Source organism: Hakea prostrata, chromosome 9 (assembly GCF_041222555.1).
Source record: "Hakea prostrata isolate BN-2017 chromosome 9, UWA_Hpros_2, whole genome shotgun sequence".
Classification (NCBI taxonomy): Eukaryota; Viridiplantae; Streptophyta; class Magnoliopsida; order Proteales; family Proteaceae; genus Hakea; species Hakea prostrata.
The window spans coordinates 61,925,023-61,985,398 of NC_142608.1; the positions used below are offsets into that span (position 1 = coordinate 61,925,023).

A 60,376-nucleotide genomic window follows, 5' to 3' on the forward strand; every position below is an offset into this window, starting at 1 on the left:
AGATCTGGTTGTTAGGGTTGGTTGAGATTCGAATCATTTGTTCAATTCGCAAGTAAGTAATTTTTCTTTATTAATCTTCTCTCCTCCCTCCATTCCCGCTTCTATCTACCCCTCCATATTCTTAATTTAGGATTTACTTTCAGCATTATTTATTGTTCTGCCTATTCATTCATAATCTCGGACCACATAACCGGAGCAAGCCTACGATTGCTGCCCCCCTCCGGTGACGGGTGGTGTTGCATCCGCATTTTAGTTATTTCCTTTTCCTTTTATTGCTTTGTTTATTGCTTTGTTATTTACTTTCTGTTATTTACTTTCTGCCTATTCATTCATAATCTCGGACCACATAACCGGAGCAAGCCTACAGTCGTGCCTCTCGCTTCTGGTGACGGGTGGTGTTGCATCTGCATTTTCCTGTCTTTTATTTATGCATTGATTGTGTTTAATTTACTGTTCGTTTCAATTCGATTGCATTAGATATATAGATTAGGATCGTTTAGTTTAGTTAATTAGTTAACAAAAAAATTGAATCATTCCACTCTCGCATTACTATTAAGAAGTTCAAATTCTAAGTGGCATATCTCCCTGAGATCGACCCGTTAGCTACACGACACCGTGCGCTTGCGGTTACTTTTAAAATTCACAAACACTGCCAACCGTCTCTCTCGCTTTTAACCATCTACACATCTATGATGTAATTAAATTAATAAATGAGTTTGTTTTTCTCATTTGAAGAGTGAAAAAAATATACACATGCAACTATAAATTTGACGTTAGAATAGAGAACAACTCCTAACGACGAAAGTCTAGATAGAGAACCCCTACCCTGATAACCTTGATTTCCATTTGTTTTTCTTGGTGAAAACCTTGATTAAAGTTTCAATCATATATTTGAGGGCGAAAGTTTTATTTAAACCACATAGGTATCTCTCTTGCAGTGACTTCCAGATGGTGGTGTGTGGACCCAGATGGATCCAATGGCTGTGATTACAAGGATGACAAAGATTAGAGCCGTTGGATCTACAAGGACACATGTGTCACTCTTTGGAGAGTTGTGGGTTCAATCCTTATCGATAACATATGTAATACTTCCATCCCCAATTTCCTTATGTATAAAAAACCCTTTATTAAAAAAGAAAAAGAAAAAGAAAGTCATAAGGCTATGTTTGACAAAGTATGGTAAACATTTGGAATATATCATATTCTAGAGATAGGTTTTCATACAACTTATGTCACTTTTGCAAGGCAACATATTGAAAAGTCATAAGGATACGTGGCAATGATGGTGTTGTCAATGTAGGGTTGGTAGAGTGGTAAAATTCATACTTCTCAGTGAAGTGGTCATGGGTTCGACCTTGTGGACGACAAAGCTCCCTCTGAGAATGTAATCGAGGTGAGCACAAGTTGACTCGGATGAACCTCATACACAAAAGAAAATGGTGATGGTATTAATGGGTAGAGGATTGTGCTGCCTTCAAACCCGAAACAAACCCATCAACCACATGCTTAAGAAGGAGCCCACATCACCCCACCTTGACATACTTAGAGATGGGTCTCATCAAAAACATGTACAGAGAGGTGTGTAGAGAGTATAGTCCTCTAGGCAGAGGACCAAACCTGGCTGCAACAAGATCAAGAGGATAAAGGTCGTCAATTCCTCGTAAATTAGTTGTCTACCAAGGGCAAAAGTGAAAGGAAAAAAAAATCAATTTCGATTCAAACATCTCATAATCTATTTCAGAGAATTTCCACCCAATTTAATTTTTATTTGCAATAACCTTATAATCAGAACAAAGAAATCCTGCTTAGACCGCAGGAGAATATAGAATTAGAAAGATAAATAGAAACTATTCCAAACCAGGTCGAATAATTGCACCCGCGAAAAATAGGGCGTTCCAGATTTTTCAAACACCGAAGAAGAGGAGAGGACGGGGTGAAGATTCAGTCATACAGTTGCTGAGGACTCCCACAGCCGACGAGAGAGGGAAGAGTTAAGACCCAAGAGAGGAAATCTACAAGAATTTCCATCCAATGCCTTCAATCAGTCTATCTCTTCAAAACTTTGTAGTGTGTTGAGGTATCTGTTGGGCTTCATTTTTTTATCCTTCAGAAGCCGAAATATGAAAGCTTTGAGAGCTTCGAAGGGGCTTTCGACCCTTTCTAGATTAACCCACAAAAATCATCTCAGTTCTATCCATCTCTTTCGATTTTACGGTTCCGAGCCTCAACATGATGACCCTATCAACACCAGTGAAGACAGTGATGAAATTCCTGCCTTTAACAGTAGTGACTATGAAATGCCCACAACTGGTTTAGATTCTGATGATAAACTTCCAACAGAGCCTACGTGGAATGAGGCATATAGGATGAGAGTTGATCAGAAAATCTTTGGGATTGAATCCAAAAAACAAATTTCGCAAGTAGTGGTCCAAGACGAAGAGGAACGTCGTGCTACCTTGCTTGCAAAAGCTTTACTTCACGCAGCATTGGAGAAGCCCGATGATGTAGAAGAAGAGGACATGGTTGTGAAGGAAGAAGATCAGAAGTCATTGTCTGTTGGAATTATTGGAGCTCCTAATGCTGGGAAATCAACTCTCACAAATTTGATGGTTTGTTGCTTGCCCAGTTCTTCTTCTTTTTTTCTTCTTTTTTTCCTTTGTTTGTTTGTTATTATTTTTCATTTGTTTGGGTAATTTCACTTTTTTTGTATTTGAAAGAATGGAATAGTCTATTAGAAAGTAGTATTTTTCTTTTGTTTGCAAACTTCTTTCTTATTATAACTTAATTTACAAACTTTGGTTGCAGAAGATCTTAGAAGACTGAGATTTATTACGCTAATCCCATTACTACTATGGAAACAGGGCTGCTAATTCTGTAGTAGTAGTTCAACAGCTCAAACTCAGTTTAAGAAATCAGATTTTAAGAACACAATTACTCAGGAAATTGAATGCCAAATCTGAGATACACTAAGCTGTGTTCAGGAAATTATCAAAGCAAACTAGTAAGAAAACCTGATAGAACAAGGGCTGCCACAGTTGCTTAGATACTGTAATAAACTGGTCAGTTGCTGAGATTAAAAAATTTGAAGAGACAGGACGATAGGAAATTCACCTGGAATCCCCATTTGTATATACCAAATTGGGTCGAGTAATGATTTAACAATGTGTAGAGGAAAACCCTCATAAACTCTCTATCTCTCTCTCTCTCCCCCTCTTTGTGTTGGGGCTGGGGGTTGTATGCATGTAAACCTATTTAAATTGAGCAGAGTGGTTGACAATATCACTCTTAAGGACAAAAATCCAACCCTGAACTTAAATTCTATTACTGAAAACAAGATCTAAGTTAGTACTGCCTAACAGAGACTCCTATTTCATCTAGTACACTGACGTAACATTCAAAAATTTAAACTGGACGGTACTGACCTACATCCAGCCTACAGTACTAAATAAACAAATAAAAAAATGACTCATTATGACTACCTAAGACCGAGACTATAGATCCCTTAAGACAAAGAACTCCACAGTGGGATCAGATCAGCTCATCCTTGTCTTCCTTGATGAACACCTGACCTGTTTTTATGAACACAAACAATGTGCAAAAAGATTTGACACCAAAAACAATCTGGGAACCAAAACAAGTGCATCCGCCACCAGCAGACGATATGTTTCTTGTTTACCATAGGCTGAAGAATCCCACCAGCTCACAGTTCCTTGGTTCTGGTTTTCTCTTCAGTCTCCTGACAGCTAGCTAATTTTCAGTTTGCTCAATTATTGTGTGTGGTTTATTTATTTATTTTTTTGGGGTGGGGGGGGGGGAATCAGGTCTTGCATGGGTTCCAGTTGGAAATTGGATATTATTTTAAAGATTTATAGTATTTCCAAGTTGACACAGTGAGGAAGCTTCCTATCTCCAAAAGTATTCCCAACGCATGTTGCAACACAATCTTGGTGTTCCCAACACTAATGGCACTGTATCAATCGACACTGGCATAGCAGACACAGTGTAGGCTTGTTATCTTGTTGGTGGTTTCATGGATTATGCTGTATTACTTAAAGCTTACATGTAAACATGCAGCACCACAAATGTTAATAAGTACAGGCGGACACTAACTCACTTGGGCACCCCAATCTTGTGGGTCTAAAATTTTGTATGTCTTACCATGTGAGGACAATTGATCAGACCATCCTGGAGCTACATACCTTTTTTGTTGTCACAAGTGCGTTCCAATAGCCAAACGATAAAAAAAAAATACATAACAGAGTTTTTGTGGTTTGGAAGTGCGCTTACATCTAGTAATAGTCCAATTGACCTTAGCATTTCCTCATACCAGTGCTACTTAATTGCGAGCTACAGATTAGGAACACCTTGTATGCTTCAATTCTTACCTGCACAAGCGCAAGGACAACAATCCTGATTTATATATTTCATCTGAAGTGACAACTCAGGAATGTTGTTTTGCTTCAAACCCTTGACAATGCAAAGACAAGGAGTCCGATCCCAAAACGCAAAAAAAGTCCAAATTTGATGGTGCTCCCTTTTCTAGCTATCATGGGTTAACTATAGTGAAATTCCAAATTTGATGGTGCTCCCTTTTCTAGCTCTTTTCTTGGTGTATCTGCATGGATCTGTTTCCACTTTCCATTCACTGATGGGCCATATTATGGCCCTCTGTTTCCTGTCATTATTTTTTTTAATAGTTTTGAGCGTGGGGAAGGGGAACAAGGAATGATGAGAGAAGGTAATCTACCAAGCATAACACTTGGATCTCTGGACTTCTGTTCATTCTGACTGGGTTCAGAAAGCGTTACGCCCTTCTGGGGTTGGTGAAGATTCGAACAAATTGCAGAAAACACTTTTTTCATTTGCATTTTAATTTTTCAAAAAGACTAGCATGTGGCTTCATATGGAGGCATTGGCCTTCAATAGAACTACTACTGCCACTTAAAATTAGAAAGTAGCTGGCTTTTATTGAAAATCAATGTAGAGTGATTAAATTTGAAACCAATAGTTGACTTAGTGGGGTTTAATGTACAGCTGGGAGGCTTAGATTACAACTGAAAGCAGAGAGTAAGATGAGGTGGGCTTTAGCCAAAATTAGTTTTACATAGCCCAAAATAAGAATACAATGATCAATTACTAGATTTGATCCCTAGCTCCAATGCCAAGTATGTGGCAGATTCAAAATAATGAAATTACTGTTGTTCTGAGAACAAGAGAAATTACACTATACTAAAAATGAACAAGAGGATTACCCAAATGGGCTTCCTCGCAAGCACTAATGAAGACTGCAGAAAATAAGCTGTAAGCACCAACAATGTGGAAAATGAAAACTGTAGAGGTGACAGGTGAGGTAAGAACTGAACAGCAGCTACAGAAGCCAAAGCTGGAGCTGGGCAATCTGAAAACAGCTAAGACTGGACAATCTGCAAAAGTCTAATTGCAATATACTAAAAATGAACAAAGGATTACCCAAGTAGGCTTCCTTGCAAGCACTAATGAAGACTGCTGAAAATAAGCTGTAAGAACCAACAAGGTGGAAAAGGAAAACTGTAGATGTGACAGGTGTGGTAAGAACTGAACAGCAGCTACAGAAGCGAAAGCTGGAGCCGGGCAATCTGAAAAAGCTCAGACTGGACAATTCTGCAAAAGTCTAAAGAACTGGGTTGTGGGAAACATGGGTTGAAGTTGAAAAAATAACAGATATTTTTTGGAGTATCTTTCCTCAGTTGTTATTTTATAAGATTTTGGTCATTTTCTGCTGGAGGTCCCTAAAGCAAGTAATATAAGCTGCCTCGGACATGTTTCAATGGATCATGATTTCTGTTGTTTGTTCGTGGGCTCCACATCAACTCCAAAATAAAAAAATTGCCAGATGCAACTTTATCTACAATCTTATGCTTGTTGCCTTTCTTTCCCCCTTCTTATTTTTCTTTTAAAATTATGGTGCCAATATTTGCAACCATGGTTCTAAAACAAGGTTTCTGAATGGTTATTGGCAATAGGAGAATCCAATTCTGTGTCAGATCATTAGTGTCTGGTTAGCAGTATTGGATGGATTTGCCCTTAATTTCTTTTAGAATGTTCATTTTTGGACCTCTTTAAGTAACCACACAACTGATACTGTATTTGCAAGGTGCAAGACCGAGTATTGGGCAATAAAATGCCGATACTTGGAATTAACCCAGCGACAGAGTTCCAGATATAACAGGAAACTACCTTAAATTATATGGATAGGACTCGAGTTTTTGCTGATGTACCTAGGCTTGTTTTTCCCCGTGATTTTACTGGCACTTGTATCTCTTGCTTTTGAGTGCTTACATATTTTATGGGTGGGGGTGGAAATAGATGTAGGTGGTTCTCATTATTTTTGTTTAGATTGACTAGATTTCTTTCACGTAAGAGTATAGATTTCTGTCATCTTTTGGTTGCTGGCAAGCTCATCCATGAAACCACATCGGAGATCATAATTACATGTTATTTTCTGTCACTTGTATCTCTTGCTTTTGAGTGCTTACATATTTTTAAGGGTGGGGGTGGAAATAGATGTCGATGGTTCTCATTATTTTTTGTTTAGATTGACTAGATTTCGTTCACGTAAGAGTTTTGATTTCTGTCATCTTTTGGTTGCTGGGTTGAGTTGGAAGCTTATCTATGAAACCACATGGGAGATCATAATTACATGTTATTTTCGTGGGTTTTAAGTTGCTATGGAATTTCCAGTTTATCACTGTCATGTGAAAATATGTTTGCTTCAGCATTTTTTCCCTTACAGTGAATCAACACTTTTGGTTCATTCTTCTTCTATTGTCCACGGTCAATCATCGGTGTTGTAAATCAAGGTGTTGAACAATGGAGTTTAAACCCATGTAGACTAAAACTGTGGCTCACTGGGCTCCTATTAATTGTATTTCTGTTAATGAACTTCTCATCTCTGTTCTTAGGTGTTTCTGTCATTGTGAAACCTCTACCTTCACGAAAGAGAAGAAATATGGAAATGATTTTCTAACTTTAAATCTAAATACTACTGTTTTTTTTTTGGATGAATAAATAATTATATTAAAGCAAAGAGGAATACAAGGTCTTTAAGGAGAAGATCGGAGGGAAGAACTAAGACCTCAGGAGACAACAATAAGCCTGTTCCTTGGGGTATCATCGACCGGGGGGTGGGGGATAGCTACCAATCTAGAAGAAACATCAAAGAAGATGGCATTCCAAATCTGGTCAAACGAGCGAGATTTGGAGCGAGATTTGGAGGTCCATCTCCGGAGATTGCACTCCCACCAAAGGTGGTGGATAGGGCACAAAACACTAGCTTACCAATCCGATCGCAAATGGAGGAGCCTGAAAAATTTCTCAAAATCCAAGACCAATCTCGACCAAATCCGAAGGAACGTCTCGAACGGGGCCATATGAAGGAAAGGGCTTTTCCCCAGATAGATCTGGAGAAAGGGCAGCAAAAGAAGAGGTGCTCAAGGTTTTCCACAGCGGACCAGCAGAGGATGCAGTTTGGGTTAACAGGGATGTGGCGGTCAGAGAGGAATGCTTGGGTGGGAAGAGCAAGGTTGAGGGCTCTCCAAAGGGTAAGGGAGTGGCGGGGGATGTAGCCTTTGAACCAGACCAAGGGGGGCCAGGGAGGTTTGGGGTTATGGGGCCGAAGGAGGTTCCATGCCGAAGACGTGGAGAAGGATTTGGTTGGGGACGGAAGCCAAATGGTGAGGTCATGGGGGGAGTTGGAGAGAGGGGGAAGGGAACTCCAAACCTGTGTGAGCAAGTGAAGGGGGGAGGGAATCCATAAACCATTAGAGATGAAAGCCGACAAAGGGGTGGATTTGGGGATGCGGGAGTCATAGACGGTGCGGGGACCAAAGTGATTGTAGAGAATGCCCATCGGGTGCCACGGGTCAAGCCAAAAGGAAGTGGAAGAACCATTAAAGATGGAGATAGAGATGGCAGAGATAGCTCGGGGGCGGAGGAGAAGAATTTTCCTCCAAACCCAAGAAGGATTTGAGGGCAAAGGAACAGTCCAAAAGGAATCCGCCCGAAGAAGGTAAGAATAGACCCACCTAACCCAAATAGAATCATGCTTTGAGGCAATTTTCCAAATAAGTTTGAAGAGACAAGCCAAATTTACGTCAGAAATCCGACGGATGCCCAGGCCCCCTTCAGAGGTAGGACGACAGATGGAAGCCCAATTCACAGGACGAATGAATCTAGAGACTTCCTGCCCTTTCCAAAGGAAGGCACAGAATAAGGATTCCATTGCATGGATGGTGGCTTTGGGGAAGGAGAATATACCGCACCAGTAGAGATAGGAGGACTGGAGCACAGAACGAATGAGGGTCACTCGGCCAACAAAGGATAAGAGTTTTCCTTTCCAAAGTTGCAATTTCTTGCGAATGTTGTCAAGTATAGGAAGACAGTGGTGGCGAGTGAGCCTTCCCGGGATGAGAGGGAGACCAAGATAGACCACAGGGAAGGAGCCAGGCGAGAAGCCTGAGAGCTGGAGGAGAGAGGCTCGAAGCTGATCAGAGATACCGGAAAGGAAAATGGTGGATTTACCGAGATTGACCCTGAGGCCAGAAAGGGATTCGAAGATCGAAAGGGCCGAGAGGATGGAGGATATAGAAAGATGGTCCGCTTTAGAGAAAATCATGAGATCATCTGCAAAGGCAAGATGAGTGAGGTTTAGGGACTTACACTTAGGGATGGGGGAAATGAGGAGATGGTCGGTATTGGTTTGGAGGATGCGGGAGAGGACCTCTAAAGCGAGAGAGAAGAGGAAGGGAGAGAGGGGACAACCTTGACGGATGCCAACACGGGAGGGAAAGAATCCGGCCGGGGAGCCATTGGCCAAGACAGAGAATCGGGGGGTGGAAATGCAAGCTTCAATCCAACGGACGAAAGTGGGAGGGAAGCCCATGGAATAAAGAACATAAAAAATGAAGTCCCATCGAATGGAGTCGAAAGCTTTGTGGAGATCAACTTTAAGAAGGGCCGCCGGGGAGTGGGAAGATCTCTCAAAGCCCCTAACAATCTCCGCACAAAGGAGAATGTTGTCCGCAATACTGCGGCCGGAGATGAAGGCAATTGATTAGGACTCACAAGGGAAGGAAGGACCCTTTTGAGCCTATTCGCAAGGATTTTAGAGATAAATTTATAGATGAGGTTACAGAGGGAGATGGGACGAAAATCGGAGAGGGAAAAAGCTCCTGGCTTTTTGGGAATTAGACAAAGGAAAGTTTGGTTGATGGAAAAGATTTGGGAGGGGTTAAAGAAGAAGCTACGGATGGCATGGACCAGATCATTCTCAATGAAATCCCAAGCAGCAAGGAAGAAACCCATACTAAAGCCATCAGGGCCGGGGGCTTTATTCGTCTTGTGGGAACGAATAGCAATAAGGATTTCTTCCTTGGAGGGGATAGCACAGAGAGAGGAGACAAAAGAGGGGTCAATGATTTTGTTGATGAGGTTGGGGGGAAGGGGGGAGCCGGGGGGGGGGAGAGGGGAGGAGAGAGAAGGGAGGAGAAAAAGGAGACAATCTCAGCTTTGATGCTGGCGGGGTCAGAAATGCGGGTGCCATTCGAAGTGATGAGGGAGGGGATGGAATTGAAGTTGTTACGGGCTTTGAGGGAGCGGTGGAAGAAAGCCGAGTTGGAGTCTCCCAGATCAAGCCATTTGATTCTAGCTTTCTGACGGAGAAAACTCTCTTGAGATGAGAGAAGGGAAGAAAGCTCCAAGGAGAGAGAATGCTCATTCTCAGCAAGGGAGGGGTTGAAAGGGTCATCTTGGAGAAGGGATTGAGTGATCTTGAGATTGGACCGTCAAGTGGAAATTCTAGAATTTATATTGCCAAAAGAGGAGGAGTTCCACGACCGGAGGGCTTCCTTAGTATTGCGGAGCTTACGAGCAAAAGCAACAAGAGGGAGGGAGTGACATTGGACCGGCTTGGCCCAAGCATTAAGGACTAAAGGCCGGAAAGAAGGGTCAGAAGACCATATATCAAAAAATTTGAACGGCTTAGGATCAAAGGAGGAAGGGGGTGAGAGTTGGACCAAGCAGGGAGAGTGATCAGAAAGACTAGAATTAGAGAAGGAGGCATGGGAGAAGGGGAAGGAAGAGAGCCAAGACGAATTCGCTAAGAAGCGGTCTATCTTGGAGGCAATCCTGGCACAACCGGATCGCCGATTATGCCAAGTGAAAGGGTGACCTGACCAGCGGAGGTCCTCTAAGCTCGAGTCATCAAGGCAGGAATTGAAGGCATCCATTGCTACAGGATCTAGGGTCGAGCCGCCGACCCGCTCGAGGGAAGATCTAACGATGTTGAAGTCACCTCCAATACCCAGGGGAGGTCCAAGGCGGAGGAAGAGATGGCACGAATATCCTCCCAGAGGGGGAGACGATCAACACAGAGATTATGGCCATAGACGATAGTAAGAAGAAAGGGAGAGGAAAGATTATCTAGGATGCTAAGATGCATGAATTGAGGAGAGGACAAGAGGGTGGAGATTTGGAATCTTGAGGGGTCCCAAAGAATCCAAATACGACCATTGGAAGAAGGGGAGGAGTTAGAAATGAAAGACCAAGAGGGAGCTATAGACCTAGCAATCCGATGGGCATTATCCAATTGAACATGAGTTTCAAGAAGGGCACAAAGAGAAACCTTAGCATTTTGTATAGTGTTCCTGACATCTGCTTGTTTTTCAAGGGAATTTAAGCCCCTGACATTCCAAATAAAGAAATCAGACATGATAAACAATGGGGGAGGGGGCATCATATTCGCTACTGGGGAGGGGGGAGAGGTTGCTCACACAGGGGAGAGTTGAGCGGTGAAGGGGTTTCAAAGATATCAGGGTCAATGGAGGAGTTGGAAGAAGGGGACAAAGGCTTATGAAAGGTGGTGTGGCTTAAAGGTGTGGAGATGCCGCAAAGGTTAGAGGGAGAACCAGTGTTAAGGGTGATGAGGTTAGTGGAAGAGGTGGGAGGGAGATTGGTTGAGGGGTTAGCTGGGGGGAGGCTAGGTACAGAGAAAGTGGCGGGAGTGGAAGTTAAAAACAAACTGTGATCAGGCTGGGGGTTGGAGATGGGAGACTGCAAATAAAGGGGTCCGCTGCTGGACTATGGATGGCTTAAAGGGCCACTGGGGATGGTTTGGGCCTTGGGTGTAGGTGGGAGATGTTTTTTAGGCTTAGAAGGCCCGCGAGAACGAGGCCCAACAATGCGAGAGACTTTAGACCCAGTAGAAATGGGCTTGGGAGAAGTATAGGGAAATGGGTTAATGACGGTGGGCTTGGGCTTTGGCTTGGACTTGCGATGGGTATTGGATGAAGAGGCTTTAGTGGTTAAGAGTTGGGGTAAGGGTAAAATGAATATATTTTGGGATGGCTTTTGGGAAAAGGGGTGGGCGGTGACGATGGGGACAACAAGGGGAGTATCGTGGCATTGCAGGGTTCTAGACCCTAGCGCAGGGGAAAGAGACGGGGAAAAGGAATCGAGAGAGGTACAAGTTTTGGTCAATGGATCAGGACATACTATTTTCGTCGGAAGGGTAGCAGCGAAGGCTTCATCCAGTTCGATGGAAGCAGCGATCTTGCAGGAAGTGGATTCCAATTCGTCGTCGACAACAGGGCCAGCTTTTTGAGAAACATAAACGATGGCAGGGTTGCAGTTGATGTCAGCTTTCGAAGTAGCTTCTACAGACTGGGAGAAAGGGACGATCGCCGGTGTCGGAAGCAGCGGCTTCCTTCTAATTCTCCGGTAGGTGATTGCAAGAGCTTTATTTGAAGTTTCAGAGATTTTCACGGCAAAGGCGGAGGTGGCAGCTTCAGGGAGATCCACCGGAACTGAGATCTTCTCTAGAGTGTCAATAATTTTTTTCGGGGGGCAAAAAACCATAGTCATTTTCTCGGCTTTGGATGGAGCTAAATTTGGAGTAGCTTCACTGTGAGATTCAGAGACGTCGTTTTGTGTTTGAAGATCAGCATGTGTATGAGCTTGAACAAATGAAGAACAGGATGAATCTTCATGGCCGAATGAAGAACAAAGGCTGCAACGAGATGGAATCCAGTCGTATGCGATGAGTTGATCGTAAATCAGGCCGTTATCATCCGTGATGGAGACAGTTGCAGGGAGGGGTTTCGATGCAGGGAAATCAATGCACAGGCGGGCATAAGAAATTCTTTTCATCTTGAGGGTTTGAGAGTCAGTACGCAGGGGTTTGCCAAGGGCAGAACCAATACGGCTAAGGCAATCGCAATTCCAAAACTCAAGAGGGAGTCCAGGAAGGTTGATCCACATGGGAAGAGTGTTGAAGTCGACCCTGCATGGGGAGAGGACGGAGACCAAGGCTTAATGAAAATACGAGACTTACCCACAGACCAGGGGGAGCCTTCAAGAGCACGAGATTGACAAGCGGGAGACGAGAAGTTAAACAAGTAGATTCTAGAGTCCAGAAGGTAAGTATCCATGATACCAGAAGCATTCCATTGTTTCGCGAGGGAGGATTTGGTAATGTTAAGGGGAGGGATAGACCCAAGGAATTGGCCGATGATGGCAAATTTCCATCGGTCAATCCCAGGGGCGGTGGAAGCTGAAGGGCAGTGGGCGATGGCAGAATGGTTGGTAGAAGAGGAAGGAATGAAGGAGAGGTTAAGATTAACAGTATCGTTCTGGGTGGAGAAAAGGGAATTCCAGGTTTTTTTGGGGGTACAAGGGTGATCAGAAGAGGAGGGGAGGGAAGCAGGGGGTACCGGCGACTTGGAAGACATGATTCACAGTCGCCGGCGACAAGGGGCACAGGGAGATGGGAGGTAAAGGTGGAGGAGGGTGTCAGAGCTTCTCTCTCCACTCCATGAGAACTTGATTCTACTAAAACTATTAAATACTGCTGTTATCATTGATAATTAATTACTTTCTGTTATTGGAAAGAGTTCATAATGTTCATTTGATGGTTTCTTTTTATGCTAACATTTTCGTTTTCATGAATTTAGGTTGGAACAAAAGTCGCTGGTGTTTCACGGAAGACAAACACAACTATCCATGAAGTCTTAGGAGTGATGACTAAAGGAAACGCACAGATTGTATGTCCTTATCTTGATCACGCATCCCTTTGCTTTTCTTTTTACAGAAGCAATAAAATATATATTGTTGATATGCCCTTTGTTGGTGACTAAGGCATGTGCATGGTTGAAAACTTTGTTGCTGATGCAGTTACATAAAGCTCTCTGGACAGACAATACCTACTTTTGGAAGCCTAGGACTAAGTTTGGCCTTCGAGTTTTAATAAAATTTTCTGCCTAAGCTTGCCGAATTGACACAAAATGGAGTGGTTGGAAAAAAACTGTGTTTTAGCGTGCATGTTCGCTGGTCAACAGTTGTTTTCTTTCACTCTTCACTGACTAATTCTTGTTTCATCCTCCCTCTTAGTTTCTTGCTCTATTTTCTGAATTCCTGCAACTGACTCATCATATCATCCAGAATTATAGTAGTTCATTTTCTTTGTTAGGCTCAGCTGCCTATGCCTACACAACTCTAGGTTAATCTACATTCTGGTTTAATTGGAATTTGGAGAGTTAAAGCTCTTTTTCAGTCCTCCCTTCTGGCTCACTATCAATTATTCTTGTTTCTGAACATTGTGAAGTGACTTACTATTGACTATACAGAGTCTGTGTTCTGTTTTATTACATTTTCAGAAATCTGGTTTTCATCAAATTTCATTAATGTATGAATTTCTTTTTCACTTTTTACTTCTTAAAAAGTTCTAGTTCAGATCCTAGTTTAAGTGTGCTCCCTACTTGTGTGGTTTTTGGACTCAGTACCCCATCCGTTGGATTCACAAAGTTGGAGAATCATTTGCACATATCATTCTGATTCTTTATGTGTTTCATCTATTACTCTAATTGTTAGTATAATTTGTTTTGATGTATCAAAGTATCACTAAAAATAACCTTCTTATATTAAACCATAGATGAAAAAGGCCCATGTTGGACTGACATTTCCTGGTGGAGGACTTAATTAGTATGCAAAGCAGCAAAAGGGAAATTCAAAAATTTCGATTTTGTCCCATTTTTCCCATCTGTTGGGATCTTGACGGAATTTTGGTAAAATCCTATATAAATCTTGATAGTGATGAAGATGGAACTATGAAGAGGACAAGGACCAACATTTTTAGGCAACCAGCAGTGAAGACCAGCATTAAAGGCCTGTGAGGGTCATGCTTGGCGTGTTGGTCAAGTGCTTACTTATTTGAACGCTTGGTTATGGGTTCAAGTCTTGGAAATAGCCTGTTTTGAAACAGGGATTAGGTTTTGTACATTTGACCCTCCCCAGACACTGCTAAATGCAGGAACCTTGTGCACTGTGTACAGCCTTTTTATTGAGTCCAGTTTTTCAAAGGTCTATCAGGTCTAGATTTATACGCCAGTTAATTTTATGTTCTATTTTAGGCCCATTGAATGGATCAGTGCTGGCTCATTAAGGGTCTCTTAAGTTGAGTCTTGCTTGGAAGTTTGCTGAAGGATTCTATGTAATTGGTTTCTATTTCAGTTACTAGACATTTGGATGGTCATGGGGAGAGAGATTGTAAAAGCTATGAAAGTGAACTGTGGGGGATTATGGATTTATGGCTATGGAGAGATGAAGGAGATATCTTAAGATCCTAATCAGGTGAGCAAGGTGCCCAGGTCAAACAAAGCATCTTGACACTAACGAATTTTGTAGGCATCGACTAGGCAATGCCTGACAAATTTGCTTCTCATTTTTACATCACTATGCATCTTGACCTATCTTTACCATCCCCAGCAAAATTTCAGTTTCATTTGAACAATATTATGGTATTTCCATTCAAAACTCGGTGCTAACAAACTTCCACCTCGTTTTCAATCCAGGTTTGGGCTAACCCAATTGGGAGTGTGCATCTTATCTTCTATTTTACATCTATCTTATCCAATGTATTTGTGGCTCCATAATCACTGAGCTCGTTATTGTCTTGGTTAGATCAACTAGTTTGAAATAATAAAAACCTCATGTGTAGTCTTTCTTCTTAGCACATCTTTAGCCACACCATTACTTGGCTAATGTATGGTTGATCCAATCCAATCTGTTGGTACTTTACCTACAGTTTGCACTTGTCCTGTAGCATATCTGTAGCCACACCATCACTTGTTGCATAGTTTTTCAAATGGCCATTGTAAGCCATACTATACATGATTTGTGACACCCCACCTGCACCACATAGGTTCATGGCATGACTAGTATACTACATCCGAGCACTACTTGATTCAGGTTCACACAGTTTTGAGGGCCATGTCTCTCATCCACACTTTAGATCTTAATATCAGAGGCATAAAAAGAATCTATTAATATTAATAGCGGAAGAGAATTAAGCTCTAGGAATTTAAATGATTAAGGTTCTCACAAAACCATTAGGAGTACTATCTGCATGTCTTATTACGTCTGAAGCAATTAAATAAATTCAAATAAATCCAAACAATGATATCTTGAAGAAAACTCTAATGTCAAAAAGCACAATCTGCATAGGCACACAAGCGTCATCTGTTCCTGTCTCCTGTGCCAACCAAGCATATTTTTCCAATGTTGGAATATTACCTACCAGGCTACCACAGTATCTAAAATAAATATTTCTAGAGGGGTAAGCTTTCCAACAAAGGCTAAGTGAGGGGGAATGCAAGTGCAATATAACTCTAGCTCCTCTAAGATGATATGATGCCGTTAAAGCGAATACATATGCAACGCAATCACACAAATAAATCAAAACTTACATAGTCCATGATAATGCATGCTCATTTTATTAGAAAATAAAACCTAGCAAACCATCTCTAAGTCTCAACTGTTATAGTACTACTCATAATAGATTAGGTCAATCTTAGCTCCTACGATAAGAGCATCCAGAGATGCTAGCCATCTTAGCCTCCTCCCATGTAAGAGACCCGGAGATGGCCACTAGTCATAAACACCTGGTAACCCCTGACATAATCCTGTTGTGTCACCCTCCTACTTGACAAATCACAAAGACTCACTTGTTTTTGGTAGAACTCAACATTGTACTACAGGCCAGGTAGTTTTGAATCTCATTGTCTTATCTGTATAGGATTATCCAACGCCTACACTCCTGTTTGCAGGGGTTGTAATACTTGGGTACATTCACTCAACCATATGCACATAAATGCTTACAATGATATCATAACCTGTCACACTTATACATGTGTCCCATGGCCATACCACATGCACTTTGTGACAGATAAAGCAGATCATCAGTATACCAATCCCACATAAATCATAGTGTATCACATTATCACATAATCAATAAACAACCCCATAACCCAATGCCATATGATTACATATTAATAATGATGCATGATGCATATAAATAGGTGAAAATTTCGAAAACAAAATGGATCTTCCTCATCTTTAGTGACTGTCAACGTGGATTAGGTATCAAGCATTTGATACTGCCTTTACAGTCATTTGCCTTTGGACCTATTAAAACATCACCAATTATACAGAAGGCACCCTTAAGGCTAAGGAATAAAACCCTAAAGGGAGAGGACCTAATCCCCACACTTTGTGGTAGAAATCTCTACCACAATTTCGGTTAATAGATTCTACCCGTTTCTGCACACCTAAGCCATAAAATATGGATATGCAGAATTTGAACTCAATTTAATTTAAATTTGATTTTAGTTAAAATAGACTTATAAAACTAAAATCTCTGAAGACTAGAGTCCACGTCAACTCCTAGATTTGGGTATCAAATCTCCTACACTATGATCTCCAGAATCCTCCTATTTCTATACATAGTGGAAAGATTACCTCAGAATCAATGCTTAATGATTTTTAATATTTTTGAAAGAGTTGTTATATGATATAGATTTAATACTGAACATACCCTCAAAATTTAGATGAAAATACCTTATGAAGCTTTAGGTACGATTTTTACAAATGCCGGGTTTGGAAATGATTGTAGTCTGTTAGTCTGATTTGTGGTACTTTATTACCCAGTCAAATGATGTCAGATTGGTCTCCTGTTTGGTGGGGAACTGTGTTTATAAGTCATCCATAACCCCTAAAAGGTCTCAAATCTAAATTCCACGTGCATTTGGAGATATAATTGTTCTCCCATGATTTGACAGAATCAGTCCTCACCCGACAAAAGATTAAAACCAATCCTAGCAAGGATATGGTATGTTGTCTTTGTCAATTTCAATGGTTAGTGAGATAATGAAAAGAACAATATCTTCCTATGGTCCCATGGATCAACCTTATGGACATCCTATAATCCATTTAACTTCCATCATGTTCATGGGTGGAAACTAGAGATCACAGGATTTTCCTATCATGGGATTCAACCATCTTTCCAAGAGGTTAGGGAACAGTCGTCAATTAGGATTTACTATTGGATTCTATTAGAAGTCTAATAAGAGTTTGTATAGGAGTTAAATTAGAGTTTGCATTCATGTAAAATTCTATTCCTTGTAATAGTCTACTTTCCACTTAATTATAAATAGAGGGCTTGAGATCATGGATCAATAAGCCATTCACCACAATCGTTTCTTTCAACATGGCATTAGAGCCTAAATTCGATTAGGATTTTTTTCTTCTTCTCTCTTCTTTTTTTCAAACCCATCGCAAACCATCGCAGTTGGGTCACCATCGTTTTTCAGTTACTATCTTTTCTATTGTAAACCTCGAAGACCAGAAAAAGAAAAAAAATAAAGAAGAAGAGAAGAAGAATCTCGCTCCATATTACCGCCGTTGCTGCTTCCTGTTGCCACCGCTGCTACCATCGCTGCTGCTAATGCCTGCTAATTCCAGTTACCGCCGCTGCTGAGGAACTGCCGCTGCTTCCTGTGCAATCGACAGAGAAAGAGGAGTCGAAATAGCAGACGCAAAGACTCTGCTACTACTGCATCTGCTTCCTGCGCCTACCAGTGGTTTGGCTGTTGCATTCTGCGACATTTCAGTTACTTTGAAGAGGTGAAGACTGAATAACTGCAGACAATTCTTTCAACATGGCAGCCACCAATGATGCTGCTTCTCCCACTGGATCCGAATATTTTCCCACTCTTCATTCTTTTTTGGTAAGATTTGACGGCACAAATTACTTGATTTGGTCTCGATCTGCTTACCTGACTATTGTTGGAAGTTGACTAGTTGGATACATTACGGGCACCACTATCAAACCCATTACCGCAGGTGTTTTACAGGATAAATGGATATCAAATGACTCTCTTATTATGTCATTCCTTTTGAATTCCATGCATCCAAATATTGCCCGGGGTTACCTATTACTTGATACTGCAGCCCAAATCTGGAAGGCTACTACTAAAACATATGGACAGTTGGGGAATGATGCACGTTTATGAGCTACGAAAGAAGCTTCATGAGACTACCCAAAAGGAACTAACTGTGGCCCACTATTATGCTGAGTTGCGATCTCTTTGGCAAGAGTTGGGTCATTATGGGGATTATCACCCCACCAATCCAGATGATGTGGCGACTTATAAGAAGCATAGATAAGATTCGAGTATATGACTTCTTTGCAGGTTTGAACTTGGAGTACGATCAGATCAGAGTGCAAGTCTTAAGTCGTTCTCCCTTTCCTACACTAGAACAGTCTTATGCTCTTGTTCAGTGTGAAGAAAGTCGTCGATTAACCATGCTCCATACTCCTATTATGGAGAAATCAGCTTTACAGTCTGTTCACACTAAATCTGATCCGACTAAGGAGATTGTCAAGTGTGAGCACTGTCACAAACCATATCATACCAAGGAAAATTGTTGGAAACTGCATGGGAAGCTTGCTGATTTTGAGCAAAAACGAGCACAAAGAAAGGGAAAACCAAAGGCTAATATTTTTGAGACAGTTTCCACCACACCCTCTGCAGACATTGGTTTTTCACAAGAAGAGTTCGCTACTCTGCGACGTATTATGCGATCTTCTCACGGCCCGGACAGCTTCAACACTGCTTCCTCTACTACCCATACCAACTCCTACCTTGCTACTTCAGGTAAAACTTTTACAGGATTTCAACCTTCTTCAGTTTCTACTCCTTGGATCATTGATACAGGAGCCACAGATCATATGACAGGTTTCTCCACATCTTTCTTACAATATTCTCCAACTTCTGGAAAAGATAAAGTTCGAATTGCTGATGGCTCCTATTCTTCCATTGCTGGAAAAGGGACCATTCAGCATTCTCCATCACTTTCTTTGTCTAAAGTTTTACATGTTCCCTCTTTCTTTACTAACTTGCTCTCTATCAGTAGTCTTACACATGACTTGAATTGTAAAGTGACATTTTTCCCATCTTACTATGTCTTCCAGGATTTGGTCACGGGGAAGGAGATTGGACGTGGTAAACTAGACAATGGACTTTATTTGCTCGAGCCGATTGGAGAATCTACGTCTGCTTTGACTACATCTTCTAATCCGGTCCATTCGGTAATATCAGACCTTCATCAGTGGCACTGTAGGCTAGGTCATCCCCCTCTAGGAACTCTTAAGAAAATATTTCCTGATTTGGTTTCTTCTTGTAATGAGGATAATTTTTTTTGTGAAGCCTGCATTTTTGCGAAGCAGACTCGTTCTACTTATTTACCTTCTCTTCATAATAGAAAACTTATTCCTTTTATGCTAATTCATACTGATGTGTGGGGTCCCTACCGACGTGTGTCTATTACTGGCCATAGGTACTTTGTTACTTTTATTGATTGTCACTCTCATTCTACATGGATTTATCTTTTAAAACAAAAAAATGAGGTTTTCCGATGTTTTCATGATTTTCATAATATGATTAAAACTCAGTTCAATGCCACTGTGAAGATCCTTCACAGTGACAATGGCACAGAGTATATTGATGGTGAATTTCATAGATATCTTTCTGACTCTGGCATAATACATCAAACCAGTTGCGTTGATACGGCTGCCCAAAATGGGGTTGCCGAAAGGAAGAATCGGCATCTCTTAGAGATAGCCCGTTCCATTATGATTGCTATAAATGTACCTGACCAATACTGGAGTGATGCTATACTCACTGCTTCTTACCTTATGAATAAGATGCCCAGTAGAATACTTGGTTTTAAATGTCCTAATGAGATTCTTCAGGGAGCCTCTTCTTTTATTATTCCCCCAAAGGTTTTTGGATGCGTGTGTTATGCCAGAATCACAGCCCACCAGAGTAAGTTGGCTCCCCGCGACCTACGTTGCATATTTTTGGGGTATTTTGCTACTCGGAAAGGGTACAAATGTTATCATCCTCCCTCCAGGAAAACCATTGTATCCCTGGATGTATTTTTTCATGAGTTTTTCCCTTACTATACACCTCTCCAGGGGAAGAGTCCTAGAGGAGAGGTGTTCTTTCCGACTCTAGATCTTCCTATCACACACCAACACAACTTAAGAGTCCCAGAAGAGTTTCCTGACCAGGGGGAGACTTTGGCCAGTATACCTGAGGACTTTAATCCTCCCCCTTCGATTTCTGAACCATGTGAAGAACCTAGCCAGGGGGAGACCACTCCTGTGAGACACACTGTTGGGGTCTTTCAAAACCAGATTGACCAGAATAAGGAGGTGCAGACTTATCAGAGGAAGAAATACAACCAACTAAAGCAGGTGGAGAAAGGTGATATGTTACCACTTCAGTCTCCTGCTCCAGAATCAGATTCTACTAAGGTATCTTCTTCCACTCTTCCTATTGCTGTTAGAATAGGGAAGATCTTGTACTCAACATCCCATAGCTAAATATGTTTCTTATAACTCTTTGTCTGACTCCTACCGTGCTTTTATATCCTCTCAGTCATCTGTATCTGTTCTTAAAAGTTGGCATGAAGCCTATGTTGATAAGAGATGGAAGGAAGCTATGGTAGAGGAAATGCAGGCAATGAAGAAAAATGACACTTGGGAGCTGATTACACTTCCTCCAGGAAAAAAACCAGTGGGCTGCAAATGGGTATTTGTGGTTAAACAAAATATGGATGGATCGAGTCAACAAGTTGAAAGCTAGACTAGTTGCAAAGGGGTTTACCCGGACCTATGGGATTGATTATCGGGAGACCTTTGCCCTCGTTGCGAAACCAAATACTTGTCGAGTTCGGTTGTCTCGTAGTTGTGAACAAACACTGGAACTTGCACCAACTAGACGTAAAGAATGCCTTTTTACATGGGGAGTTAGCAGAAGAGGTCTATATGGAAATCCCACATGGTTTTTCTGATGACAATATTGCAGGGAAAGTTTGTCGGTTGAAGAGGTCAATATATGGGTTAAAACAGTCTCCTAGATGCTGGTTTGGACGCCTTCTGAAGGCAATGACTTCTATTGGGTACAAGCAAAGCAATGCTGATCATACACTATTTTTCAAGAAGTCAGGTACTAACATCACACTTCTCATTGTTTATGTAGACGATATTGTCATCACAGGGAATGATGGTGAAGAAATTCAAAAGTTGAATGACTTTCTTGGCAGAGAATTTGAAATTAAAGATTTAGGGAAGTTACAGTATTTCTTAGGGATTGAGGTGGCTCGATCAAATAAAGGTATATTCCTATCCCAAAGAAAGTATGTCCTAGATCTATTATCAGAAGTGGGAATGTTGGGGTGTAAAGCAGTTGATACCCCTATTGAAGTTGGAGCTAAACTTAAAGAAAAAGAGGGAGAACCAGTAGACAAAGGAAGATACCAAAGGCTGGTAGGGAAGCTTATTTACTTGTCCCACACCAGGCCAGACATCGTTTATGCTGTAGGGATAGTGAGCCAATTCATGCATGATCCATGTTTAGCTCATATGAAGGCTATTACCAGAATACTGCAGTATTTGAAGGGAACTCCTGGAAAAGGAATACTTCTATCACCCACAGATAATCTAAAAGTAGAAGCATACACTGATGCAGACTGGGCTGGATCTCTAGACAATAAGTCAATTTCAGGTTACTGTACCTTTGTTGGAGGTAATCTAGTTACTTGGAGAAGTAAGAAACAGAATGTGGTAGCTTTATCTAGTACTGAAGCTGAATATAGAGCTATGGTTCGTGGAGTTTATGAGCTACTATGGTTGAAAGGCTTGTTGCAAGATATTGGAGTCCAAGTTCCAAACCCTATGATGTTATATTGTGACAACAAGTCTGCTATTAGTATTGTTAATAATTCAGTGCAACATGATCGAACTAAGCACATTGAAATTGACAAGTTTTTTGTCAAAGGAAAGTTGGAACAAGGGTTTATCTGCATGCCTTTTGTAAGATTTGGAGACCAAGTAGCAGATGTTTTCACTAAGGGTTTGAAAGAAAGAGATTTCCTTCCTATTGTAGGCAAGTTGGGCATGACTAATATCTATGCCTCAATTTGAGGGGGAGTGTTGGATTCTATTAGAAGTCTAATAAGAGTTTGTATAGGAGTTAAATTAGAGTTTGCATTCATGTAAAATTCTATTCCTTGTAATAGTCTACTTTCCACTTAATTATAAATGGAGGGCTTGAGATCATGGACCAATAAGCCATTCACCACAATCGTTTCTTTCAACATTTACCAAGTTTGATAAAAAAAAAAAACCCCACACTAGGATCGAGTGTATCAGGATCTTAAGGCCTGTTTGGTTACTTTAGTCTGTAGATTTCATATATCTAGAGATTTTAAATCTATAGATTTCAAATTTATGAAGTTATGGTTCATAAAATTAACTGTTTGGTTAGCTTGAATCTTTGAAATGAAATCTGTAGATTCATTCTGAAAAAACATCTATGAAGTCATGGTTTAAATGTTTAGTGCTTGTATAGTGATAAGGAAAGAATAAATAAGCTTTAACCAGTTCGGTTTGAGCCCAGTCCGACCTAGATCGAAATCAAACCAGTTCGGTTTGAACCTGGCCCGACCGGATCGGATCAAGATAAACGGACCAAGTCAAGGTCGGTCGAATAAGTACAAAGGCTGAATAACAAGGTAAATCTGAATAAGATTCTAGCCAAGGAGACAGCATTCAGTCAAGACTCTACTACTCGTGTTCGAGTAAGACTCAATGACTAAGATTCAGATCGCAACGTAATTAAGGTTTGAGTCCCAATCAAACTCATATTTAGAAAAGCTATAAAAAGGTATGAGAACACAAGAGAAAGGTACGCTGAATAGAACGATCACTATTCGTATTATTATTGTTCATTACTTTCTTGCCTTCCTTAGTCGGATTCCTAACTAGATCGTCGGAGGTGAAACTCGACCTCCACGGTCGAGCTCATCCTTGCAGGTTCAACCGGCTGAAGGGACGAACAGGATTGTGCAGCAACAATTGGCGCCGTCTGTGGGAAACTCTGATAAAAAAGCTATTATGAAGACGAGATCAGGTTTGGTAATCGAAGATGGGTCTGACGGAGAAAAGGAGGTCAGCCAAGGCAACCTAGGGGGCATTCCAAACCTCCCAGGAATGGAGAAAATTCCCGAACTCCAGATTCAGCAAGATTCTCCAACTCTGTAAGATCCTCAAGCGAGTCAATACGCGACAATGCATCAAATTGTCGAGGTTCAAAAAGAACAATTTGCGATGAGAAAAGAAATCTCATCCCTAAGTGAGTTGATCAGGATGGCCATGCAACACGTAATTGCTCCCCATACAGATTCTCAGAAAAAACAAAAAAGTCCCGAAGGGAGCAGGAGTGACCGACCACCCGTGATCGACCAGATACATCAACGATCTCAAAAGGAGCTGCAGAGAGAAGCAGCAAAGTCTCGAACCTTGAAAGAAGCTATTCCAGAGAAGAATCCTCTAGTCGACGAAGACGGAGATCGAGGAAGTAGCACAGATCCAACAAAAGCTTCAAAGGACAAAAAGAACCATAATGGTTCAAAGAAGCGGGATGAAGAGATGAACAAGCGCATCACCGACCTTGACGAAATAGTCAAAAAAGTGCTAAAGCTTGGAAAAGACGAGCTATACGCCGTTTTAAAGGAGGATCCTTTCATCAAAAGCGTCTCGGAAGCAGAGATGCCAATAGGTTTCAAGTGCCCGACCTTCAAGGCATACGACGGATCGAAGTGTCCGAAGCATCACATCACCCATTATAAGTCTGATAAGAAAATTCGACCGAAATTTTGACAATTTCGGTCGAAATGTCTGCATTTTTAAAAAACGAAACGAAATTTCAATTATTTTGGAAAAGTGTCAAATTTCGACCGAAATTTCGACCATTTCGACCAAAATTTTGACATATCAGCATTCCAACTTGTTTTTCCTTAGTTTTTGTTGATTTCTATCCCATTTTCACCTAATTTTCACTACTCCTTTGCCTTCAAACACCACTTTGCTCATTTTTTGCCTCCAAACACCTCCTAAGCCACAACAGCTACAAAGGAAACTCCAGCAACAATAGATTGTGAAGCATGAGCCACACCCAACAGTTTCAAACTTCCCCTTTTTTTATAATTGTTTTGTTCATGCCTTAAATGATCTTGTATTGCCTTGAAATTAATATATGTTTAGCCTAGGACTATGATCTATAATTGTGTTTTGTTAAACTTATCTTTTTATTATTTGCTACCATTTTTTCATTTATTTTATTTTAATAATTATTTTCTAAAATTATGTATTTTTATTTTATGTATATATGATATATAGGCTTTAGCTTTATATATTTGAGACACCATCACTTGATCTAGTCGGTCATTTTATTTTGTTGACTTGTTGTATATGTAACCATTCTACCAAACAATTAATGTATGTTGTTGATTCTATGCATGTATGCAATACAGTTTGCACTTGTCGGAACCAGTCATTTGTTAGTATACTTGAATGATAAATTTTCAATAGTTTTGTTTTTTACAAAATACTAGTTCCATTGTGTTTATTTTGCTTGAAATAGGTAGTATACAAGAATCCAAATCATTTTGAGTCCATATGAGGCCCAAAATTGAAGTTTCAATTTTCAGAAAAAGTGTCCAGTTTCGATCGAAATTTCGACCGAAACGTCGAAATTTTGGCCTTTTGCAAGGTCGAAATTCCTATTTCGGTCAAAATTTCTTCGTTGCTTCTAGACACAATGAAGCAGCTATGTGCCGCAGTTTTCCAGCATCATTGACTGGAGCATCGTTAGATTGGTACCAAGCTTTGCCTCGTGGAACAATAAAGAGTTTCGACCATCTAGGTCGGACTTTCTTATTGCGTTTTTAAAGTGGAGTAGAAACCACAAAGAGAGAAGATACCTTGTTCGCTGTAAACAAGGGCAAACGGAGTCCATTAGAGATTTCCTTGCGAGATTCAATAATCTGACCATGCAGATTGAAAATCTGGATGAAAAGATAGCTTTCCATGCTTTGTACCAAGGACTTAGCCATGAAGGCCTACTTGAAAGACTTTTGCTTGACATGCCTGAAACGTATGATGATCTCAGAGAGCGATGCCACAAACAAGCAGAGATATCGGAAACAATCGAATCTCGAAAGAAGGAGCATCCAACCACTGAGGCAAGAACATACAAAAAAAATACCAACTTATCAGAAGATTGACCATAGACCCGACCAGGGATGGTCGACCTGAACGGGAAAGGTCACCGGCCATGAGGAGATTGGAAATCCTGATGCAAATTAAAGATCGAGGAATTCTCCAGCGGCCCGAGAAGCTACATTCTCGTCCAGGAAATAGTGATAAAAGCAAATATTGCGAGTTCCACAAAGATCACGGACACTGGACAGATGACTGCCGACAGCTAAAAGAGGAAATTGACAGGATCATCTCTCAATGACAGCTTACAAAATACCTCCGACCTACCCAACCTGATCAAAAGCAAATAGAAGGGGGTAGGAAGAGGCATAGATCTCCAAGCAGAGAAGGACGTCAAAACAAGTCCCGACCACGGGAAGGAGGAGACAATAAAAAACGACCACCAATATTTACCGTGTTCGGTGGCCCAACTGAGGAGTCAAGTAGACAAGCCAAGAGAAAACCACGATACGTGGGGAATGCCAAGCTAGAGAAGCCAGATGAGAAGGTCACTTCAGAACCGATCACCTTCTCATCCAAAGATAAACAAGGGATAAACACTCCCCACGATGATGCCCTTGTCATCAAAGTCACTTTGGCCGGAACAGAGGTCCATAGAGTCCTAGTAGATACAGGGTCATCAGCAGATATCTTGTCATTAGAAGCTTTCAAGAAATTACAGCTAGACGAGAAAATGCTGATCCCTTGTGGGACGCACTTATACGGTTTTACAGGAACCTCAACCCGGGCAGAGGGCACCATCAGATTAGATCTTCGTATCGGCGAATACCTTAGAGACAGGGTCATCCAAACGAATTTTATGGTCGTCTGAGATTTGTCAGCTTATAATGTGATCTTGGGACGACCAACCCTTTGTACTCTGGAAGCAGTAGTATCATCCTTACACATGAAGGTGAAATTCCCAACAAAAAAGGGAATATGAGAATGTTCCGCCGATCAAAAAGGAAGCCGACAGAGCTACGCCAATTACATGAGAAAAAGAGTAAAAACAAGCTCTACCATGGCGGTCGAAGTTAGAGACGATCGCGATGAAGAAAACATGCAAAGAGCCGAACTAGTAGAAAAGTTGGAAAAGATTATGCTGAATTCAAGGGAAGATCAGGGAACTATGATCGGAGTAGAACAAGAAGAAGAGTTCAAAAATAGTCTAACGAGATTTCTACAGAAAAATACTGATGTCTTTACATGGTCGGCAGAAGACATGCCCGGAATAGACAGAAAAGTAGCCGAGCACAAGCTAATCATTGACCCTCAAACGATTCCAGTAATACAAAAGAGAAGAAATTTTTCTTTGTAAAAGCATGAGGCCATCCGAACAGAGGCTCAGAAGCTAAAGCAGTCAAAGAGAATGTGCACAGACTATACCGACCTTAACAAAGCCTGTCCAAAGGATTGTTATCCTTTACCAAGGATAGACCTGCTTATTGACGCAACGGCCGGTCATGAGATGCTCAGTTTCATGGATGCCTATTCAGGATATAACCAAATCCTGATGAATCCAGACGACCAGAAACATACAGCATTCATGACAGACAGGGATAGTTACTACTACAAAGTAATGCCCTTTAGTCTAAAAAATGCCGGGGCAACCTACCAGCGAGCGGTCAACAAAATTTTCGAGCAGCAAATAGGCAGAAATATGGAGGTATACGTCGATGACATGCTGATAAAGAGCACATCTCAATCCGACAACCTCAAAGACCTAGCAGAAGTCTTTGAGGTACTCCAAGCATACAAAGAACCCAGAAAAATGCGCTTTTGGAGTATCTTAAGGAAAATTTATGGGGTTCATGGTATCCCAAAGAGGAATAGAAGCTAATCCGGAGAAGATAAAAGCCATACAAGAGATGAAACCACCAAAATGTGTCAAAGAGATTCAAAGTCTCACTGGTCGGGTGGCGCCTTAAAACAGGTTCATAGCCCGATCAGGAGAGAGATGTTCTCCTTTCTTCCAAGCTCTGAAAAGCATTTCCAAAAAAGGAGTATCAGAGTGGAGCGAGGAGTGTCAGCAAGCTTTCGAGCATCTGAAAGAAAAGCTAACTACTCCACCCCTGCTCGTACAACCGACCACAGGAAAGGAACTGATCATCCACCTGGCAACTTCGTCCTTGGCTGTTAGCGCAGTACTAGTGCAAGATGAAGGAAAACAACAAAAGCCCGTTTACTACGTGAGCCATGTACTCCTCGATGCTGAAACAAGATATCCAGAGGTGGACAAGCAAGCTTTGGCCCTGGTCATAGCAGCCAGAAAACTGAGGCCATACTTTCAGTCACATCCTATTGCAGTATTAACAAATTTTCCCTTAAAGAAAATACTGCACCGACCAAACTTGGCCGGAAGACTGGTATCATGGGCAGTTGAGCTGAGCGAGCATCAGATAGAGTTTCGACCAAGACCAGCTATTAAAGCACAGGTCCTAGCTGATTTCGTCCTTGAAACTTCTGAACCAAAGCATGGGCAAGAAGAAGAGGCCACCTCCGAAATATCAAAAGATGGATACTTTCAGTGGATGGTTTTAGCAACGCACAGGGGAGTGGAGCAGGGTTGCTCCTAATAAGTCCAGGAGGATTCCAAATACGTTATGCACTACGCTTCCAATTCAGGGCATCGAACAATGAAGCATAATACGAAGCACTGATAGCAGGTCTTCGTATAGCAAAAGCTCTTGATATTCAGAACATCGAAGTCAAAAGCGATTCACAACTAATTGTGAATCAAGTGAACGGATTATATGAAGCAAAAGAAAAGAGGATGACTAAATATCTGACCATGGTCAACCAATACAGACAATTCTTCAAAGACATCAAAATCCAACAAGTCCCTAGAGCAGTAAATGACCAGGTAGATGCCTTATCTAGGTTGGCTACGGACGAATTGGAGGCAGACCCAGTCGTATATATGGAAGAATTACAATTTCCAAGCATCAGTCTGACCGACCAGATGCACGTACAGACCGAGCACACGGTTGGATGACTCCAATAATCAATTATCTAGAAAGTGATTTACTACCAGAAGATCCAAAAGAAGCTAGAACTGTAAAGCAAAGAGCAGTCAAATACACCGTCAGAAACGACAAGTTGTACAAAAAGTCCCTAACCCGACCATTGTTATGATGTGTAGGGGCTCCAGAGGCAGCTGTCATCCTAAAAGAAATTGATAGGTCCCTAGTATCACGAGTCTACACTCGACAGGGAAAGCAAATCCCTAAATTCTAGGGAAGGAAACGATTGGCAGATTTGAAGAGTCCTATTGTATTCAGGTTACGTTTTAGGATTAGATTGAAGAGTCATCTTACATTCATGTTAGAGTCATATTACATTCAGGTTACTTTTGAAGAGTCCTATTCGAATTCAGGTTACTTTTGAAGAGTCCTATTCGAATTGGGATGATTCTGTTAATTAATACTGTAGGAACGTAATTGCTATAAATGGGGGAAGGAAGAGTAGAAAAGATAGGTTTTGAGTTATATAAAAGTTTATGTGAGAGCCATTGCTCTTGGGTAGCCGTAGGAGTCACCTACTGCTGGTAGAATGTATTGTTTCTTATTCAACTTTTATTCAAAGTCCCTTTTTTCTTCTTGAGTTATTCCACCTTGTTAAGTAGCCTCATGCAGAGGTACCTAACAGAAATTCATGAAGGAAACTGTGGAGGTCATATAGGAGCCAGAGCCTTAGCAGACGAGGTAATAAGGCAAGGATACTACTGGCCCACACTACAAGAAGATTCGGAAGCTCATGTCAGCAAATGTGACAAGTGCCAGGAGCACGCCAACATACCTCATGCCCCCGCAATGCCTCTAACATCAACCATCTCTCCGATTCCCTTCGCCAGGTGGGGGATAGACTTGGTAGGAAAACTACCAAAGGCCACAGAAGCCAGAGAATACCTAGTGGTGGCAATCTATTACTTTACTAAATGGGTGGAGGCTGAAGCACTGGCATCCATTAATATCGACCAGATGAATAAATTCGTCACACAAAATATCATGTATCGGTATGGTATCCCAAAAATCATTGTCACCGACCACGGTAAACAGTTCGAAAATGCTGAATTCGAACGATTCTGTAAAGAGCAAGGCATAAAACATCGTTGGTCCTCTGTAGCATATCCACAAAGTAATGGTCAAGTAGAAGTTACTAATAAATCAATGCTTGAAGGATTGAAGAAAAGATTGGACCAGTCTAAAGGCAGATGGGTAGAAGAGTTACCTAAAGTATTCTGGTCTTATCAAACTATTGCCAAAACGACCACCGGCGAATCTCCATTCTGACTAGCTTATGGAGTCGAAGCTCGGATTCCCGTAGAGGTTAAGGTCGGATCTATCAGGGAAGAAGAATTCAATGAAGAAGCAAACATCGAAGGAATGAGGGCAAACATAGACTTCATTGAGGAAGTCAGAGATAAGGCACAATATCGTTTGGAAGAATACCAAAGACGCATTGCAACACATTACAATGCAAGGGTTAAACTGCGACAATATCTCCCTGGAGATCTAGTCCTTCGTAAATCATCTGCTTCCGATCCGACAAATCAAGGAAAGCTTGCTCCAAACTAGGAAGGACCGTACATTGTAGTACAACAAGTTGCCCCGGGAGCATACAAGCTGCGAGATCCAGAGACCGGGCAACTAATACCCCGGGCTTGGAATTCAAACAACTTGAGGAAATACTATCAATAGTATAAAATCCTCAACAAATCTTGAAATTTTTCAGTTTTTTCTTTTAGTTTAGATATTCACACAGTAGTCCGTGATTCAGACATTATGAATTTTTCTCCCATTGAATAAAGTTCTTGAAGTTTCAACATATCATCACGGCTCAAGCTAGAATACCTAGCTAGGATGATCAAGGGAGTACCAACAGAAGTTAAAATCATAAACCGACCTACTAAGGTCGGGAAGAAAAGCCCTAAGCAATTTAGGCACCAAAGCCCTAAGTCACATAGGCACAAAAAGACCTAAGTCACTTAGGCCACCGACCTACTAAGGTCGGGAAGAAAAGCCCTAAGCAATTTAGGCACCAAAGCCCTAAGTCACTTAGGCATAAAAAGACCTAAGTCACTTAGGCCACCGACCTACTAAGGTCGGGAAGAAAAGCCCTAAGCAATTTAGGCACCAAAGCCCTAAGCAACTTAGGCACAAAAAGACCTAAGCCACTTAGGCCACCTGCCTAAAACTGTCGGGAAGAAAAGCCCTAAGCAACTTAGGCACAAAAAGCCCTAAGCAACTTAGGCACAAAAAGCCCTAAGTCACTTAGGCACAAAAAGACCTAAGCCACTTAGGTCACCGACCTACTAAGGTCGGGAAGAAAAGCCCTAAGCAACTTAGGCACAAAAAGCCCTAAGTCACTTAGGCACAAAAAGACCTAAGCCACTTAGGCCACCGACCTACTAAGGTCGGGAAGAAAAGCCCTAAGCAACTTAGGCACAAAAAGCCCTAAGCAACTTAGGCACAAAAAGCCCTAAGTCACTTAGGCACAAAAAAAGATTTAACTCTTTACAAACAATCAAGCTATTATGTTCGAAAAGACAAAAGCATTGATCAAATTGAGAAATCTTTAATAAACTGCTTCATTCCGAACAAGCAGAGATCACAAATAGAGAAAGATAGAAAATAAAGTAAAGGCCAAAAAGGCCATACATACAAAAAAGACTTTGACAGAACAAAGCTCTAAAGCTTCTCTTCTGTTTTCTGAGCTGCTTTGCCTTTTGAGGAAGAGGTGTCCGAACTACCAGCCTCAGGCAAGGGATCCCAGTTTTCCAGAAAATCAACTACTTCAACCTCTTGAGGCTTGGGAAACCTTGGTAGATCAGCACACCAGGCAGGTCGGGGAATCTTGAGATCGTCATAGATTCTAGGATCAATCAAGTTCTGAAATCTCTCTAAATCTAAATCCTTGAAAGTTGCAATAAGGCCTTGGTAGGTATGACGCCGAGCATAGATATATTCTGGCGCAGCTACCTTGGTCATAAATTTCCTACAGCCAGCTGTCTTGACCCACCTTTTTATAACTTCAATACGAGCTGGTGGGGGATATCTTCAAATACGCAAGGGAGCTTTCTCCTCAACGACCTTCATCAATTTAGCAACTTGATGATCCGAGCTCTCTAACTTAGCTCGGAGACTGGAAATCTCAGCCTCCTTACCGACCAAGGATCCTTGCATTTCTTCCAAGGATGTCTGAAGAGAGGTTTTCTCAAGCTCCACAGCTTCATTCCTCCCCTTTAGCGCAGCCACCTCACTGAGAAGCTCGGCCTCCCGAGCAATCAAGGCACTGTTGTTGGACTGTCAGCTCCTCTTCCAACCTCTTGTTGCGCTGATTGGCTTCCTGAAGAGCATAATAGTCTTGCCGAGCAGAGTCAATGCTTTGACCCAGAGATTGGACCAAAGCACAAGCCATCCTGCACACAAAAAGGCGAGGAGTTTACAAATGAAATAAAGAAAAGTAACCTTCGATACAAGAAGGAAATATCCATACCTCACGAGTATCTCGTGCGCTTGCAGACGACCAAAACTTTGAAGGTATTCAAAGTTGGATGGAAGGATAGCTCCACCAAGCCACTCATTGTCAACTCTAGACATCAAGGGAGACTCACCCCGGAATACCGAAGAGTTTCCATCCAACCGACCAGTTTGGTAGAAGAATATTGGTGGAGCCCGAGGAGCCTGAAGCCCTGACCTCAGCTGGAACCTCTTGACCAAAAACATCCTCACCTAAAAAGGGGTGAGGATCAGAATGACCCGAGCTCTTCTTACTGGCCACTTTCTTTGTTGGTCGGGGAGGGAAGTCGGAAGGGTTATCTTTCCGAACATGGGAAGATGACTTATCTTTAGCAGCAGTCTTCTTATCCTTAGATGGAGAAGCCTGATCAGCTCGTACTTTGTCTGGCTTGGTCGGATGCTTTGCCTCCACCTCCAACATAGTAACTGCAGCATCAGCAAGATCATCCTCACCGATCAACACTGCATCACCTACCGAGTAAGTTAACTTGGCAAAATATAAATGAATTAAAGCAAAAAGCAAAAGCATACATCTTCCCGGTCAAGAAACCCCAAAGATGAAGAATATTGGGATATTTCGGACAAAATCCATTCACAGCAAGCAAGTTCCGATCTTCAGTAGGGATCATCCGAATACGATCCCTTGCTTCCTGCTCGGATGATGAAAGGGGAGGAGGAATATTTGAACCTTCCCTAGGATTTTTTGGCCAAGAGGTCGGAAAATCGGAGGAGGGAGGGCGAACAAAGAAGTATCTAGACCTCCAACCCTTAGTATTTGAGGGAAGGGTTCCTGTCCCAACAAAGTTACCCTCCCATCCAGACTGAAGAGCAGTTCGTTTGGAAAGATAGAACCAACGACTTTGCTCCTGTTTCTTATGCATAAAAAATTGAACGAACAAATTTAAGGTCGGAGTCACACCGACCTCCTTCTGTTTACAAAAGCCCCAAAAACAAACTATGTTACGCCAACTATTTGGCGCTAACATCCTTGGACACATCCCAAATTGATTAAGAGTATCTACAAAGACTGGGTGCACGGGAAGCCTAAAACCACTGACAAAGGCATCCTCATACACAACAAACTCCCCCAAATGAGGTCGGTGAGCCCGATCATAGGAAGCAGGGACTCTAAGCACAAAATTATCTGGGATGGAATAACGAGCTCAAATGAGTTCCAAATCACTCTCCGTCAGCTCGGAAGGATAAAAGCTTGGACCTGAACTACTTGGATCGAAATCTATATGTTCGGAGGTCCTAGGACGACTTCTTTCAAAAGCAAGTTCGGAGGGAGAAAGATTTGTCAGCCATCTTAGCCTGTTTTTGTTAAACCGACCACGAATACTTAAAGTCCTAAACTCCTCATCACTAAGCAAGTTTGGATGAACACTAGGAGACAAGGAAGGGTCAACAGAGGTATCACTCTTAGTATCACTATACCCCGAAGAGGAAGCCTCACTGCCCCCAGGTCGAACAGTCTCATTCTCAGAAGACGAATGACCAGAAGAAGTCATTAGAGGGTCTAAAAGCTCTCTTTTTAACACCCATCACTAAGTGAAAGCTACGGTTACAATGGCTTAAAGGGAAGAAATGAAAAGTAGAGTTCAAAGAAAAGAAAAAAGAAAAATACTCTCAGACGATAACACCAAATAAAGAGCAAAGTGGATGAAAATGACCAGGAGAGAAAGACGAACTTACTTGTGAGAAGAATCGAAGAGAGAGCTTCTCGGAAGGTCGAGAAGAAGCTTTAGAAAAATCTGCAACTTTCGTCTTCTCCACAGACACAACAGTAACACAGTAAAAAAGTGAAATGGCTTAGGGAAGCACAGATTTATATACTTCCTAAAAAATCCAAATCTAATGGATGACAAAGGAAAGGCATAAAAAGCTCCTAATCTAATGGCTTTAAAGGCTTCTGCATCCAACGATCACGTACAAAGTCTCTTCTAAAGGATTCCAATCTAAAGGCTGCTGATTAAATAACAAAGCCGGTTGGAATTCCAGCATTTTTGAAAATAGAAATGTCATTATGAAAGGCCATAAAGACAGGGCCATGTGTTAGGAGCACGATGACCTCAGAGAACGTGCGCCGTCTTTGCCAGTTATTGTGGCGCAGTTAATTGTCAGGTGACGTCAGCCTTAAAATCAACCTACAAATATGCAAAGTTATCGTGGTCGGATTTCCTGAGCTTCATCACCAAAATTCGAGCTTAAAAAGTCTCCACAATCTGAACAGCCTGAGGACCGGATTCCGAAGACTGGGGGGCTTATGATAAGGAAAGAATAAATAAGCTTAAACCAGTTCGGTTTGAGCCTAGTCCGACCTAGATCGAAATCAAACCAGTTTGGTTTGAACCTGGCCCGACTAGATTGGATCAAGATAAACGGACCAAGTCAAGGTCGGTCGAATAAGTACAAAGGCTGAATAACAAGGTAAATCTGAATAAGATTCTAGCTAAGGAGACAACATTCAGTCAAGACTCTACTACTCGTGTTTGAGTAGGACTCAATGACTAAGATTCAGATCGCAACGTAATTAAGGTTTGAGTCCCAATCAAACTCATATTTAGAAAAGCTATAAAAAGGTATGAGAACACAAGAGAAAGGTACATTGAATAAAACGATCACTATTCGTATTATTATTGTTCATTACTTTCTTGCCTTCCTTAGTCGGATTCCTAACTAGATGTCGGAGGTGAAAACTCGACCTCCACGGTCGAGCTCATCCTTGCAGGTTCAACCGGCTGAAGGGACGAACAGGATTGTGCAGCAACATATAGTATGGGTGAAATCTTTGGATTTCACCTCATACCCATAAATCTACAGATTCATGTTTTTAGTGTAATAAGGGGAATCCCTAGATTTCATGAATCTAGGAATTCACACAACCAAACGGGTATTAATCTCCCATTTGTGAATCCTGAGATTTCAAATCTCTGGATTCATGTAACCAAACAGGTCCTTAATCCTTTACATTGTTAGAATATCACTTTCTATATTACTTTAGGTTTCTGTTTTGGTTAATTTCTATTTTGGTTACTTTGTATTTTTCTTATTGCTTCGTTGACAAGGAATCTCCCTAGGATAGTGTCCCTTTTAGTAGATTTTGGAGATTCTGTGCAAAAGGTAATTTTTCTTTTTGCTGTAACTCAGTTTAAGAAACTTTCATAAACTAAGACTTGATTTTACATTATAAATAAAGTTCCAGGGAAGAGCCAAACATACATGCAAGCTCTCTCCCCCTTCTCTTCTTCTTCAGTTGTCTTCTATTCTTCTTCGTCTTTCTGAATTTTCTTTCAATCTCTAGGCTGACTGCAGGTGCTGAAATTTTAACGAACATCAAAGAGAATGAAAAAAAAAAAAAAAAAAAAAAAAAAAAATTTTTTGGGGGAATGGCTTATTGATCCATGATCTCAAGCCCTTTATTTATAATTAAGTGGAAAGTAGAATATTACAAGGAATAGAATTCTATATGAATACAAACTCTAACTTAACTCCTATACAAACTCTTATTAGACTCCTAATAGATTCCAACACTCCCCCTCAAGTTGAGGCATAGATATTACTCATGCCTAACTTGCCTACAATAGGAAGGAAATCTCTTTCTTTCAATCCCTTAGTGAAAACATCTGCTAATTGGTCTTCAGATCTTACAAAAGGCATGCAGATAAGCCCTTGTTCCAACTTTCCTTTGACAAAAAACCTGTCAATTTCAATGTGCTTAGTTCGATCATGTTGCCTTTGGATTATTAGCAATACTAATAGCAGCCTTGTTGTCACAATATAACATCATGGGGTTTGGAACTTGGACTCCAATATCTTGCAGCAAGCCTTTCAACCATAGTAGCTCACAAACTCCACGAACCATAGCCCTATATTCAGCTTCAGTACTAGATAAAGCTACCACATTCTGTTTCTTACTTCTCCAAGTAACTAGATTTCCTCCAATAAAGGTATAACAACCTGAAATTGACTTTACGTACGGAGATCCAGCCCGATCTGCATCGGTGTATGCTTCTACTTTTAGATTATCGGTGGGTGACAAAAGTATTCCTTTTCCAGGAGTTCCCTTCAAATACCTGTAGTATTCGATAACAGACCTTCATATGAGCTAAATATGGATCATGCATGAATTGACTCACTATACCTACAACATAAGCAATGTCATGCGGCCCGGTGTGAGACAAGTAGATAAGCTTCCCTACCAGCCTTTGGTATCTTCCTTTGTCCACTTGGTTCTCCCTCTTTTTCTTTAAGTTTAGCTCCAGCTTCAATAGGGGTATCAACTACTTTACACCCCAACATTCCCACTTCTGATAATAGATCTAGGACATACTTTCTTTGGGATAGGAATATACCTTTATTTGATCGAGCCACCTCAATCCCTAGGAAATCTTGTAACTTCCCTAGATCTTTAATTTCAAACTCTTTGCCAAGATAGTCCTTCAACTTTTGAATTTCTTCACCATCATTCCCTGTGATGACAATATCGTCTACATAGACAATGAGAAGTGTGATGTTAGTACTTGACTTCTTGACAAATAGTGTATGATCAGCATTGCTTTGCTTGTACCCAATAGAAGTCATTGCCTTCTGAAGGCGTCCAAACCAGCATCTAGGAGACTGTTTTAACCCATATATTGACCTCTTCAACCGACAGACTTTCCCTGCCCGTATTGTCATCGGAAAAACCATGTGGGATTTCCATATAGACCTCTTCTCGCTAACTCCCCATGTAAGAAGGCATTCTTTACGTCTAGTTGGTGCAAGTTCCAGTGTTTGTTCACAGCTACGGACACAACGAGAACTCGACGGTATTTAGTTTCGCAACCGGGGCAAAGGTCTCCGATAATCAATCCCATAGGTCCGGGTAAACCCCCTTTGCAACTAGTCTAGCTTTCAACTTGTTGATCGATCCATCCATATTTTGTTTAACCACAAATACCCATTTGCAGCCCACTTTGTTTTTTTTCGGAGGAAGTGTAACCAGCTCCCAAGTGTCATTTTTCTTCATTGCTCTGCATTTCCTCTACCATAGCTTCCTTCCATCTCTTATCGGCATAGGCTTCTGCCAACTTTTAGGAACGGATACGGATGACGAGAGAGGATATAAAAGCACGGTAGGAGTCGGACAAAGAGTTATAAGAAACATATTTAGCTATGGGATGTTGAGTACAAGATCCGACCCCTTTTCTAACAAATAGGAAGATCGAAGAAGATACCTCGGTAGGAATCCGATTACGGAGCGGGGAGACCGAAGTGGTAACGTATCCCCTTTCTCCACCTGCTTTAGCCGGTTGTATTTCTTCCTCCGATAAGTCTGCACCTCTTTATTTTGGTCAATCCGGTTTTGAAAGACCCCAACCGGTGTGTCTCACAGAGTGGTCTCCCCCTTGGCTAGGTTCTTCACATGGTTCGAGAAATTGAAGGGGGAGGATTAGAGTCCTCGGGTATCTTGGCCGAAGTCTCCCCACAGTCGGGAAACTCTTCCGGGACTCTTAAGTTGTGTTGGTGTGTGAAAGGAAGATCTAGAGTCGGAAAGAACACCTCTCCTCTAGGACTCTCCCCCCTGGAGAGGTGTATAGTAAGGGCAAAACTCATGAAAAAGTACATCCATGGATACAATGGTTTTCTTGGAGGGAGGATGATAACATTTGTACCCTTTTCGAGTAGCGAGAATACCCCAAAAATATGCAGCGTAGGCTGCGGGGAGCCAACTTACTCTGGTGGGCTGTGATTCTGGCATAACACACGCATCCAAAAACCTTTGGAGAAATAACAAAAGAAGAGGCTCCTTGAAGAATCTCATTAGGACATTTAAAACCAAGTATCCTCTGGGCATCCTATTCATAAGGTAAGAAGCGATGAGAATAGCATCACTCCAAGATCTTGGTCAGGTACATTCATAGCAATCATAATAGAACGGGCTATCTCTAAGAGATGTCGATTCTTCCTTTCGGCCACCCCATTTTGGGCAGCCGTATCAACGCAACTAGTCTGATGTATTATGCCGTCGTCGAGAGATATCTTTGAAATTCACCATCAATATACTACTGTGCCATTGTCACTGCGAAGGATCTTCACGGTGGCATTGAACTGAGTTTTAATCATATTATGAAAATCACGAAAACATCGGAAAACTTCATTTTTTTGTTTTAAAAGATAAATCCATGTAGAACGAGAGTGACAATCAATAAAAGTAACAAAGTACCTATGGCCAGTGATAGACACACGTCGGCAGGGACCCCACACATCAGTATGAATTAACATAAAAGGAATATTTTTTCTATTATGAAGAGAAGGTAAATAAGTAGAACGAGTTTGCTTCGCAAAAATGCAGGCTTCACAAAAAAAATCATCCTCATTACAAGAAGAAACTAAATCAGGAAATATTTTCTTAAGAGTTCCTAGAGGGGGGTGACCTAGCCTACGGTGCCACTGATGAAGGTCTGATATTACCGAATGGACTTGATTAGAAGATGTAGTCGGAGAGCGAAGTAGATCCTTCAATCGGCTTGAGCAAATAAAGTCCATTGTCTAGTTTACCACGTCCAATCTCCTTCCCCGTTACCAGATCCTGAAAGACACAATAAGATGGGAAAAATGTCACTTTACAATTTAAGTCATGTGTAAGACTGCTGATAGAGAGCAAGTTAGTAGAGAAAGAGGGAACATGTAAAACTTTAGACAAAGACAGGGGATGGAGAATGTTGAATGGTCCCTTTTCCAACGAATGGAAGAATAGGAGCCATCAAGCAATTCGAACTTTATCCTTTCCGGGAAGTTGGAGCATATTGTAAGAAAAAAGAGGATAAACCTGTCATATGATCGTGGCTCCGGTATCAATAATCCAAGGAGTAGAAACCGAAGAAACTTGGAAGCTTGTAAAAGTTTTACCCGAAGTAGCAAGGTAGGAGTTGGTTTGATTAGTAGAGGAAGCAGTGGTAGAGGCTGTACCGCGCAGTAGAAGATTGCGAGAATACGTCGCAAAGAAGTTAACTCCTCCTGCGAGAGACCAACATCTACGAGAGGGTGCTTGTGGAAAGCTGTCTCGAGAGATATGAGCTTTCGATTTTCCTTTTTTTTGTGCTCTTTTTTTCTCAAAATCAGCAGGCTTCCCATGGAGTTTCCAACAATTTTCCTTAGTATGATAGGGTTTGTGACAGTGCTCACACTTGACAATCTCCTTAGCCGGATCAGATTTAGTGCGAACAGATCGGAAAGCTGATTTCTCCAAAATAGGAGTATGAAGCATGGCTAATCGACGACTTTCCTCACACCGAACAAGAGCATAAGACCGTTCTAGTGTAGGAAAGGGAGAACGACTTAAGACTTGTACTCTGATCTGATCGTACTCCACGTTCAAACCTGCCAAGAAGTCATATACTCGAATCTTATCAATGTGCTTCTTATAAGTCGCCACATCATCTGGATTAGTGGGGTGATAATCCCCATAATGATCCAACTCTTGCCAAAGAGATCGCAACTCAAAGATAATAGTGGGCCACAATCGGTTCCTTTTGGGTAGTCTCATGAAGCTTCTTTCGTAGCTCATAAACCTCGTGCATCATTCCCCAACTGTCCATATGTTTCAGTAGTAGCCTTCCAGATTTGGGCAGCAGTATCAAGTAATAGATATCCACGGGCAATATTTGGAATCATGGAATTCAAGAGAAATGACATAATAAGAGAGTCATTCGAGATCCATTTTTCCTGGGAAACGCCTTTGTGGTAGAAGGTTTGATAGTGGTGCCCGTAATGTATCCAACAAGTCCTCTTCCAGCAATAGTTAAGTAAGCAGATCGTGACCAAATCAAATAATTTGTCCCATCAAATCTTACCGAAAGAGGATGAAAATTTGGGTAATGTTCAGGGCCGGTGGGAGCAGTAGTACCATCGATAGTTGCCATGTTGAAAAAATTGTCTGCAGTTCTTCAGTCACCTTGTGAAAAAAAACTAAAACGTCGCACAATGCAATACCCAAACAATGATATGATCAAATCTCCTTTTTCCCTTTTTTTCCCTTTTTTTTTTTTTTTTTTTTTTTTTTTTTCTAACAGAATAGTAGATTAGAAGAAAAATTATAATAATATGGTTCAGCCAAATATGTAATGGTTTGGTTTGGTTTGGTAAATTTGGTTTTAAAATATGATCTAAATTTGGTTTGGGAATTTGGAAAAAAAACCAAATCTGGTTCGGCCAAAGAGAATTAGGGAACAAATTATGGCTCAATGGGTTTTTTTGAAGGGCCAGCTTAACAAGGGAGACGGGATATAGAAAGGGTTACCTGGTTCGATGGTAGAGGCTGTGATCAGAATCGGAAGTAAAGGTGAAGGCGATGGTGGCTTCTCTTCTTCTCTTTCTTCTCTTCTTCTTTCCTTTTCTTCTTGGTCGAGCCCACTGTAGTGCAGAGAAAGAAATTGGTTGCGATGGATTTGTGAGGGTTTGCAATCGATGCAAACTCTAGCTGAAGCAGCAGCAGCAGCAGCCACACCTGTGATTCTAATCGCAAGAAGCAGCAGCAGGTTGTGGTTCTTCTTCTCTTCTTCTTTCCCTTTTTTTTCTCTGATCTTCGAGGTGGAACTGAAACAATAGTGCAGCGGTGCGATGGGTTTGAAAAGGAAAAAAAATTCTGCCAAACGATGGTTGCAGAATTAGGTTGTAGAAGAACAAGAAAAAACTGCGAAGGGTTTTGGAGAAAAAAGGTAATCTGCTGTGGGTTAATGGGTTTGAAGAAATAGAAAAAATAGAAGAACAACCTAATCGAATTTAGGCTCTGATGCCATGTAGAAATACAATGTTTGGCAGAATGGCTTATTGATCCATGATCTCAAGCCCTTTATTTATAATTAAGTGGAAAGTAGAATATTACAAGGAATAGAATTCTATATGAATACAAACTCTAACTTAACTCCTATACAAACTCTTATTAGACTCCTAATAGATTCCAAAAAAAAAAAAAAAAAAAAAAAAAAAAAAAAAAAATATTAAAAGAATTCTTTTTTTTTTTTTTTTTTTTCTTACTATCTTTCTTTCTTTTTTTTTTTCTTTTTGGGTTTTTTTTTTTATTTTCATACCCCCTCCCTTATTTTATTTTTCTCTCTTCTTATTTTATAAACAAACTCTTTTTTTTTTTTTTTTTATTATTTATAAAATAAAAAACCCCCCCCCCCACCCCCATTTTTTTTTTTTTTATATAATAAAATAAAAATATTTTTTAAAAAAAAAAAATTTTTTTTTATTTATACCCACCTTTTTTTTTTTTTTTTTTAAAACTAATTTTTTTTTTTTTTTTTTTTTTTTTATAATTTTTTTTTTTTTTTTATTTTTTTATGTGTTGTTTTTTTTGTTTTTTTGTTTTGGTTGGGGGTTTTGTTTTTTTTTTTTTTTTTTTTGGGGTTTTTTCCTGTTCAAATCCAACCCGTTAAGTGGGCCTATGGTGCATTCCACTACCCAAGATGTAGGTGGGTAGTTTGCTTGGTCCTTTGGTCCCTCAACTGAACGTCCTATCAGGTTTTGAGTTCTGGCTTCTTGTTGCCTGTTGCAAAAGTTAATACATTTGCTTCCAATTATGTTCACTGTATTTGTAATGTGGAAAAGATATCTGGTATATGTTTCATTTATTGAATCTGCATTTGATGCACATATGTCTTTAAATGTTATCCAACTTGTGGTCTTTTTACTTTCTTGGCCGGTTTATGTTCTACTGATACAATGTACTGATGTCTTTTGAACAGTGTTTCTTTGATACTCCAGGACTAATGTTGGATAGCCGTGGTTACCCTTGTAAAACTGATGCAAGAGTTCGTGCACAAAGTAGTTGGAGCTCGATTAACCTTTATGATGTGTTAATGGTTATTTTTGATGTCCATAGGCATCTTTCCAAGTGAGTAACTTTTCTCAATTGACCTATCATATGTTCTCTCTATGTTTTTCATTTTCTACCAAGCTTGTAATGGAGAAAAAGTTCGTAAATATAATTTGTGCATATGCACCTTAAGTAGGATTCGATGAAAGTCTAAAGCTAGAATTTTGGGAATATGGATGGATTGATGCAAGGAATTCGTCAAGAGAAAAGATTATCATAGGAGGTGATCTAAATGGACATATTGAGAAAGATTAAAGAGGCTTTAAGAGTGTACATGGAGGATATAGTTTTGGAGAGAGGAATAAGGAAGGGATCTCAATTTTGGATTTTTCTGTTGCTTTGAATCTATCTATTGTAAATACTTACTTCAAAAAGAGAGAGGAGCATTGAATTACCTTCAAAAGTGGACATCATAAAAGCCAAATAGATTTCTTCCTAACTAGAAGGACTAATAGATTGTTGTGCAAGGATTGTAAGGTGATACCAGGGGAAAACTTAATTGCATAACTTAGACTTGTGGTCTTGGATATGTGCCTAACCCCAAAAACTCATAAAAGGTGCAAGGTTAACTATCCTAGGATAAGATGGTGGAACTTGAAAGGAGAGTGTTTGAAGTCCTTCGCTAATGAAGTAGTCAAACATGGAAAGTGGGATTTTAAGGAAGACACTAATGCAATGTGGAATGAGATGGCTATGTGTATCAAGAGGGTGGCTAAAGATGTCCTAGGTGAATCAAAAGGAAAGCTTCATTCTTATAGAGAGACTTGGTGGTGGGATAGTGAGGTTCAAGCTGCCATTAGGAATAAGAAAGCTAGTTTTAAGACATGGCAAAGAACTAAGGATGTTGAGGATCTTCAAAGGTATAGGTTGGATAGAAATGAAGCTAAGAAAATTGTGGGAAAAGCAAGGGAAAAGAAATATGAAGAGTTATACAGTAAGTTGCGCACGAAGGAAGGGAAAAAAAATCTATTTATAAGATAGCTAAGAATCTAAGATGAGGGATAAGAAGAGTAGAGATCTCGTCCATGTTAGATGTTTTAAAAATGGAGATGGTAAAGTACTAGTATGTGATGAAGACATTAAGAAAAGATGGAAAATCTATTCTCTAGTCTACTAAATGAGAATACTTCAAACACCTATGATTCGCACAATTACACCATCCACCAAGGCACCAATTTTCAAACTTATTTACGGAGAATTTTGATGTCCGAAGTAAAAGAAGCACTAAGGAGGATGAAACTCGGCAAGACACAAGGTCCTGATGAAATCCCAATAGAAGTTTGGTAGAGCTTAAGAATCCATGGACTAGTTTGGTTGATTAAGTTGTTTAATAAGATTACGAGTAGAGGGAAAATGCCAGATGAATGGAAGAGAAGCATCGTGGTTCCAATTCACAAAAATAAAGGAGATATTCAAAGCTGTAAATTGTAATAACTATAGGGGCATTAAACTGATGAACCATACTATGGAATTATGGGAGAGTAATTGAAACCTGTTTGAGACACTTAACTACAATTACAAAGAACCAGTTTGGGTTTATGCCGGGAAGATCTACAACAGAGACTATTTACCTAATTAGGAGACTTAGGGAAAGGTATAGAGAGTGTAGTAAAGACCTTTATATGGTATTTATTAACCTAGAAAAAGCGTATGATAGAGTTCCTAGAGCGTTAATTTAGGAAGTACTAGAGAAAAGAAGTGTTGCAAGTAAATATGTAGACATAGTTAAGGATATGTATGGTGACAAGTGTAGGAATAGTGAGGGGACAAAGTAATGAATTCCCAATGACAGTTGGGACTACATCAATGATCAACTTTAAGCCCATATCTATTTGCACTTGTAATGGATGAATTAACCAAAGACATTCAAGATGAGGTCCCTGGTGTATGCTTTTTGCTGATGATATTGTGTTGATAGATGAGACTCAAGTGGTGATGAATACCGAATTAGAATCATGGATAGCAACTTTGGAATCAAGAGGCTTTAAACTAAGTAGAACGGAGACATAATATCTAGTTTGTAACTTTAGTCATGATCAGGCAAACGATGAGGTGGTGATACTGGACGATAAGGAGATTCCTTAGAGTGATTGTTTTAGGTACCTAGGTTCAATCATAAATAAAAGAGGTGATATAGAGGATGATATTTCCCAAAGAATTAAAATAGGGTGGATGAAGTGGAGAGGAACGTCCGGGCCTTCGGGGTCTTGTGTGATTGACATATTCCATTAAAGCTTAAAGGAAAATTTTAAAGGACCGTTGTTCGACCATCTATGATGTATAGTGCAGAGTGTTGGGCTGTTAAAAAGAATCATATGGATAAACTCAGTGTAACAGAAATGAGGATGCTAAGATGGACGAGTGGCAAAACTAGAAAGGATAAGATAAGGAATGATCATATTAGAGTTGGTTTGGGAGTTGCTCCTATAAGTGATAAGCTTCGAGAAAGTTGTTTGAGGTGGCATGACCACGTTCAACAGAGACCTATAAAAGCCCCTGTACAGAGAAGTGATATAATCCATATTGAAGGGACTAGAAGAGCTAGGGGTACACCTAAGATAACCTTAAGAAAAGTAGTGAGAAAGGATATGCATAGCTTAGGCCTTGTATCTAGCATGACCTCAAACATAATTGATTGGAAGGCAAAAATCCACGTAGCCGACTCCATTTAGTTGGGACAAGGTTTGTTGTTGTTGAACTTGAATCTAAACTCCTGATCAGGTTACAGATAGTTTTAGGAAAAAATGGTTGGCAGTGAATATTTATTCTTAAGATGCAAGGTTAGCGGAATGGTTGAGAACCTCACCTCTCAGTGGAGAGGTTGTGGGTTCAATCCTTGTCGGTGGCATATGTAATATCCCCATGCCCAGTTTCCCTATATAAATAAAGCGACTTTGTTACCCCCCCCCCCCAAAAAAAAAAAAAAAAAAATCCAAGAAAGCTCTCCTAATTATGTATATTTCATTCTTGTGTTACTGACCATTTTGTTGGAGTTTAGACTTCTTTGTAAATTGTAAATCATTATTTGGGAAGTAATAAAATAAAACTACCCTGGAGGAGCAAACAAATATCGAAGAGACTCTCCAGAGAACCAAATCTTTGCCAAATGCATTTACTTGCTTCAGAAGATCAAATACCCTAGTGGCTTAGGATTAGTATAGAGAAACGATGCCAAAATCCCCTTTTAACTTATGATGGGGTTGGTTTTGAAACTAATTCAAGTTGTGGGACCTGAAATTGCTTCTTCTATTGAACATAAATTGGGAGCAGCGAAAGAGATTTTTCAAACTTCATAAAACAGAGACAGAATAATCTGAATGCAAGAGCAATTAGAGAAGTTAATGTGGTAGGAATGAAGATGGCTGCATCCAAAGTGGGAGTGGGTGCGGAGCTTCAGCTGCGGTGACATTCTAAACCGCTGAGGCGGCCAAGAGCATGACAATCACCAGCGAAGAGTCTCATCTTCAAAGCATCCGTTTCTATCTACTTGTCTTGGTGAGACTGAGCAATAGAGACTCTTTACAATTCCTCTTAAAGGACTGAGGAGAGGAATTGCAGAGAGCACTAGAGAGGAAGCAGGATAGGTGTGGGGTAAGATCATGACCTTCAATTGGCATGAATCTTGTGCGCCTGTTGGCCATGTTCGTGGTGTTGAGGAACAGCTGAACAAGTGAGAGAAAGAAGAAGTAATCTTATAAAATCTACACATTTATAATTTTACCCTCATAATATCACGTGGGTTTTAAACCCTTTGCAAAAAGAGTTGAAAACCAAAGTAAGAAACAGATCTCTATCTATTTTCAGTTTTGTATTTTCTTCAGTCCTTTTTAAATAGAAATGGGTCCCATAAATGGTACCAAACACAGTTGAAAACGATTCCTTGGGTAAAAATAAAAAAGAAAACTCATGCCAAACAGAGCTTAAGAGTCCTTGTATGTTTGCTTTCTAAGTTGAGTCCAAGTAGAAGTCCTAGTTTGATTTACTTTCCAATGTTGAGTCCTAGCATAAGCCCTTCATATAAATTGTAAGGCTATAAATATCCCCCATTGCTTGTAAATGAATCAGCTTTGATGATTAATTAAATTTGATTGAAGGAAGATATTGCGTGGAGTTGTGGGTTTCCAAGGGAGGAAACCTGCGACTGCTTTGTGTTTCAGATTTTGCTGCAAATTTTTAATCTCTCTCTCCTCAGCAAGTATTCTAACACCCTGCCCCTACCCTTCTTCTCTCCCAACCCATTGCAGCCTCTTTCTCCTCCTCCCTAACTTGTGCTCACTTCTCCCCCTCCCACATCCCAATTTCTTTAGGAATTATTGCCCCTTCCATTCCCTAACACTCCACCCTAGAAGCATCCCTATTCATCCCCCAGAACCATAACCCCAATTCCCATATCACACTCGTGCTTTTCTATTTTTCTGGAGTTTTCATGGAATTTTCGGACTTCAATAGGGACCAAATTGCAAGGTCAAATCTACGGCAGTCTAATTGTTGGATCTGTCCCAAACCTTAGGAACCTTATTCCCCCAACCGTAGTGACCTTTCCTCTCAATTTCAGCCCAATCGGACCAACCCAACCCTAGAGTAGACCTTACTTCCTTTGCTGTTCTAAATCCCCAAAACCCAAGAAGCCCTTATTTCTAAAAAGAAACTTAATCTTCGTAAACCCTAGACCTGAAATTTTAAGTCTGAATTTAAAATACAGCAAGGTTCAGATTTAAGATTCATCAAACCCTAGCTTCTAAACCATACCCGATTCTTGTTTACCCTATCCCCAACCCTAGAATCAATCAAGTGAAACCCTAATTTTACTTCTGGTTCACTTGGATTGATCGTGAAGACTGGCCCTTGATTTAGGGGTTACATCACCATAAGCTCCTAATTTTGCTAAACTAAGCCATGTTTTTTAAGAGTCTTTCACTGAGGCTGAAGTTCAAATCAGTCCTCTTATCCGGATTTTTTGTTCCCCTAAAGACACATCTTAAGTAGAAACTCCCCCGGGATCCATTCCAAAAAAGTCCTACAGTGCTGTTAAAAAATTATTAGATTTGGTTCTGTTTTAATAGGATTCTAGTGTATTGCTGCGCTGCTTGGACACCCAACCAAGGGGGGCATTCAAAGGCTGTTCAGTCTTTGCTTCATCTTGTTTTTGATTGAGTTCTTCTATTTTTGGGTTCATTTTACGTTTAAGAAGAACTTTCAGCCTACTTGCAGCTACACAGTTACTAATTTGTGGGATTTTGTTTATTACTTTTCTTGTGGTTGCCATCTTGAGGTCATCTCATTCTCCAACCAATTTTAGACCCCATTGTTCTCACTGGGATCTCCTAGTAGTCTCTGTCTTGTTCTTGGGAGAACTTTTTTCTACTTGATCTTGCCTTGGATTATACTTATTATGGTTCCGGATGAATTTACTCTTATATATATATATATATATATATATATATAGCTTGTGGTTTGTGTGGGAGCACTGATAACTTGAAATGTTAACTCTTGCTTTTATATAGGCCTGACAAAAGGGTCATACGGCTGATTAAACATTTGGGAGAACAGGCACACCCAAAGCAAAAGCGAGTGTTGTGCATGAATAAAGTTGATCTGGTGGAAGTGAAGAAGGACTTGTTGAAAGTTGCCAAGGAATTTGGGGATCTTCCTGGATATCAAAGGTATTGTTATTTTCTTTGATAATATTCTGGTGGTGCAAGTTTTTGACGAATTGCTTTTGCATTTATTTTGTAGATATTTCATGATTTCGGGTGTCAAAGGTTCAGGAGTAAAAGATATCACTCAATATTTAATGGATCAGGCATGTTATCTTCTTTTCATCTTCTTATTGCTAGTGTTTGGTATTTATGAAGACTTAGTCTTATTCAAATATTGATTACTCGAGTGATTAGCCCTTTCCCTTTCTAATTAGGCTTATTGTTTGTAGTTTCAATTTTTCTTTGTTTCATCTTTGCTACTTTCTTTAATGATTAGTTGGTAACCTGTGTTGCTAAACATGCTATATGTTTAGGGTTAAAATCCGTATTGGTCCCTATTATTGCAAATATTACATTTGGGTCCTGCTCAAACTAACACAGCTCCAAAGGTGTTAATGTGAGAAAGAAATGACCATAATACCCCCGACTAAATGAAATTACCACTTTACCCCCATATCCTATTCTCAAAAACCATATAGACGGGGTGAAAGGATTCCCCCTTCACCCATGTTCACCTGTTGAAAATCACCTGCCACTGCCCCACTTTTGGGAAACCACCCAGCACCAAAAAAAAAAAAAAAAAAAAGAAAAGAAAAAAAGAAAAGAAAAAAGAAATTAAAAAAAATAAAAATCCAGAGTCCCCTTTTGGCCCCACCCTCTGCAACAACATTCTCTTCCCATTCTTTGCTTTTCCCTTCAATTCATCAGGTTTCAGTGGGTATTTTTTATGATAATTTCAATCATTGTTAGAGACCTGCAATCTGAAGATAGGGAAAGAGTGCAAAAATAGAGAAGAACAGAAAACCCTAACATGGCAAACAAGACTAATCTTCATAAGGAACATCTGGGAAAGCTGGTCTGAATGTCAGAAATCGAGATCATAAGAACAAAAAAGTTAATAAACTCACAAGCTAGTTCTCATCTCTCTCTCTCTCTCTCTCTCTCTCTCTCTCTCTCCCCACCAGATCCCAATCTTTTGAAGACAAACTTGTAAACTTTTGCCATTCCTTACCATTAAGATCGACTCCAAGAAGACAAAATCTTGGGAAGAAATTATCCCTAATTAAGAAGTTTGAGTGTTGGTGCATTTACAGAAATTGACTTCGGTGGTGTTTAACCATTTACAGGGGGAAAAATCATAGTTAACCACTGCTAAACCACTGCTAAACCACCCACCTGCCAGAATCTAGCATGCTTTATATCATTTACAGGGAAAGTCACTTTGATTAGGTCTGTAGATCTTAAAATCGAATAGGATTTTCTGGTAGAATCAATTAGGTTTGTAATCCCTGGTATTAGGGTTTTCTATTGGAATCGATTACGCTTGCGGATCTTAAAATGACTTCAATTCTGTTTGCAGGTCTTGAAATCACTCCCTATTAGATCTTAAAAAAAGGCCAAACTCTTCCTATAGATGAAGAAAGAACAAATCATGGACTTTGGTTCATGCATCTACCTGTTTAGAGGAAAAAGATGATGCATTTAGGATAAAATCGCACTCCCGGTCGGTGGGTTTCGGTGGTGGGGCATTGGTGGGTGATTCAGTAGGGTGAAGGAAAAAGCCCTTCACCCACCTATATGATTTTTGAGAATAGGGTATTTTTGGGTGGGGGGGGGGGGTGGTGTGGTAATTTCATTTGTTTATATTTTAGTTGAGGGTATTTTAATTTTTACAGCCTTTAGTAGTTTCCTGAATAACATGGATTTTTTGCTTCTTTTCCATTTTACATATATTCTCCTAACTGTGGCAAATAAATGGTTATTTCTCTTAGGCAGTTAAAAGACCTTGGGACGAAGATCCCTTCACCTTGACCCAAGACGTAATGAAGAACATATCGTTAGAAGTTGTCCGAGAAAAGATGCTAGACCATGTTCATCAGGTACTGCAGCTAGTCTTACTTGTATAAGTTTTGTGGTCGCTTTTCCCCTTGTAGATAACTTACTGTTCTGTTCCAGGAAATTCCCTATACCATGGATCATCGCTTGATGGATTGGAAGGAACTGAGGGATGGTTCCCTTAGGATTGAGCAGCATTTTATTACTCAAAAACAAACCCAACGCAAGATTTTGGTGGGGAAGAATGGATCTAAAATAGGGTGATTACATTCTTGCAACCCTGGATCCTTTTACTTCTGAGGTTCACTGTCTTTGGTACAATAATAGTTATGGGCAACAGATTGAGTTTTAATTTGGTCTCTTTCTTTTCATTCCGTTTCCCTGAGATGGGAGATCTCTTATACATAATCATTTAAATGGTCTTGATCACTGGTTTCCATTAGGATTTTCAAACCTGTTCCTGCCCTTATAATCTATTATAATATATAGCGATTTTTCTTGACAAAATTATCTTTTACCCTCTCAAATAATAGCTTGCATGCTCATGTAATGTAGGAGAATAGGGGTGGAAGCAAATGAAGAATTGAGGTCCATCTTCAAGAGGCAAGTACATCTCATCCTCCAAGTTCGTGTGGCTTGAAGCAGGCATAAGATGATGATTCTTGTCCCAGCAGCAACTTCAAACTTTGAATCTGTATCAAGTTGTACAAATGTAGCTTACATATTCATCAGTGGGATACTAAATTTTGAAGGTTATTTAGAGTTTAGGTTTCCCAGTCCTGTTTGCTAATTTATTATTAGCTTCTGGTAGAGTTTTCTGATGGTTTGTTAGCCTCAATGAGAAGATGTATGTTTCCGGGTTGTGTGGATCATCGTCATTCTGTACTAGTGGGGAACCCGTTTCATAAAATAAAAGGGTGAACCCAGTGCCGACGGTTTTGCACAAGCAGTGACTGAGGGCGTGATTTTTTGTACGCAGTCTTACCCTGGCAACCTATTTCTTAAAATGATATACTGAAATGCGAAGACTGATTTTTTTATTTTTCCTTTGGCTTTTGAATGACAACTATCTAATGCAATTGGTAAACTGTGGTTTGCACTTCAGGAACCTGTCAATCTCAATTCTGATGCCACACACATTCAGATGGACTGAAGAAAAATAGAAGTAACCTTTCAAAGACCATTTTATCCTCTCCCGCTTTGTTGCCATGTCTAGTGAATATCAGTTTTTTTTTTGGGAAGGGATGGGTAAGGAATCGTGAATGATCAGTTGAGTGGCTTTCGCTTGCCATCTGCATTATTCCCAAATATGTCATTTCCATAAATATATATAAATTTTTTGGTAAATCACTTCCAAACTTCAAAACCACAAGTTTTGAAAAGGGTTTTCAACACTAGCCGGACTACTGATGTTAATTTAACCAAATGTTGGATATGTCTGATCCATTTATTTGATCCCCCTGAAACCGAAGTATATGAGCTACAATAATATTGTATTAAAAAAAATAAAAAAAAGGTAAACACAAATATACAAATTTATATTAGTAGGGCCTAAGAGTGCAAGTTTGGGCATGATAGCCCTGAATAGGGCTTGGGCTTAAGAATTTGGACTTGAAGGCAGGTTAGAGCAAAAATATTCTGGCCCTGACTAGGGCTAAGGGCAGGCCTGGGATTTCTCTTTGCCCACTGGGCTTGTCCCAACCCGTGCCTGATTTTTTGCCATGACCCTGGCATTGATTTTGGTCTTGATTCTATCCCTAATCCTTGTCCTAATTTTGTCCCTAATGCTTGATCTTAATGAATTAAGAACAGTGATAAGGATATGGCCAATCATAGTAAGGACTAAGTATATGATCAATCAAGGCTAGGGTTAGGGATAAGGTTATAGATAGGGCCAATTAGGGCTAGGGACAAGGCCAAGTATAGGGCCAATCAGGGCTAGGTTCAGGGATATGGCCAATTAGGGCTAGGGATAGGGTCAGGGACAAGGCCAATTAGGGCGGGAATGTGTTTAGTTTGACCCTATTGGGTTTAGGGTCAGGAACAATAATCCTTGGCCCTAAATTAGGGTTAGGGCGGGAATAAGCTTAAATTAGAGTATATAAGGGAGCACTTGAGATTGCAGAAGCCTGACCTAGTCCGCCCTTATAACAACCCTACTTTCTATAGTTTTTTATAAGAACACACATATATATCACTTTTACTTTCATTTTGTAATTATCCATATTGCTTTTCTTCAATAACCAAAGCATCTGACACTAGTTATACAATGAAGGGAGGCTGAGAAACCCATATTTTTTAAAATAATTTTCTATTATAAAAGGTTAAAAGAATAGTGAAACAATTAGTATTATAGTAAATGTTGATAATAATTTTATTATGAGGAATGGGTTGCATGGTATCATCTACTGGGGGTTTAACCAAAAAAAAAAAGAAAAAAAAAAAGAGAGTATCATCTGTTGGGGGCAAAATTTGTACTTTTTTTTTTTACCGTGGGATACTTTAAACCTCCTTAGTCCTTACAAAGGAGGTCCCACAGCCCAGGTGGGCCATGGAGCGTCCAAATAATGAGATTATTATGAAAAGGCAAAACCCTCATTAAACCCTTTCACTATCGTCTTCCTCCATCTGCAACAAAACTATCACTCCTGCCGGAAAATGAGAATCTGCAGAGCTTTCAGCTTCCGAATTCTTAAACAGAACAGACTCACGAACCCCGCCGCCATAATCCAAGGTCAGATTTTTGCTCGTATTTGTTCAATTTCTCACCTAGAAGCTTCCTCACAAACCCTAGATCAGCTCCCAGTCATTCCCCTCGACGTTGACAAAAACGTTGAAGTTTTCTTAGAAAAAGCAATCTTAGATTCTGATTGGCATTCAGTCGAACGGCTATCTCCAAATCTCACTCCGTCTGCGATCTCGAATGTTATTTCAAGGCTCCGCGGATCGCCTGACTCTGTTCGTTTGTTAATTGAGAAATTAGGTTTTAAATCACTAGATTTCAGATGCATTTGCCTAGCGGTGGGTGCAGTCTCTCGCCTTCCATCGCCGCAACCCGCTTTACAGCTGCTGAAGAGAGTTTTGGATGGTGGTCTTGCGACGAACCAGGAACTTTTCGACGAACTGGTGCTCGTTCGCAAGTGCTTGAGCTTGTCCAGTTCAATTGTTCTGGATTTGCTGATTCGGGCTTGTTGTGGATTGAGGAGAGCAGATCAAGCTCTCGAATGCTTCTACTTGATGAAGGATCAGGGGATTCTTCCCAAAATTGAAACTTGTAATGAGTTATTGAGTTTGCTTTTGAAAATGAATATGACGGATACGGCTTGGGCTTTGTATGCTGAAATGTTCAGGTGGAGGATTCCTTCCTCAGTTGTCACGTTTAACATTATGATTAATGTATTATGTAAGGAAGGAAAAATGAAGAAGGCTAAGGTTTTCATTGGACACATGAAGGGTTTCGGATTTAATCCAACCGTTGTCACTTACAACACGATAATTCACGGATACTGTTCTAGAGGCAAACTTGCAAGCGCTCAGGAGATGTTTGATTCTATGAGAAATATGGGTATACAACCCGATTCTTACACTTATGGATCTCTCATTAGTGGGTTGTGCAAGGAGAGAAAACTCGAAGAAGCATCAGCTCTTTTCGGCAAAATGGTGAATGAAGAGCTACTGCCTACTGCTGTTACATATAATACATTAATTGATGGATACTGCAACAAAGGGAACTTGGTGACGGCCTTTAAGTACAGGGATGAAATGGTTAGTAAAGGAATAAAGCCAACTGTCTCCACATACAATTTGCTGATTCATGCCCTGTTTATGGAAGGTAGGGAAGCTGAAGCAGATGACTTGATCAAGGAAATGGATAAAAGTGGCTTGGCTCCTGATGCAATCACATATAACATCTTAATAAATGGGCACTGCAAAACAGGGAATGCAAGTAAAGCCTTTGACCTGCATGCGGAAATGTTTAGTAAAGGGATTCGTCCTTCTGCAGCAACATACACATCCCTTATCTATGTTTTGAGCAAGCAGAAAAGAATGCAACAGGCTGATAACTTATTCAAGCAGGTTGTCTGCAAAGGAATTCGCCCTGATGTCATAATGTTCAATGCACTTATTGATGGCCATTGCATAAATGGGAACATGGAGAGGGCATTTATGCTCTTGAAGGAGATGGACTCAAAGAAGATTACTCCTGATGAAGTAACCTACAATACTCTAATGCAAGGGCTTTGTAGGGAGGGGAAAGTTGAGGAAGCTCGTGGGCTTCTTGATGAAATGAAGATTAGAGGCATCAAACCTGATCACATTAGTTACAACACCCTCATTAGTGGGTATGGTAGGAAAGGTGAAATGAAAGACGCCTTTAAAGTTCATGACGAGATGTTGAGCAAAGGTTTCAATCCCACTCTTCTCACTTACAATGCCCTAATCCAAGGGCTATGTAGAAACAAGGAAGGATATCATGCTGAAGAACTCTTCAAAGAGATGGTAAGCAAAGGCATTACTCCTGATGACAGCACCTACTTCTCTTTGATTGAGGCTCTTGGGAAAGATGGAGGCTTGTTAGAGAACACTGGCATGTAATCCATTGTTGATCAGCAGACTTTCAACTTTTCACATTTAAGAATGCATTTGATGCCTTTGAGAAAGAAACCAGTGCTTGTTTTTCAGGCATGAATTCTTCATAAATGATTTCATTTGCTAGTGACAGTATCTATGCACCACTGCTCCTTCTCATATTTGGCCACCAAAGTCCAATACTGTCAATACTCTGTGAATATACTGTAGACATGTGGAGACACAAGGAAGAACTTTCAGGTACTTGTACAGTTGTACTTGGTGCCTGTCTTGTTGTACATTTGATCTTTTAATCCAAAATGAGTACTTGATGTGTCTGTAATTTTTTGCGATGCATTATTTCCCTATTTTTGGAAGAATGGTTTATCAAAAACTCTAATCTGCTGTGGCCAAATTGGTTCTGATAGCAATACCTCCTTTTGATTTCCCCTTGTTCAGAATACTCACATTCTTTGAAGACGAGGTCATCTCTCAAAATGCGGATTTCTTCGTATTCACCTATTTCCTTGTATCTTAAGCAGTGGGAAATCGACCCTAATCCTTTTATTGTTACAGAAGTCCCGATTCTCTCTGAACTTTGTTTAGCCATAGAAAGAGTCCCAATAGGGGCATGAACCAATCTAATTTGCTGGCATGAACTTATTGATGGCCATGCAGGCTGTTTTAACCTTTCCCACTTTACCAAACCATCAACTTCAAAATATTTTGAACCATGGGGCATGAATACTCACCCTATTGAGGCTACATCACTTGGGCTCGGGCTTGGGGAGATCTCATATGTAATCACATAGATGATCTTGATCGCCGAAAGTTTCTCATAGGATTTTCAAACCTGTTCCTGGCCCTTATGATTTTTCTTGACAATATTTTCTCTTACCCTCTTATTTAATAGTGTGCATGCTCATGTTTAATGTGGAGAATAGGGGTGGAAGGGAATGAAAAGTCAAGGTCCATCTTCAAGAGTCATACGTCTCATCCTCTTAAGTTCTTGTGGCTTGAAGCAGCCATAAGATGATGATTCATGTCCCACCAGCAAGTTCAAACCTTGAGAATCTGTATCAAAGTTGTACATATTCGTTGAGTGGAATTCTAAATGTTGAAGGGTACTTCGAGTTTATGTTTCCCAGACTTGTTTTCTTTCTTTCTTTCCTTGGTTTTTGGATAACAAGTCTCTAATGCGACATGCTTATGCACACCAGGAAGTTCTGAATCCAAAAAGTTGGTATTGGATGCTGTCGATCTCGAGTCAGATTCCTTACACATTGGGATGGACTGAAGGAAGAAAAGGGGAACCTGTCAATGACCATCTTATCCTCCCACGGATTGTTGCCATATGTGGTGAACTTTCAGCTAGTTATCTCTCCTTTGCCATCTTCACTGTTTCCAAGTTAGTCATTTCCATACTTAAAAGACCAAAGTTTTCAAGGGAAAAGAACACTAACCTGTAAAAACCCCGATCAGAGAAGTGCATCTGTGCACTCAAATTGGTCCCAGCCTGATGTAAAAGTTACATGACCAATTAAAGGTTTCCTGTCCAGTTTTACTTCATGTATTCTTACTATGTCATATTTTGTGAATCATATCGATGTCAGAACTTGGCTAGCATTATGTACAAACTCTACTAGGACAATTTAACCAAATGGAGGATAATACAAGAAGAGAGTAAACTTCCCAGATGCCAATTTCCATTGCTCTGCTTATAATATGGTGAACATCAGCTTCTAATCCTCCTCAAACAGAACTACATCATATACAATATCAGGTGATTTTCTTGTTAAAGGTGGAAACAGTGAGATTTGTTTCCAATTTGAGCACATTTGCAAAACTAGGAATACAGACACTACATAAAAGTACAAGTACAAACAAAGAAAGCTAGTTGTGGACAATTATTTTTCTCCCTTGTGATATAAAGACATTCCTTGAAAAAAATAGTTTATTACAACCTGTTACAAAATTTTGGTGAAATAATCAACCTGTTTTAAATTATTCTAGAAAGCAGAACCACTACCCTTCGTTCGCCCCATCAACACATCTTTGGCTTCGTTTATCTTTTGAGCAAGATACTTGTTACCACCACTGTCAGGATGGTTGGCCATCATCACTCTCCTATGAGCCTCCTTGACCTTCTCCATGGCAGCATGCTCTCTGCAACCAAAGTAAATATCCCATAAGCAACTAGACTTCATATAAGCTTGAAAGAAGTGGGTATCCAGGTGATGACATTCATTATTTCAATTGGATAAGTGATTCAGTGAGATTAACAAATATCAACAAAATGCCTAGTTTGTCAACTATTGAGTCACGATATTAATCTTAGAGAAAATCTGTGCCTCCTCATCTAAGGTCTGACAGCTCACACTAAAGCTCAAAGAATTAAGTAGCTTTTTTGGGTATAATTTTCCTGCAATTACCAGCACAGACACTAGAATCCTTACTGTTGATAACCCTTTTCTTTGTTGGCCAACAGACGTCCAAACAGAAAATCAAATACAATGGCCACAGGATAGATATAAGCTTTTCCTTTCAATAGATACTGGACATGTGCTGCATTCATGTGCTTCCATCCATATACATGCTCAAGGGAAAATATTATAATGACAATGAAACAGAAGAATTTTTTTTATGTTTCTGATGTATTAAGCAATCATACATTTCATTATTATCACAGTGATTCTAGATGGAAGTGCAGTGACCTTCCTATATCGGGCACTGTTTGACTGGGATCTTGACCCTAGAACAGTTTCAAGTTCCCGGTCCAACAGTGGCTTCGAAGCATTATAGTCAAATTCAGAATCACCTTACTTCAATGATCTGACTATCACAAATTTAGAAACACCCTTTTGGGTTGGGGTGATGATTTGTATCCCCTCAGACTATAGATTTGTACTTAGTTTATGGAAGTCCCAAAACCAGATCATTTAAGTTTTTCAATTATAAAGCACAAGCTCAAATAGTATCTTTTTAATATTTTATGGTCCTGATCCAAGTGATCCACCCAGAGGAAATAGTGCAAAGGAGTTCTCTATAAACAGAATACTACCTGACACCAAGGATTAAAGCAGCTTCTCGTCTTGACATGCTCTGCTCAAACCCACCCTCATAGAATCTTCTTGCTCGGGGTACAACAGGACGAGCTTTGAATGCTTGCCATGCCTGGATCAAGTATCTACCTCCCAAAGCAGCAGCAGCCACTGAAAAACCAGCTACAAGTGGAGTTGCCTGAAGAGAAAATAATTAACAAGATGAGAGGAAATCAAGTTGCTTGATGCTGCAAGAAAATCCTAAACATTGTGTATAAAAGAAATGATCTATCCACAGTGTTTTGCAGGATATTAATGATAGTAGAAACAACAATCTCAGAAATGTACAGAAGCTGCTTTAAGTGGATATGTCTAACATTATACTTCCAACAGACCAACCAGGTAAAGAATATTTGGACGGCTCTCCTCACAGTCCATTTAGGAAAATATTGCTACAAATCTGCCACATGCTTATTTGGGGCAGTTTTCCAACACAATCCATTTAGATAACACTCCTAATACAAGAGTAAAAATCAGGTGTAAGAAAATTTCAGGAAAGCTCAACCTTTAGGTCCCCTGCTCATATGTCATGTTTCAGCAAAAAGAAGTTTGCCATGTAGCAAAACAGAGTTTGAAAAATCCAGGACTTTTGCAAGAAATGCATTGTAATGGTGGGAGTACAAAACATGCACTGGATACAGGTGAGTTTGGTTGGACTTAAAAATGAAACTAATATATGGCTAACTTGAATCATATCATCTCTATCCAATTGGCTGAAACTGCCACATCACTGTCCACATAGCTTGAACCGGTGGACCATCAGGAAGCACTCCATCAAAGTGGCCACACAAAACAGTTTTTTCCCAAGTCATGTACAAGTGTAATCCAAGTATTTCCTGTAGTTTTTTCGAATTTGATCACACATTTCTCTTAGATCAATCCACCTAAAAATATAGCTTGTAGTCTTTAATGAATGCAAAAAGCATATTGATGCACTAGTCGCAAAAAGGTGTTCATTGGAAGTTTCCCAGAACACCATCAGGCACATCACTCTGTATCTATCATCTTTACAGCATGAAATCTATTTCCCCAAATCTTATTGTTGCTGACATGCTTATTGATTCTATTTTAAAATAATAGGAACCAGTAGGGTTAAAATTTGAGTCTTATATAAACTAAGGTTGAACATGGGTTTCTTCACTTCTATATCTTCTAATGATCACACCTTTACTAAACATTGGGTTAAGCAGTAAATCTGTAGAAGAAGTGCAGCATTAAACCGGATTGCTACCATGATATCATTGTTAAACTTTGTCCAGCTTCATCATTGTCTGCCTTGAAATTAAATAAAAGCCAATAAGAAGTTTAAGACCTCTTGGTCCTCTTCATAATCTTAAAGTTCCAACATACCTCTTTCTATGAACAAATACTAAACTTGAATTATCCTAACACCTAGAATTAATGCAATAATACTACTGTTCTTAATTATATTGGGTTTTAGGGATGGAAGGCAATTTGATTGTATTCATTAATTTCAGATGACACCTGAGATTTCTTGAAAATGAGAGTCAAATTTTCTGAAGAGAATAAAATCCTTTAGGAGTAGCGTATACACTACTAGCATAAAATAGAGGCAAAAGAACGAGCCAACAAAAAGAGAGAAACCCAGGAACAGGAATGGTCTTACCATTGTAGAAAGTCTGAGAGTTTCGCAAAAGCAAAGCTTCAATTACCAACACCGAGTATCTACAATAAGAGAAAAAAAAAAAAAAAAAAAAAAAAACCCATAAATACTCTTAACAAGAAAACCATCTTATGAGCCCTCATAGATTTAATACAAAACAAGCTCCACGAACAGCTCCAATGAAAATCAAAGCCCAGAATCGTGAAGAAGAAATCTTACATGTTCAGATTGAAAAGAACAACTTTTTCGGGTGTGAAGACAACAGAATAAGTAGCTAAACAAAATCTGGTTGTGTGTCATGAGGCTCTCGTACCTGATGAATTTTTATAGGTTAACGGTTTCGACTTCAACAGCTTCTTTTTTTCTTCCGCCACAAGAAAACCAGAAAACCGCCTCAAGACGGCGCCCATATGAAATCTAGAAGGTGCAATGGCAAATCCGGTATTTTGGACAATTAAACAATTTTCAATCTGAACCGTCTTTTTCTTTTTCGTTTTGGTAAAAAATTTGAACCAGCCTCCTATCACATGGATGAATAGAACTTTCATCCAGGAGTTTTGGAAACGCGAGAGTTCTCACCAACAAACACCAGAACTCCGAGCAGAAATCCTAATATAACTAGGTTAACCTAAAATTGAAACGCAAGAGAATGTAATTCGGTCGTCGGAATGGAATCTCTCCCGATATCAATGGTGCTTCATCTAAGTGGTCCAACCAACCAAAGAATAATACAGACATATAGTATTATCATTTAGAAGACCAAAACCCTAAAATTCTCACTTTCTCAGAATCTCTTATCTCCTAAGATGAAAAGAGGCTCTTCATATACCTCAATAAGAGTCAAACCCACGATCTCTTCACTAAGAGGTGTTGGTTTCACCAGTAAAACAGTTCTACGTTGGCAGAAAGAGGCTTTTCTATTAATACTTTTTGGAGAATTGATTTCTCTTTTGTCTTTTTCTTTTATTTGAAACCTGATGTAGTGATGTTATAATGTAAAGTACATTACATGTATATCCTTTTTTTTTTTTTCTATACGTAGAGACATATTTATCTTTATTTAACTTTTTTATCGGAGAAAAAAAATTAAAAAAGAAAACTCAAGATTAGTCATAGTATGAACTTTGGAAATTTGAAATGGGCCAGGCAGTCATGTTCCAAAAGAAGTTTTAAACCTGATTTTATAGAAGTTTCTAACCCTATTTGGTTATCTGAATCTAGGTATTTCAAATCCTTCGATTCATGAATTAGAGATTTCACTTTTTGGCCTAAAAACGTGAATTAAGACATTATTAGATATTCAATGAAATCCATGAATTCAGATAACCAAATAGGCTGTAAATATACCATAAATACATGAGAGTGAAATCCATGTTTAGGTAAATATATATTGTAAATAAGATGCAAATCTTCACCCTTCAAAGAGGAAATCTATTGTTATTTACCATTGGAGCTCATTCTAATTTTTGCGCCACACGTTGAGCACTATATTTCAAATATGAACCTCATCATCAGTGGGAGTGTAGTGATAGTTTCCATGTTCACCTGACTTGCCTTTAGTTGCCAGAATGATATGGAGAGAGGAACTTGGACTTCTAGCCAAAACAGATAAGTTTTGGCTTTATACATTGACCTTCATGAGAGGTAAGAGAACAATTACTGAACCAACTTTTATCCTTCATAA

The 60,376-nt window shown here is 40.0% G+C and overlaps 3 protein-coding genes across 4 annotated transcripts; 2 read left to right on the forward strand and 1 right to left on the reverse strand.

Annotated features, from left to right (window-relative positions):
• Positions 1–1,869: 1,869 nt before the first annotated feature.
• Positions 1,870–50,443, forward strand: LOC149006026 (GTP-binding protein ERG-like). Its single transcript, XM_089169602.1, has 8 exons — positions 1,870–2,609; positions 12,987–13,076; positions 41,733–41,881; positions 47,368–47,526; positions 47,600–47,670; positions 49,339–49,442; positions 49,519–49,658; positions 49,954–50,443. Exons 1-8 carry the CDS (start codon positions 2,121–2,123, stop codon positions 50,036–50,038), a joined length of 1,287 nt encoding a protein of 428 aa, XP_089025728.1. The 5' UTR covers positions 1,870–2,120; the 3' UTR covers positions 50,039–50,443.
• Positions 50,444–52,015: 1,572 nt separating this feature from the next.
• On the forward strand, positions 52,016–54,406 carry LOC149006027 (uncharacterized). Its single transcript, XM_089168600.1, has one exon. The coding sequence runs from the start codon at positions 52,057–52,059 to the stop codon at positions 53,992–53,994; it is 1,938 nt and encodes a 645-aa protein (XP_089024726.1). The 5' UTR covers positions 52,016–52,056; the 3' UTR covers positions 53,995–54,406.
• A 1,042-nt stretch (positions 54,407–55,448) lies between these two features.
• LOC149006028 (mitochondrial import inner membrane translocase subunit TIM14-3-like) lies at positions 55,449–59,093 on the reverse strand. 2 transcript variants are annotated; one of them, XM_089168506.1, is made up of 4 exons: positions 59,006–59,093; positions 58,696–58,754; positions 57,029–57,207; positions 55,449–56,133 (listed from the first exon to the last, which is right to left on the reverse strand). In XM_089168506.1, exons 2-4 carry the CDS (start codon positions 58,696–58,698, stop codon positions 55,977–55,979), a joined length of 339 nt encoding a protein of 112 aa, XP_089024632.1. In that variant the 5' UTR covers positions 58,699–58,754; positions 59,006–59,093; the 3' UTR covers positions 55,449–55,976. The 2 variants fall into 2 exon arrangements, with proteins under 2 accessions (XP_089024632.1, XP_089024633.1); XM_089168507.1 differs by lacking the exon at positions 59,006–59,093 and adding an exon at positions 58,912–58,967.
• Between the last annotated feature and the right edge of the window lie 1,283 nt (positions 59,094–60,376).

Bases quoted from the DNA above. Each gene is read 5' to 3' on its own strand.
- LOC149006026 (XM_089169602.1), top strand. From the start codon at position 2,121: ATGAAAGCTTTGAGAGCTTCGAAGGGGCTTTCGACCCTTTCTAGATTA. The intron at 49,443-49,518 runs GTACTGCAGCTA...GTTCTGTTCCAG, and splicing joins TGCTAGACCATGTTCATCAG to GAAATTCCCTATACCATGGA. The intron at 49,659-49,953 runs GTGATTACATTC...CATGTAATGTAG, and splicing joins AAGAATGGATCTAAAATAGG to GAGAATAGGGGTGGAAGCAA.
- LOC149006027 (XM_089168600.1), top strand. From the start codon at position 52,057: ATGAGAATCTGCAGAGCTTTCAGCTTCCGAATTCTTAAACAGAACAGA.
- LOC149006028 (XM_089168506.1), bottom strand. The intron at 56,134-57,028 runs GTAGTATTCTGT...CTTTGGTTGCAG, and splicing joins GCTTTAATCCTTGGTGTCAG to AGAGCATGCTGCCATGGAGA.